Source organism: Gossypium arboreum, chromosome 8, assembly GCF_025698485.1.
Source record: "Gossypium arboreum isolate Shixiya-1 chromosome 8, ASM2569848v2, whole genome shotgun sequence".
Taxonomy (NCBI): domain Eukaryota; kingdom Viridiplantae; phylum Streptophyta; class Magnoliopsida; order Malvales; family Malvaceae; genus Gossypium; species Gossypium arboreum.
The window spans coordinates 114,972,663-115,044,751 of NC_069077.1; the positions used below are offsets into that span (position 1 = coordinate 114,972,663).

Consider the following 72,089-nt stretch of genomic DNA (forward strand, 5'->3'; position numbering starts at 1 on the left):
ATATCTCTTTGTCATGGCCGGCCATCACTTGTAAAAAGGGGAATTTGACATACAAGTCCATTATTTTGCATGCACGCTTTAATTAGTCATCACACATTTCCCTATCGTACTTTCAAAGTTCACTACTAAGTCCTTTCTTGTGGAATTCACCTTTATAACACTAAATCAATCATCATAAAATGTCATACATGAGCACACACATATTATAGGCATCAAAATAAATTTTTAATTATTTTTATGCCTCAGTTTTGTGGTCCCGAAACCACATTCCGACTAGGGTCAATTTTGGGCTGTCACAGAGACAACGAATTAAATGGTCAAATATGTTAGGTAAGTGTTGGGTGACTTATTTGACAAATAAGTAATAAAATAAATAAAAGAAAATATCATCTTTTCTTCATCTTATCTCCACCAATTTTTCTAGCCAAAAAAAGGGTTTAGAAGCTGGAAAATTTCAGCAAAGAAACTCCCATGCTAGTAAGTGATTTTTAATGCCTTTCTTGATAATTTTTACATTTTTACTACAGCATGAGCTTTCAAAAGAGGGGACTATTTTGTAAAATGATTAAGAGTCTAGGTTTTTCCATTAAATCATATGTGTTGTTTGCTGAGTTTTTATGGAAGAATATGAGTCTTGGTAGTGTTATAAACAACTTTTATGAAAGAAGTTTGCATGAAAACACCTAAAATGGGGTATTTTGCAAAGTTGTTAAATAAGTGTAAATGTGTGAAATAATTGAATTTGTGAGTTGCTATAGTTATGAAAATGATTTGTCTAGGCTTAATGAGTAAGAAAATGTGATAAAAATCATTTTACGAGCCTAGGGGCAATTTGGTAATTTGGCAAAATATAGGGGCAAAATCAGAAATTTTGCCAAAATGTCTCATTGGACTAATTTGATTAGTATATTGTGTTAATAAGTTAAATGTGATGTTATAGATGATGAAAAATGAGATTTGGGCTTAGAACAGGAAAAAAACGAGAAATTGATGTTTAGGCCTCTTTTACCAATTTGGTGTCGAGGTAAGTTTGTATGACTAAATAAGTATGTTATCCATGTTATTATTAATATACTTGAATCTATCTTGCTTCGGTTATATTGAATTATATGTTGATGATATTGAGTATGATGAAAGTGATGCCAAAAGTTAATAACATTCACGTGATGGTAGAAGACATTAGAAATTCAATGGAATATGATATCCCATAAATTGATATAGCATAAATTGCTTGATTGTGGAAATAATATAACTACATTAGAAAGTCGTATGTAAATATTATAACTACATCGTTATTACACGTATGTGAATTGATATAGCATAAATTGCTTGATTGTGGAAATGATTATGTATGATGAGAATTGATGTAAAGGAACCTCCGGTTGAACCTTAGGAATAAACTGATATTCATGCCATGACATTGGGCGATGTGTGTGTGCTAGTGTAAGACATGTCTGGGACATGCATCGGCTACATTATGGGAGCCGGTGTAAGACCATGTCTGAGACATGGCATCGGCATTGAGACGAGAGCTAGTGTAAGAGATGTCTAGGACATGCATCGCCTACGAGATGTGCTAGTGTAAAACATGTCTGGGACATGCATCGGCACAGATATGTGAGAGCCAGTGTAAGACCATGTCCCATCGGCATTATACCTTATGTTTGAGCCTCAGTGAATATCCGATAGCTTTCCGAATAGTTCACTGATGAGAGTTACAGTTTAAGCTAAATGAGAAAGGTTATGACCATATTGTGAGTGGTACAGGTACTTACATGAAATTAATGAGATGTGAATTCAATTCATGTCATATGATTAGTAAGGAATGAATATGAGCATGTTGAGTAACACAGGTATGTATGCCAAGCTCATGAAAAATGATTTCAGTTTATGATGCACATTTGATGAAGATGTAAATAGGTAATTCATGCCTATGAGAATGATTTTATGATGAATTTGTGATTATAGGTCTATACTTATGAGGTATGAATATGTAGTCTTACCAATGTGGTGGAAATGAATTAATATGGTGTGATAAACTTAGCATCGTTAATTTACACTAAAATAGTTTTGGACAGCAGCCATAGTCTGACTTTGAAAATACACTAAAAATAGTGGAAAATGAGTTAGAGGTGAATAAAATATGGAATTAAAGATTATTCAGTCTAGTTTCTTATAAAAGAAACCATGTAAGCAAAAGAATTTCCTATGATGAGGTATTTGAAGTTGTGTGAGACAGAGTCAAAATGACTTCGAAATCCCCTGTTCTAATTTGAGAAAATCATTATAAATTGTAAAAAAAAAAATATTTATGAGTTATAATTTATATATTTAGAATCCTTAATGAGTCTATTTTCAAAATAATAGACAAGAACATTATTCAAGTCCTGTGCTATGAGATAATTGAACTTTAGTGCAAAAAGGTCGAAACTGTCAGACAGTGAATCAGGGGTAACTTTGATGAATAAACTGTACTATTTGGCTAAACCAAAAATTTTGGAAATTTTATAGTATAAAGGTACATGAGTTTAGTTTCAAGGAAAATTAACAGAACTTAATTTAGAGTTTCCTAACTCCAGATATAAATATTTTATTGACTATTGTACAAGAAGACAGCTTATCATGACTTGAGAATATGTTGGGAACTTGGATAAAACATGTTAATGAGTTGCTTATTATTTTCATATGAACTCACTAAGCGTAAAGCTTACCCCTTTCCTTTCCCATGTTCTCTAGGGTTGCCAGGTTTGCTCGGGTTGGAGTTTGTCAGAGATATTATCACACTGTCAAGCTATCACTATTGGTGTAAGTGATTTCAAGTACTTTGAGTCTATGGCATGTATAGGAGTTTAAATATTCGAGTATGTGATATTATTTTAGCCAAATGTATTGGATTATTTTGATTATGGGGTTGTAAAGCCATTTTAAATCTGCATGCATGTGCTATGGACTTACGTGATGAGTTTATAATGATTATGGCATGAATGTGGTAAAGATGTGAGTAAAATCTATGATATCTATTGCATGTGAAATTGCCATGGTCATGACATGTTAGGAATGTTTAAGTGCCTAATTTTTCCATGTTGTATGCTATTGTATAAGTATGTGTGCATGTGTTGTGAGGGGGACAAAATGGCTTGGAAAATAGCCTTGTATTTGTCCACATGGGTATGTGTCTAGGCCGTGTGTGACACACGGTTCGCCCCCATAGGCGTGTTGTCCAACCGTGTGTCCCTTGCACCTAAGTTTTTCAAGTCAGTATGCATGGTAGTAAGCACACGGGCAAGAGACAAGGCCATGTGTCTTAGTAGTGTGAAGTACAAGGCTATAGGACATGGGCGTGTGCCTTGGTCGTGCGGCTTCAATTTTGTTCATAACCAAATTGGCAGAATGTCCAGGTTTTTGAACACGAATTTGGGACACAGGCGTGTCCCTAGCACACGGACGTGTACTCTATACCCACATGGGCGTGTGGAGCCTTAAAGCATAAAATTTTTCCAAGTTTTTCTTAAGTTCTCGGTTTAGTCCCGAATCGTCTCTAATGCATGTTTTGGGCCTCGTGAGCCTATTTAAGGGACAAAATGTATGTGAAATGAAAAGTTTTAAATTGATCAAAATTTTACGGCCCAGTTTTATATAGGTGGTTGAGTTTAAGTCCAGTATCACCTCGAACTTTATCCCAGCGTGGGATACTGGTGAGGGGTGTTACATTAATTGTGTTAATCGATTTGAGGAAATGTGGATATGATTATGTATTGAACTTAAATGGTGCATTTATGAAAAATTTTGGTTGGTTTATTGGAGTAGTATAAATGTTTGAACTGGAGGTTGTATTATAAATATTTATATTCATGATTTGTAAATGTTATAAATTGACGAACAAAAGTTATTATGCAATATTTTATTTTAGGTAATGAAATGATGCGTATTGGTTGCATAGAACATGCGCATGACATTTACATGGTTTTAAAATATATTTTGCATTAGTATTATTTAAAAGTCATAAAAGTTAAGATGTACATATTTAATAAGCATGTAAATCAATATATGTTCTTGGTTAGATATTAATGTTTAATATTCATATGTTCTTGTTAACATTGCTGTATATAAAACCCATGGATTATTTGTAATATTGAATTGTAGTATGATAATTATGTTATACATATTTATATTGGATATTTAATAATCGAAGTTGATCTGAGTTATATTTTGGTCGGTAATACCTTGTAACCCTATTCCGGCGACAGATGTGGGTTAGGGGTGTTACATTGGCACTCTATTTGGTACATGATGATTCCAAACGTCCTTTAGTATTCCAAGTGGTTCAACAGGTAATTCAAAAATTATATCAAAGTTGTGATAAGGAATGATTATGTCATGAAGTAGTATAGGTATGTACGCAAAACTTATGAGGAATGATTCGGTTTAAGATGCACCTTTGGTAAAGATGCAAATAAGTAAGTCATGTTTATGAGAATGATTTTGTGATGACTTTGTGGTTATAGGTCTATGTTCATGAGATATAAATATATGGTAAATTTGATTGATGATCATGTGTGAAGCTTTTAAGCCAAATCGAAGTGAGATACTATGTATTTATTCCTTTAATTTTCCAATTCAATGAATAACGAAAAGAGGAAAGGATCGGTGTAAATGCCTATTAAAAATGGTTATGAATGTATGGATAGATAAGAGTTCTTGGACATTTGAATGATGTTAAGCTATATGCTTGGAAATGTGAATGTACAAAACTAATGTGTACTAAAACAGTCATGGACAGCAACAACAGTCTGACTTTGAAAATCCACCAAAAATTGTGAAAATCGAATTAGAGGGTAATAAAATATGAAATTAAAGCTTATTGAGTCTAGTTTCACATAGAAGAAATTATGTAAGCAAAAGGAATTCATATTATGAGATAATTGAATTGTTGTGATAAAAGGTCAGAATGATTTTGGGTTCCCCTATTCTGACTTTGGAAAATCATTAAAAATTGTAAAAAAAAATAATTATGGGTTATAATTTATATGTTTAAAATCCCTAATGAGTATATTTTCAAAGGAAACAAACAAGAACATCTTCCAAATCCCGTATGTGGAGATAATTAATTTTTAGTGAAGAGGGGTTGGAACTATCAGACAGCGAAACAGGGGTTAATTTGAAGAATAAACTGTACTTATTGGCTAAACCAAAAATTCTAAAAATTTTATGGTAAGAATATATGCGATTCTAGTTTTTGGAAAAATTATCAGATCTTAATTTAGAGTTCCATAGCTCTAGTTATAAATAAATTGGTGACTATGACTCGAGAAAATAGCTTGATATGAACATAAGTAAAAAGTGCAATTATGCTTGTATTACCTTGAGATCATATTGTGAGAATTAGTGGAACCATGTTAATAATTTCCCATTATTTTCATACGGACTTACTAAGCTATGTAACTTACCCCTCTTTTTCCTTTGTCCTATAGGGTCACTAAGCTAGCTCGGGTTGGAGATCACCAAAGATGCTATCACACTATCAAATTATCATCGTGGGGTAAAAGTGAATACAAACCTCTTAAGCTTATGCCATGTATAGGGACTAAGTTACTTTGTTTATATGTTATAATATTTAGCCATATGTATTGGCTTATGATGATTTAATACTCCAATCTGTATATATATAGCCATGAAGGATGATTTATGTTGATTTTATTATTCATGTGTATGTCAATGTCTTATAAGGTGGTTTATATTTACTTGATGAGTGATGGTTGAATGTGGTCAAGTGGTTATGTTGTTGAATGACTAAGTATGATGTGTGTATATATGTGGGCATAAGAGGGTGGCAAATGGCTTGGAAAATAGCCCTGAAATTGTCCATACGGGTAGACACACAGGCGTGTGTCTAGGCCGTGTGTGATACATGGTCTGCCCCCATGGGCGTGTAATCCAGTCGTGTGTCCCCTGTACCCTAATTTGGTAAAACAAAATGCTCAGTAGTAAACACATGGACAAAGACACGACCATGTGTCTCAGCTATGTGGAAGTCACGGCCTAAGTACACGGGCGTGTGACTTGGCCGTGTGACCTCAACTTAGTTGATGACATTATAAACAGAAAGTTACACGGGCTGAGGACACATGCATGTCCCAAGCCAGACGGGTGTGTGACCCTTTAAAATAGGAAAATTTTCTAAGTATTGTATAAGTTTCGAGAGTTAGTCCCGAACCACACCCAATGTATGTTTGGGGCCACGAAGCCCATATAAGGGAAGATATCCATGTGAATGAAAAGTTTTTAATTTAGATGAAAATTCAGGTCTCAATTTTGTATGATTGTGTGAGTTTTCGTCTGGTAACACCTTATACACCTTATACCTTGTTCTGGCATTGAATACAGGTAAAGGGAGTTACATTCGCGATATTGGATGAGGATTCGACTGAAGTCGAAAGAGAATGACACACTCGGGCATACATCCTTCAAATCATCGAAGGTATCCTAATGACGGACAAGTCACAAAACTAGTCCACTAAGGTGGCTATTGAAACTCATCGATTTTAGAGGATTGGGTGAACTCAATAGGGGGTCCGTCGTGTTGAAGACATTGTATGTAACGCCCCCACACCCGAAACTGTCACCGGAGTCAAGCTTGAGGTGTTACTAAACTTATCTTACCCTTTAAACAACTCTAAACCACTTATTTTAATTTTCGAAATAAACTATTTTTCTGTATCATGGTTGCTTAAAAATTCATTTCTCAAGTTTCAAAACTCAAAATTAAGATTCGTAAATTTTTCCTGAAACTAGACTCATATATCTATCTACTAATTTTTTTCTAGAATTTTTTACTTAGCCAATTAGTACAGTTTATTAGTTAAAGTTACCCCTGTTTCAGAATTCGACTGCACTGGCCTCTACTTACTACGAACCACTTTTATCTCTGTACAAAAATCATATTACTATACTGTTTGTTTCTTTTAAAACTAGATTCAATAAGGATTCTAACCATATGAAGTACACTACCTAATTATTTTTTAAAATTTTATAGTGAATTTCTAAATTTGGAACAGGGGATCCAGAAATCGCTCTGGCCCTATTTCACCAAAACTCAGATATTTTATAAAATAATAAACCTTTACCTATTTTGATTATTCCATATGAAAATAGACACAATGAGCTTTAATTTTATATATTATTCACCATCAACCCATGTCTCTACAATTTCTTGTGATTTTTCAAAATCACGTTATTTCTGATACTTGAATCTGTTTTTAAGTTACTTTCACATTTTTCTTAGTTTTCATGTGATAGTTACTACTTAATCATACATACTATTAAACATGTATATCATCAGCCATTCTATTAGTTAATCACTAGCAAGTATTTACACATCATTCATTGATCATATTATATCAAAAGAAACCAAGTTCCTATACATGCCATACACAAAACGAAACGTCTAACTATACCAATGTGATTTCTTCGATAGTGTGATCGGTTTCCGACGTTTCCTTCGATCCCCGAGTGGTTTGATAAAAACTATAATAAAAAGAAAATAAATAGAGTAAGCACTAGGCTTAGTAAGCTTACAAGCAAATAAATTACAACATTCAACATAATGAATAAATATACATAATGTCACCTAGCCTCATAAACTTTCTTTACATTCTCATTTTCTACCTTCTTCTTTACTCACTTACCTTCTTTCTTACCTGACCTTTCACTATTCATAAATATAATCTACCTTTCCTTTTTGCTGATAATTCACTGTAATTTAACGTGTACAACAACCCGTTGAACCACTCGGAATACTAAAGATACTAGGGTCGTTCCTGTCTATCAATATCCTGCCAATGCCATGTCTTCGACATGGACTTACATGAATTATTCTTGTCTCCAATGCCATATATATATATATCTAATATGGGCTTACATGGCTCATTCCTGTCTCCAAAGCCATATATATGATATGGACTTACATGGCTCATTTCTGTCCTATCCTGTCCTATCAACCCCAATACCCTAACATTCCTAAGGTTCAAACGGGGCTTCCTAATGCTTTTTCTCTGTCACTTCGCCTTTAATTCGACTTTAAATATTCTCAAAAAAAATAAGTATATAAATGCTGGAAATTGACAATAATAATGTAAAATAAAAGAATATTGCATTTATTTACTGTAAACTTACATCGATACAAAATGTGACTAAACTTTACAATTTAGTCCTTTACTTTTTCTTTTCCCCGATCTACTCCCGAATTTCGTTCTTCTTGATCTATAATAGCAAATTTAACTTATTTAATATTCACATTTATCAAAATAGTCCTTTACTCAAACTTTGAAAAAATTACATTTTTGCCCCTAAACTTTTGCATATTTACACTTTTGCCCCTAGGCTCGGGAATTAAACTTTATCCCTTACTCTTATGTTTTATGACATGCTGATCATTTTTCCCTTCTATGGCAGCATCAAATTCACACTCTAACATGCACTTATGACTATTAGGTATTTTTACCGATTAAGCCCTTTTACTCGTTTTTACCTAAAACCGAGTAGCACAAGTTGTCTAACATAATCTAAGACCTCATATTCTATCATAAAACATCAAAATAAACACTTTTCACCTATGGGTATTTTTCCAAATATGAACCCTAACTTAAATTATTGCTAGCATAAGCTTTATCGAACTATCGGGACTCCGAAAACGTAAAGAACATTAAAAACGGGGCTTGGAATCACTTACTATGGAGCTTGAAAATTGAATAAACCCTAGCTATGGAGAGAGAAAAAATTCGGCAGCAACTAAAGAAGATGATAACAAATTTTGTGTTATTTTTCCCTTTTTAATTCATTTAATATCCAAATGACCAAATTGCCCCTCCTTACTAAACTTTAAAAAATTTCCTTCCATGTCCTAATTTTTGTCCATGAACTTAAAATTGGTCAAATTGTTATTTAAACCCTCCTAATTAATATTCCAAAGCAATTTCATACTAAAAACTTCTAGAATGTAAGTTTTGCAAATTATTCGATTTAGTCCCTAACCTCAACTTAAGCACTTTATGCATAGAATTTCATCTCGAAATTTTCACACAATCATGCAATCATATCATGAGCTTCAAAATAATAATAAAATAAATTTTTCTACCTCGGATTTGTGGTTTCGCAACCACTGTTCCGTTTAGGCCCTATTTTAGGATGTTACATTGTACCGGGAGATGTATCGGGTGACGCAACCAGGAAAAATCAAAATTGATGGTTGCATTTTACTATTGCAATCATGGGCGCGGTACCATTTTCTATTTTTACATCCTCGAGCAAACTACCCGTACATATTCCCACTCGTAATAAGGTAAAATTTACTAGATATTTAAATAATAAAATTTATTTAGATAAATATTATTATGCTAACAAGTTATTTAAATAGGTGGAACCATGGGCCAAGTCAAGTGGGATTACCTGCTAAGCTTCAAGATATACAACTTTTGTTAGACCAAAAATCAGAAACGGAGGTAAATATTTATTTAAAATTGAAACTAAATAATATTAATGTAGTTGATTTCATATTTAGTAGTATATATATAACTAATGTTTTTATCACGTTAATATAGTTTGAATAGATACGATACAAGGAGCCGAAAATTCGAGAAGTCATCCCCGATGAATTCTTTGTGAATTCTAACATATGGCACGTAAAGGTCCCATTGGTAGTGTACACTACCATTGAGATGCACAAGACCGATAGAGTGTTACGACGGTTCAGATTTCAGCAATCAATTCCCGTGGCACCTCAAGACCTTGATATCTGCATCTTATCGACTTGCAGCGACCAAATGAGAATTAGTTGGTGTTTCACTCCCAACATATCAACATGTCGAATAATCAGTATGATTTCTTACCTACTTGTGAACCTATTACCGCTCCAGAGTTAGCATGAGATCTAGAATTTATGTCATGGTTTAAGATCCATGACAAGTCATATTTGTGAGGAGAAGAGGCGAGGCAGTGACATTCCCATAGAGTAGGCCATGACGGCCTCCTTTAAATCCAAGGGCTAGCGATACGAGTACATCATCAGTGCCTACGCAAGAACCAGCACCGACGACCACAAAACCGATGCCCACACCACCCACCGGTCAATATGTACTGTCTTATTCTGGTGTGTATTCTAACCTTATCATCTTTACACAAGCACTATATATTGCACCACATTTTTTTCTTCTAGTCCTATATCAGGTTGGAGTGTAATACATCGAGGAATGTATTACACGCCTATGCCATCAACACCTTCGACAACGATGATGCCAACGACGATATTTAGGCCATCTATGTTTCAGGCACCAACGGAGAGTCCACTCTTTATCCCATGAGTGTATGGGACTTAACATAGTTATGCTCATTCGTTGTTTGTAACGACCTCCTAGAACTTTGCTCTACTAAGCTGGGTCATCTTCCTAACCACTTATTCCTAAATCGAATGATGGATGATGGAAACTGAAAATGTAAGGATCACAATCGACTGAAGGCGAAGAAGAGGAGCTACCGAAGTCACAACCCCAACGACCACAACCCCGCTCAGAGGCTGAACTAAAAGGAATCAAACCCAAATAAACAACCACCAATGTGGCATGATTTTGACCAAGCATCCGGATTGATTGTATTGATGATTTTTATTCTTATGTTTTTAGAGGAAAATTGTTATCATTTAACAAATTTAAAGTTGATATTTGTTATCATTTCACAAAATTAAAGTTGATATTTGTTAGCATTTCACAAAATAAAAGCTAATATTTGTTATCATGTCACAAAATCGCGCGTTTAGGAATTAATATTTGTTTTCTAGTTTGCATCTTCGTTGGTTGGTTTGACCTATCCCAAATATTCGTGTTATTGTGTATTTGAGTCGACATCAGTCGACCTTTTGGTTTGCAACGCAATGACCTATCGGGTAACAACTTAAATGGAGCACTTAATACAGACGACCACATACGATTGGTGTAAATACGAATATTTTAAATATCGAATTCAATAATTACAATTATTATGTTAAAAGTTTAATCAATTTAAAATTTAAAACCCTAAACCCTAATTTTAAAACCCTAACCCTAAACTTACAACACTAAAAAACCTAAAGCCCTAATATAGCTGGAAGCGTTTTCCCTAAATCGGCCTATTCCCATAAGTATTCCAAAAATCAGCCTATTCCGGTAATTAAAAAAAACAACATTTTTGGGTAATTTAATAGTTTTAAAACAATATTTTATTTTTGAATTTTGAATTTTAAAGAGTTTTATTTTTCATATTTTTAAAAATACATTTTAAATTTTATGATTTTTGTTTAAAATAAGAAAAATATTATTTTTAAAAATTATATATTTTTAAAGGTGTGGATCAAACTGACAAAAACTATAAATGTTTAGGGTTAAAAATTATTTTACCATTGATATTGTTAACTTCAATGTGCAAATTAAATGAACGAACCAAAATTTTAAATAAAAAAAATACAAAGACTTAATGTCTCAAAAAAAGTATAAGGTCTAAATTTTGAAAGAGTACAGTGACATATGATATATTTAAACCAATTCAATATATATTTTTTTATGTAATGCCTAGAACTGCTCATAACTCCTCCTCATTTTTAAATAAGAGGATAAATACGTTTCAACATGCTCGAACTCATGTCTTCCTAAATAAATAACAATACTAATATTAATTAGGTTAAAATTCAATCAACAATTTTATATAATTTATATCTATCCAAAAAGTTTACATGGTCATATAAAATTATATGATTTGTTTTTAAAAGCAATTATATGATTTGCTATTATATCATAGACATATTATTTTTTGTCACAATTAAAACGTTACCTCTTTCGTAAATTAATTTAGATACGATGCTACAAATTTTAATTCAAAATTTTTAAGGAAAGACTGTAGAATACATAAAGAATAAGGAAGGGTTAATTTGATGTTTGTGGATTCATATGTGGATTCCATTCCGACCCCATAACTGATTCTCCACTATCTCCTTCTGTCTCTTCTGTTAAAGAGATGAGATGAGTGCACTATATTCCCCCTATACAGAATCAAATCAATTTCACTAGTAGTTTGGCCACAATTCTTTAGACCTTTGATTTCTTAAAGTATTTTATTAGGTTAAAAGCAATATTTGAGTTTGAATTTCATATTCGATTTTGAGTTTTTTTTATTCATTTAAACTTCAATGAAAAAATAAACGAGAAGCTACCAAATTAACTTAAATAAAAAAAAATTAAAACCTAAATATTAGGATAAGTGCCTAATTCATATATTGGTATAAAAATAATTATCAAATTTAAAAATTAATATGGATAAGTCGATTGAGTCTTAACTCGACTAGTATGTGGATTGTTGTCTTGTTGTCAATGTACGATAACATGGATTCGAGTGCACTTAAACATATTATCCTCCTATTTATGAGTTAAGGAAGAGACTATAGATAATTGACGAAAAAAAATAAATATGATTAAAATCTATAATGAAATTGTTAAAAAAATTAATATTAAAAAAATAATTCAAACCTCCTCTATGTAAACCATTGCCAAATTCTTATAAAAATGCATTAACCCTGTTTTCTTTTACTTGAATTTTTTTTTTTTTACCTCCATAATTGTCACCTCGAAACGTTCCCCTCCCAAGGCTCCCCAACGATCTCTACTTAAACCATCCTACTACCAACCTCTCTTCTTATACCTCTCTCTCCTCTCCTCTCCCCAATCCATTTTTCCTTTACATTTCAAAGGTAATTTTTCTAACTCTAAAAACTCTTCCTTTCAACTACAAATATAAAGAAATGTACGTGTATATATATATTTCATCGTTTCAGTTTGTTCTCTTCCTTCCTTAGTAAGTTTGTGGCCAATTTTGTGGCTTTCATTTCATGAGCTTTCTTTTCTCTTCTCTTCTCTTCGTATTTCATTGCTCAAAATTTTGCTTCTCCTTTTTGTTTCACATTAAGAAACTTCAATACCCATTTCTAAAAGATCTGCAATTCGAATCATCTTCTTTTTTTTTTTCAGAATTAAAACAGGTAAAGAAGAGTTTATTATAAAAGAAATGGTTGCAAACAAAAACCTGCAGAAGAGCTACTTCGATGTGTTGGGTCTCTGCTGCTCATCTGAGGTCCCTCTGATAGAAAACATTTTGAAATCTCTTGAAGGTGTGAAAGAAGTGTCTGTGATTGTTCCTACCAGAACTGTCATTGTTCTTCATGACAATCTCCTCCTTTCTCAGCTTCAAATTGGTAATTCCAAACTTAATTCTTCTTCTTTTAATTTATGTTTACATTTTTTCAAACTATAACTAACACATTTGTGTGATATAAAAGTACAATTTGATCTTCTTCTTATTACTATTTTATATGTGATCTTATCAATTCTTAAACGTTTTATTTTTGTTTTTGTTTTTAAATATGAGGTTAAAATATAATATTTTAATTTTTGTGATGCTTTGGGAAGGGGAGTTAATTTAACTGCCAAATATGGGTGGAATCTTACCTCACCAATGTTGTAACCTGAATTTTTATCTTATTTTTTTATTAGAAAGATGTGATTTCTTTTATTAGTTTGTCTGCAATGCTATATATTAAACAATTTATTAACAAAACAAAAGTTTTTTTTTTTTTGGAAAAAAAGAGAAAGCAAAAGATAGAGAGAAACCGGACGATGGGCCATGTGATTCACATGACTTGCGGGACTCTACTTGTGTAACTGTGTTCCAATATTTCTGCTTATTTTACACTCCCTTTTTATTGATATTATTTATAAAATATTTTATTCATAACAAACTAACTAATCATCGCATAAAAACTAAATAAGCCTATTTATGTCTTTCAAAATCTTTTATACTTGTCTTTTTAGATGAAATCTATTGTTTCGTAAAAACGCTGTATACTGTTTGAAAAAACAAACAAACTATCATTTTTTTAAAATTTGTATACACTCACTAATTATGAAAATATATAATTTTAAAAATAATATTTTAAATATTAAATAAAATTCTAATGATAAATCAGTTTAAATATTACATAAAATTTGATTTAGTTGTTTTTTCCCATGACATCTTACAGAAAAACTGACACTGAATCCTGTTTTCCTGAATAAAAGAAAAAGTAAAAGGTTAAAAGGCCTCTAAATTTTATTCTAGTCTTATACTTTCTTTACAGCTAGATAAGTATTTTATCATTTGATTTCTACTTAATAAGCCCTTATGTTTTAATGGCAGGTCAAGGTTTATTTAGGTATATATAAATTAAAAGTTAGAGACTTCATTAGGTATAAGTTATTAGAATATAAGTTAAAACAAATGAAAACCTGATATATAAGAAGTAAGTGAGTTACTTAAATAAAGTGGTAATGTTTAAGCCGAAATTAAAACTAAAATTAAAATAATAACATCTATAAAATTTTGAAATTGAAGTATAGAATAGGTTAAAATTAAAATTTAATGAAAAGTTCAAAAAGTGATAGTCTTATACTCTTATTGACATTCAGAAATTATCAAATCTTTTTATAAAAAGTTTTAAATAATAAATAATTTATATAGGGAGTAATGAGAAGTGGAATAATGGTATTTATCAGCGTTGTATAATAATTAAATAATCTCGTCTCAAGTTTAAAATTTTCATGATGAATAATAATTTACTATCTCCCAACAAATTTTCTCTATTAAAAGCCTAAGTAGTTATGGTCGAAGTTGTAATATAACTGAGTTGGAACGGAATAATATTATATGTTTCACTTTCTCAAAACAACTGCTTTACTTTTTTAAAAAGAGAAGAAAATTTCTAATCCCATATCAACTTCTTTTAATCACATATTATATATCATGATTACATAACTCTGAAGAAATTGCTAAAAAAAAATAGATGAACATTAAATGCCAAAAGCAATATTACTTTTGACAATAATTATGAAAAACTTTTCTTGTTTAACATCATTACGTAATATGTATTACAACTCATAAGGAATTTTCAATTTCACATAAATATGTATATTTTTGTTAATAAAATATATGATATATGCTAGTAACCTCTTGATGTTGTTGTGTAGCTTCCATATATATACTGTATATGATTTGCTATTTTTTAATTTACGCTATGTTTAAATTAGGGTAAGAGGAAAGAAAGCAAGGCAAGTTAAGGAAATTGATTTCTTTTTTATTCTCTTGTTTGAGTAATACATTTTTATACGATTTTTTTATATAAATTTCATTTTTTTCTTTCATTTTCTTTTTATAAATTGACCACTGAATTTTTTATATCATTTTAAATAAATTGTTTTAAAATTAATTAAAGTAAACAAAAATAATTTAAGTGATCCAAAGCATGAATAAAAAGTATAATATCGTGCATTATTTAACGTTAAAATATTTAAGAATGAATTTTGGGAAATTATTTGATAGTGGAGTTTTAAAATCTATAAGTAAAGTTAAAGTTGGACAAGTGTTTTATAAAATATAGAAAATATATATATATAAGAGATACATTAGTTGTTTGTGGAATAAAAACACAATATTAATGTACCAAATATTTACCCTAAAATTTTTAAATAAAAGATTAAAATTATATCAAATATGTATTCATCGTATCAAAGTATATCGTATGATACACATGGATTTGTATGGACTGCCACTTTTGTATGATGAAGTAGATTTTCTATAAAATAGATATAAAATTTGTAGTGAATCTTACTATACGTATCGAATACTATATTATATCAAAACCTATGTAGAGAACCACCATTTATTTTCCCTTTTTTTCTTAGGGTTTTGCCACCAAATAAAAATAATTTAATATATATAAATCTTTTGATTATATAGTGAAGGCTCTAAATCAAGCAAGACTGGAAGCAAATGTTAGAGCACATGGGGAGATAAAGTACCAGAAAAATGGCCTAGCCCTTTTGCAGTGGTTTGTGGGTTGTTGCTCTTGTTATCATTTTTGAAGTATGTGTACCATCCTTTACAATGGCTTGCTGTGGGAGCTGTGGTTATTGGCATCTACCCTGTTCTTTTCAAGGGATTTGCAGCTATTACACATTTCAGGATCGATATCAACATTCTCATCCTAATAGCAGGTAATATTTCATTTATTTTAAACTTAATTTCTCCTCCAATCAACTCTTTAAACAAAATTACAATATTCTTATAGGATTATATGTATATTTATTCTCAACAAAAAGATCCCAAAGATGTGAAACAACTTGATTAAACTTGGAGTAAGGTAATACTTTAGTATCTTTATATGGAATTGAGGTGCTTTCCGAAAAGTTAATAGTACCTTGGATTTTAGAAAATAAATATGTGGGACAATTGCTTTTATAAAGCATATTGATTTCTTGTTAAAATTAGAAATGGTTTTATACAAGTTTAATGGACTATAAACGCAGCAAAATCGTTAACTTTGTGGTTTCTCTTTGCTTTTGTTTCTTTATTGTCGGTTTCTTCAATTTTTACTCTTTTCTTCTTTTTTGTGGATTATCTTTTTTTTTTCTCTTTTTAATACTTTTTGTTAGTGGGTTTACAATACTTTGCATTTCTTTTGAGGTGGAGTCCTACCCTTTTAAATCCAATCCGTCTTTTCAAGTAAAGCTTCTCACGTTTCGTGACAAAATGGTAGAGTCGGAGGAAAAGCCAAATGTTCCTTGTTTTTATACACATGCATACTTACATAACGAGTCTTCTAAATTGTTGTTTGAATAAAGTTGAATAGATTGAAATATTAATTTAGAGAAAAAATTAATTAATTTACTCATAATTATTTGGAATCAATTTAATAGGATTAAAGAAAAATAATTTAATCTATTAAAATGATATTCCCTATTTTTAATATATATATTTTTAAATATTTATGAATTTTTAATAATTTATTTAATTAAATAAAAATTAATGATTTGGCTTGTTCTAAAATCTTTCCATGAAATTTTGTGCTTTGAGTTGATTGATTGTGAAGATAATCAAAAGATTCTTATGAGAATCTTGGATTTACTATATAACATTTTAAAATTTCAATAATCAGCTTAAATTATTTGCATTTGAGTCATAAGTCTAGAAATTTAAATTGGACTATTTTCAAAACATCTATTTCTTTGTGGTTTTAGGGTGGAAAATTTTGGGTTTGGTCAATTACATTTTCAGGTTTGATCATACTGCGAAGAATTTTTAAAATTGAAAATAGATTTACGAGATCAACGTTGGTGTATTTTAATATGTCGGACACCCTAATTCCTCTTCCTCACAGTCTCGCTGGGGACTTTGATTTGACAACCAACAATTCCAAAAAGAACAAAAGAAATAAAAATCCATTGCTGTGTAGAAAAACAGTTCATATCCACTTGCGTAGGCAAAATAAATAAATAAAACTACTCAAAAGAAGAAACAGACTATTTCTAGAAGCTACCATGGGGGTGCAGTTTTACATTTAATGAACGGTCACTACTTTCCTTTCTTTTATAATTTAAAAAGATTTGAAGATAAATGAATAATTCCATCTTCAAATGAAATATTGATTGGGTTTGATTTGAAGAAAATTTAAATTTGATTCTTCCTATTGAATCAATTTTAACAATTTAAATTATTAATTGAATGGAATTTAGTTATAGTAATATTTGACTTAAATGTCTTATGAACTTTTTGAATTTTAAATTTTAATATAAATTTTAGATATTTTTTATTATTAAATTAAATTACTATCTTTTATTATATTATTAATTTTAAGTTTAATTATCAAGCCGGGTCTAAATATGCACGAATTTAATTGAGCTCAAATTCAAACTTTAGTATTAAAATTAATAAACAAACTTAAGTGACTTCAAGTTCAAGTAGCCCAATCATATCTAAACTTAAAAATAGTTGTAGCTTGAATCAAATATAAAACTCTATATTTAAAGTCAAACTCAAACTTCACAATATTTAAACCTTGCTTTACTTAGATTACATTCCTGTTCTTATAGGAAAAAAAAGGTATTTTGAATATATATATATTTTTTAATGCTGATGCATCTTTGATTTTGGCTGTTAATGATCTAAGTTAGACTGGGTTGGCTTGACATTGCAATTGGACCTGTTTTAATAGTAAACATCGAATGTGGTCATTAAATTTGTTATCATAAAAAATTTATTAGATTTAGAAGTATCTGTGAGAAAGGAAATATATTTTTGCAATTGCGATTAGAATCCATACATGGTTTTCCATGGAGAACACGAAACCTCAAGAAAACTACAATTTTAGTCCCTTAAGGTTTCCAATTAGAAGTTGATTTTTGAGACCCCAACCAACCATAAGTTTTTGTTCTGCCTTTTCCCTCCTTTGAGCACTGCCACGAAATGAGACGGAAATTTAACCAATTTGGATGCCTTTAATTGAGTGGTTCTACCATACACTTCATAAAATGTTGCTATATCTGCCGGGTCTATTTTATGATTTCTCCCAATCTAACTACTTAAATCATGTTTCCTCATCTCAAATATGTACAGGTTATCATGCACGTTACAAATATTGATTATTAATTACTATTATTAGAAGCTACTATAATGAAATGTATTCGATAAGATATTTGTGTTTTCAGATGTTGAAATCAAAGTTATATAGGTATCACACCTGTTAATTAGATGAGTCAGGTTAGTTTGTGTTGGGTCAATTTGGATAGAATGAAATTAAATTTTAAAATTTTTGGATTATTTTGGTAGCAAATTAACTAATTCGACTTATAAATCGGTTATCATAAACTATGAGGACCAAGTTATGATAAATTAAAATAAAATGACTAACTTCCTAGTTTCTTTAAAATAGAGGGATGAAATTTATAATTAAACAAAAATTATAATTTTGTTTTTTAAATAAATAAATTTATTTTTGGTTATAGAGTAATAAAAAATGTGTTGAGGAAAATGCTGGGGGTGCATTGAGGTTAGTGTTGATTTGTCTTGAACAATGGCTGCTATTTATTTTACAGTGATAGGGAGCGTTGCAATGAAAGACTACACTGAAGCTGGCACCATAGTCTTCCTCTTCACCACTGCGGAATGGCTTGAGTCAAGAGCAAGCCATAAGGTTAGCTCTAAATTGCCTCTGACGCCACTAAGAATAAATTTAGTAAATAGCAGTAATGTAAAGTTTATATATATATATATTTTTTTTTGCATGTATGTTTTTTCCTTGGCACTTGTTCGCTCTTCAGTTTTAGAATTGGCTTTGATATGCTGAAAACATTAATAAGTTTAGTTAGAAATAAAATGTTGAAATGTATAAGCATGGTTTCTCGCTCAATTTCAGGCTAGTGCTGTGATGTCATCGTTGATGAGAATAACTCCTCAAAAAGCAGTCATAGCTGAGAATGGAGAAGAAGTGGATGCTGATGAGGTCAAGTTGAACACTCTTCTGGCAGTCAAGGCTGGTGAAGTTATACCAATTGATGGAATTGTTGTAGATGGGAGGTGTGAGGTGGATGAGAAAAGCCTCACCGGTGAATCACTTCCGGTTACCAAAGAAAAGGATTCAACTGTTTGGGCTGGCACCATCAATCTAAATGGTTGCAACTCAGTTTCTTCTTCTTTTCTCTCTAAGCTCATTCAGTTTTGATGCTGACAAGGCTTGTTTCGCTTTTTCTATAGGTTACATCAGTGTTAAAACTACTGCTGTAGCTGAAGACTGTGTAGTCGCTAAAATGGCAAAGCTGGTGGAGGAAGCTCAAAACAGCAAATCTAACACCCAAAGATTTATAGACAAATGTGCTCAGTTCTACACCCCAGGTTGGTTCATTTTCATCTAGATTTACAAGCTGCCTTTGATTGCAATCCAGCCTTTGCTTTCCTACTGCTCATCTTATGGAAACTATTTGCAGTAATTATAGTTGTATCTGCCGCCATTGCTGTGATTCCAGCTGCACTTAGAGTGCAAAACCTTCATCACTGGTTTCACTTAGCATTGGTAGTGTTGGTGAGTGCTTGCCCATGTGCGCTTATCCTTTCTACGCCTGTTGCAAGTTTTTGTGCACTTACAAAGGCAGCAACGTCAGGACTTCTAGTTAAGGGTGGCGACTATCTTGAAACTCTTTCCAAAATTAGGATCACAGCTTTTGACAAAACTGGTACACTTACGAGAGGTGAATTTATCGTCACCGATTTTCAATCTCTTTCTCAAGATATAAGCTTGGACACATTGCTTTACTGGTACGCTCTTCATATTTGCCTCTTCACTGGATAGCAGTAGTGAATGTTAAACAGCAACATCAAGGTTTGCATTTCAATGGATACTAATATTAGTTATAATATTTTTAAAAGGGTTTCTAGCATTGAGAGTAAGTCAAGTCATCCAATGGCAGCTGCACTAGTAGATTATGGAAGATCCCATTCAATTGAACCCAACCCTGAAACGGTTGAGGATTATCAAAACTTCCCTGGGGAAGGTATTTATGGGAGAGTTGATGGCAGAGATATTTACATTGGAAGCCTAAAAATTTCAGTGAGAGCCCACGGAACAGGTGAAAACTTTGTAATTAGTTTCATATTTATTTGTTTCTGCATTTCTATCTATTTATTTGTGATATCAATTTCATATTTATTTATGTTATACTTTCATGTCAAGTGTAACATTCTCAATTTTTGACATGCAGTTCCAACTCTAGAAGGGAATATGATGAAAGGGAAGACCATTGGGTTTGTATATTCTGGAGCAACCCCTGCTGGAATCTTCAGTCTTTCAGATGCTTGTCGAACTGGTGTTCCAGAGGCAGTCGAGGAGCTTAAGTCAATGAGGATAAAAGTGGCTATGCTTACAGGAGACAATCAATCTGCAGCCATACATGTACAAGAACAGGTGCACTTCGACTTTTCGCTTTCGTTTATTAGGAAAGGATGGCATGACATTCACAATTCAATAATGACGACTCAAGAAACTAGTTTGAAATCTTGTGAACAAATTTTGTAGACTTCATCTCTTGTCTCCTTGAATTTGATATCCTGTTTTTCTTGGTTGATAAGATAACATGAATTACATATCTTGCAGCTGGGGAACCGTCTAGACGTCGTTCATGCAGAACTTCTCCCCGAAGACAAGGCAAGAATAATCAAAGAATTTAAGAAAGAAGGGGCAACGGCAATGATTGGAGATGGTGTCAATGATGCCCCTGCACTTGCTACAGCCGATATTGGCATCTCTATGGGCATTTCAGGTTCGGCACTTGCCACAGAGACAGGGCATGTGGTTCTCATGTCAAATGATATCAGAAAGATTCCAAAAGCTATCAAACTGGCAAGAAAGGCTCATAGGAAAGTGATTGAGAATGTAATTCTGTCAATCAGTACTAAGACGGCTATTCTTGCTTTGGCCTTTGCTGGTCATCCACTTGTGTGGGCAGCCGTTCTTGCCGATGTTGGAACATGCTTGTTGGTGATCTGTAATAGCATGCTCCTTTTGCGAGGAAAACACAAAGATGGAAGAAAATGTTGCAAATCTTCAGCTGCAGCGCATACAAACAAGCATGGATGCAAAGCCAGTCATTGCGACTCTTCTCATAAGCACCAAGATGCTAGTTTAGACAAAAAGGTCCAAAAGGCATGTGAGCCGCCAACATGTTCTTCCGAGAGATGTGCCTCAAGATGTCATTCTGGCCTTTTTAAAACGGATTCCCCTTCAAATTCACGCGGGAGCGACAAATGTGAAGACTTGGGAAGGACACACGATGGTTCTGTTATCCGTGAAGCAAAGTACTGCGACCAGGGAAGCTGTCACTTGGTCAATCACAAGATTGAGGCCCAAAATTTGCCCAGAAAATGTTGTTCAGGCCGTGGGAGTTTGGACTTGGGTAAAGAAGCCAATGCTCTCCATGGGGCAAAGCAATGCCACCAGGGCCATTTACATCAATATTCATCATCTACTCCGGAAGAAGAACAGCGAGAGACTAAAAATGATCATTGTCATTCTACTCATTGTCGTGAAAACCACGTTGAGATCCATGGTAACAACCTTACAGCTTTTGGAAACTTGGTAGAACATCGTTGTTTGGAGAGTCTAAATCAAAGGGCTCATCTTGATTCACACGAGCCAACTCACACTGCCATAGACATTACAATGAATCCAGACGAGGTGCATGGTTGTGCGAATGTGGAGAAGAGAGAATTGGGTGGTTGTTGCAAAAGCTATATGAAAGAATGTTGTGGTAAGCATAAGCATGGACGATTTAGACCTGGCTTAACAGATATTATCACTGAATAGAAATGTTTTAACTTTGATAACAAAGAAATGGAAATTATGACAGGTACTTAAGAATGTTTCTCGTTTTTTAATTTGTAAAACGTTTCATAGATCATTATGGTATATGCACCCAAGTTCGAGGATATCTAAGATTGCTTCATCTCACTTGTAAACTTGAATTCAAATATTACAACAGAAAGTCATGACTTGGTCTCTCTTCTAGTTTGCTTTATTTTGTATCAAATGATGGTGATTGCCTTATCTGCCTTGCATGCCCTTGCAACAATAAAGAATTGTCAAAAGTGGTTTGGTTAATTCACATGGATAGAAAAGAAGCCTTATAGTTGTATAGGCCCAAATCTGCCCGGACCCGTATGAAAACAAAAATAGAAAATCAAAACCAAAATAATAAATAAATAAATAAATTAAATAATAAAAAGTCCAATTATCAGTCCATTACATATCAGACCCAATAGCCTAGTTACAAGCCCATTTACAAAACAATCTAGCCCAATCAAATAACCCAAAGTTCAAGGCCCAAACGGCCTGAAATATTTTAGGAGTAGAAACCCTAGGGTTTATTCCCCTTTGCGCCGCAACCGAACAGCAGCCTTTAGCCTCCTGGCGCCACAGCCACGCCTGCGCTTCCGTACGCCAGCGCACAGTCCCGTACATGCGCCACGAATACCCCGTACCTGCAAGAAGAGACAAACGCACAGCAAAACAAAACAAAAATATTGTATTTTTTTTTATTTATTTCTATCATTTTAATCCCTTCAGCTATAAAGGCAAGGGATTTCATCGTTTGTAAGGTTACACACACTGAGAGAAGCATATTGAAAAGAAAAAAATTTCAAAAGCAATTCAAAAGGTGATTTCCGATTCAAATTTCTGAGATTTTTCTTTTTCTTCTTTGCTCAGTTTCTTTCTTTCTGGATTTTCTTTTGTTCTTTCGCATTTGAATGTATAAAAGGAAAAGGAAATGAAACCTTTACCTTGTAAATATGCCATGAGATCTTTTTTGCTTCGTTGAAATCGAGGTACGAGGGGAGTTGAAGGCAGAAAGAGAACGACCTTGAGACTCGAACAGGTTGATCGCCGTTCATTGCGGCGGATTGACATTATAGAGGAAAGATTAGGGTTCGGTTGAAGGAAATGAAACGGGGAGGCTAGGGTTTTAGTTCAGCCGAATAGAAGCATTGTTTGGGCATTATAAAAAACCAGAAACGACGCTGTTTTAACCAATTTTGATGGTTTATAAACGACGTCGTATTAACCATACCCGACTGGTTATTCGCCCCTGGGATCCGCGTGTTTCTGCGGAAAGGGTTAATTACGCGCGAGGTCCTCCCTTTCTGTACGATTGCTCAATTGCGCCTTATGCATTTTACTTTGTTTTTTTTTTAAATTTTCCCTGTAATTTGCATATGTTTGCACTTTGGTCCGTGCCTCAGCATTGCGTTTTAGGGTCTGAATTATTTCCAGATTTGGTCCCTGCGCATTCGCACATGTTGCACGCTGGTCTTTTTTTTTATTTTAGCAGTTCATTTCATTTATAATTTGTCCCTTCCATTTTAATTCTATTTTAATTGAGTTTCCTTTTTTATTTATTTATTTTATGGTTCATTATCATTTTTAAGATACATTCAACATTTTTAATCCTTATTTACTCAATTTTTTATATTTTAAGTTATTTTAATGATTTTATCTCGTTTTTAAAAATCACTATTGTAATGTTTTTTTATATACACTATTATACATATATATATACTTTATAATAAAGTTAATTTTATTTCATGCATATTATTAATCGTATATTATTTTATACATATAATTTCTTTTAAATTTATTCTTATATTGTATTACATAATTCTACATAATACATCTTTTAAATTATTATTATATATGTATATTTATTTATTGATGCCTATGTTTAATCTATATACATCATTAAATCCATGTTATTTTATACATATAGTTTTCTTTTTATATATAAGTATGTTCTTAAAGCTAATATATATATATAATTTATAATAAAATTAATTTAATCTTAGATGCATTATTAAAGTGCGTGTTCTTTTTACAAATAATTATTTTTAAATCTATTTATGCATATGTATGTTTTATAAACCTATTGTATATATTTCTTAAGATTATATTTTATTATGTATTTTTGATATCTTTGTATATCCTATAAATTATTTAAATTTTCCTTTATATATTTTAATAAATATTTTTCGCCCTTTGTATATTTCTTGATTTTAAAATTTCCATTCTATAATACATTTTCTAATGATTGCATGTATATATATTTAGTTTGTTTTTACAAACTGTTTCTAATTTATCGATTCGTCAATGCATATATCATGCTCATCATTATTTTAAACTTGTCTTATACCATAGTCTTTTTAAATTATTATTTTGTCTTGGATATTTTGTATTGATTGTAATGTATTAGGTTATGTATGTTATTGTGGCATATTGTTTTCGTTCTATTATTATTATATCAATTATTCTCCATGCATGATTGAAATTGGGTTATATTTTTAGGTTAGTTATATTTAATTATTTATTTTGTTAGTTGATTAAATAAGACACATTATCCTCCTTCATCAAGTATTGTATCTTATGTGTGTACATTATCCCATATCATTGTTTTCCACTTGGTTTACGAAATGTGGTTTTATAAGGTCCAAATCTTTAAGATTAATTTCGTTTTATTTCAAGTCGAATTAATGCGTTTTAAGCTAGTTTTATAATTATTCATTTAAAAATTCTTAAAAATGAAGGCAATGTTCGATGTTTGGCAATTCGAGGAATCGTTGTTCGATGTTTGGCAATTCGAAGAATCATGCCCTATCGTGCTAGGCTGCAATTTCCAGTTTGTTCAAAACAATCGAATATTCCTTTGGAATTTCACTCATGTCTTTAAAAATTCTTCAAAACGAAGGTAATGTTCGATGTTTGGCAATTCGGGGAATCGTGCTGTTTGGCAATTCGGGGAATCATGCCCTATCGTGCTGGGTTGCAATTTCCCGTTTATTCAAAATAATCGAATATCCCTTTAGAATTTCACTCATGTTCTCTAAATTCTAAAATGAGGCAATGTTCGATGTTTAGAAATTCGAAGAATCGTGCCCTACTGTGCTGGGTTTCGGTTTTTTCGTTGGACTAAATAATTGGGCACCCTTTTGTGATTTTCAACATATAAACTTTTCGAAGTCGAAATTTATCGTGTTTTCGAGGGTGTAAAGGATCGTGTCCTATCGTGTTGGATGTGATACTGTATTCTTATGAACCAAGAGAATTTTGACGACTAACTTGGCTATTCAAATGTTTATAAAAGGAACCACATTTCAAAAAATTTTTTAAATCTCAGACATAAGGACAGTATTTAATTGATTTAGTACCAATTTTGGGCGTAGTGAGGGTGCTAATCCTTCCTCATACGTAACCGACTCCCGAACCCGTTTTCTCATATTTACTAGGCCAAAATTGATTTAAATGGAATGAAATGCTTTATTAGGTGATCCAATCACACCTAAACAAAAAGGATTGGTGGTGACTCCATATTTTGTTTTCAAAAAGTTGGTCTCCATCGTTTTTTTAGTTTTTTTTTTAATTTAAAAATAGTTTCGACAATAGTAATTAATCAAATCATAATAAAGTTTGTATTCACATAGAATGCATGTAAAAAAGAATTAGTTATAATAATAAAAGAATGTGGGATATTGTTTGTATATTTTCAGTATCAATTTACAAAATTAATAATGAAAACATGTTGAAAGACAATCTCGTATTGCAAAAATAGCAGCAGAAAAAGCATTGGCTAAATCTAATTCTTAATTCTGTAGAATTAAGAGTCAACCTAGTTACGTACAACAACTAATACTTAAATACGACATATATCTCATAGCTAATTCGCTTAGTCTTAGTACACAAACCAACACATGACATGCAAGAGTTTAGCCATTAACAAGTAGGGTCTGATTCCAGTTGTTTATGAGTTTTAATAATGTAAGTAATAGCCCCAGAGAGGGGATTCATAGTGTAATGGCCCATTTTTGCCCGGGCTTACACCAAGACCAAAACAAAACAAAAATAATAAAAATCCAAAATTAAAAGTCCAATGTCTGGTTACAAATATTTGGACCAAAAATAAAATAAACCTATTTTCTAACCGAATATCCCAAAACTCTTTAGCCCAATTACATAATGTCTGACCCAAATTCTAAATCTCCAAAATCCAATAAAAATTAGCCTAAATAAGCCCAAAAGGCAAGGCCCAATACACCCAAAGTTGTTTCAGCCTTTTGTGAATGCCAAACAAGCTAGAGAGGCACCAGTAAGTTGGTCTCACACGAGAGACCCTTGCGCCCAGCCTCCACATCATCCGGGGTCTTCTTCTCCGTACGACCAGCTCTGCAAAAGAACACACGAGAAGAAAAATTAACAGAATACAACAGATGACAGCCAGTAAATGTATTTTATTTATTATTTTCTTTTATTTTCCTTTGTAAAATCCGGCTATAAAAAGCCGAGAAACTGTACCTGCAAATTTACACACACACACAGAATATACTTTGCACATACATTATCTGTATACACGCATAGAGAAGAGAGAAAAGCGATTCAAGATCAATAGAGGTGATTTCATTTTTTTTTCCTGCCGATTTGTCGTTTTTTTTTCTTTTCTCTTTATTTTCTTATTTGTTTGCTCATCTTTTATATAACTTAAGGCCAAGGAAAGCTCTACGTCTGCCATGCAAATATAAGAGCAAGAGGTCACATAATAGTGGAACTCAATTCATTTTACAAAGCTGTTTTCATTTTTTTTAAAAGAAGATAACCTGAGATTTGAAAACTTCATTCGAATAAAGAGGAAGGAAGGGAAAATACTCACCAAACTCTTCAATAGGTGGTCGAGTATTTACAGCAGCAGAGTCGGGAATGGTTTCGCACGCTGCTGGACACCAAATCTGATGGTGATTCTTCCTTCCTGTGGAAGGAACCTTAGCAAAAAATTGTGTTCTGATTTCAAAAATAAATGAAGGTGTTTTGGTTCTGGGAAGTAAAAGGGTAAATGAAGGCCTAAGGGTACTCTTCAGTGCGGCGCCGTTTCATTGCGCAATGACCCGAGCGTCAACCCGTTTTGGTAGGCCGGGCATGCGCATGGTTGGGGGTAATGGGGAAATTGCGCGACTGATCCCTCTCCTTTGCGCGCGCCCTCAATTTTCGCCTTTGCTCCTGGAATGGCGTATTTTGCGGCGGGTCCCTCCTCCTTGTACCGCGTTGTAATCTGCTCCCATCTGCGTTTAATCTGTTTTATTTTCTTTTAAATTATCCCTAAAATTTGAAATACCTTTATGTTTTAGTCCATATTTCAACACAATGTTTCAAAATCAGGGATTATTTCAACATTAATCCCTGTGAATTCATGTGTGTTATATATATGTCTCCTTTAATAGTTGTACTTATTTTGTAAATTTTCTTTTATTTTACTTTGATTTCGATCAAGTATTTTATTAGGTTTATGTTATAAATTTAGGTTTATTCACTCATATATTTTCAGTCTTTTATTAATGTATGTATATTCATCCTTGTTTTATTTTCACTTTTATTTGTTACTGTTTATATTATTTGTAATGTTAATATTAATAGGTATTATTTGTATTTTAGTTACTTATTTGCTGTAATTTGGGGTACTTGAATTTCCATATTATTGTACATTATTTTATGTAATGTTTTATGAGTTATTATACATGTATATACTTTATAATAATTGGTTTTATTCCATGAACATTATTAACATTAAATTATTATACATATATTTAACTTTTTTGGCCCCATGATATATATGTATTTGTTTTCTAAAATGAAATCACATGTTATATACATTAATTAAAATTTAACTATACATATACAAAAATGATTGATATACATATAATTTAAATATTTTTTAAACATTAATATTTTTATACATATAGTTTTTTAGATTCCTTCACATATCTTTCTTATTCAAAAGGAAAATCTCACATATTTTGTGTTATTCAAATTATTATTAAACATATGTTTTGTACTTATATTTAATTTGTATCTATTATTAAAGCTTTGATATTCTTATACATATAAATTTTAATAAACTTGTAATTAATTGTGTTTTTATTTATTATGTATATAATTTATGATAAAACTAGGTTAATACTATGATTCATATTTTAATTAAATAATATTTTGACATACAATTATTTCTAACATTTCTTCACATGTATATGGTACAAATTAAATTATTTTTATTATGGCACATGTTATTATTTTCATATAACTTTATGTAAATATTTTTCTATGTATATATATCCTCATTAAAATTATTTATGTGTATAATGTTTTTGAGAACTCTTTTAAATCATATAATTTATTGTATTTCATATTATCCTTATGTTTTTTTCATATACATATTTTGTTACTTATATAACTTATATATTTACTTCATTTTTATACATTATTAATTTTATTTTTTTATCAATAATTATACTCAATGTCTGTTTGTATATAAAAGTTTCATAAACCTACTTTGTATATTATTTTATATCATGCATTGTTATTCCTTCATATTTAATACATTACTTAAATTATCTTGTGAATTATCAATTTTTGAATAAATTTGTGTTTTAAATATTTTATTTGAACTTTGAAATTTATAATAACTATTTCAATAAATGTATCCTAAGTTTTTATGCAAATTTGTCAACTTGTATATATATTATATGATCATTAATTCATCATTTTGTTTCATACATAATTTTATGCATCATTGTATTTTGAGTTTTGTTGATTATCGCGTATATTTTTTATATTAATTATTCATTATCCATGCTTAAAATTTGTTGGATAACATTATATTTGGAATAATTGTACATAATTGTTAGATGTATTAAGCAAGGTTGAACTTTGTGTATATTATTTCATATTCATTAACCCTTTTTTTTTATATGTGTATACATTTTGTTGCAATGCATTAAATATTTCATTTATTTTAAAACAAATAAACGTGTTTTTTTAGCAAATTTCCAATTTTCTGTTATTCAAAGATTCTAAAATAAGGCAAATATCTAATATTTGTGAATTCAAAAAATCGTGCTCAATCTTACTGGGTATGACTTTTCCGGTGAACCAAATATTTGGATACCCTTTTATAATTTTAATGTATGAATTTTTCAAAAGTCGAAAATCAATCGCATCTTAAAGGTACAAGGGATCGTATCCAGTCGTACTGGGTATGAAACCGCATATCTTTGAAACGAGAGATTTTTGACCGCTAATTTGAGTTATTCAAACATTTTAAAAAAAAAAATCATACTTCAGAAAATCTCTTCTTTTAAAACTTTTGATATAAGGACAGCATCAAATTAATTTGGTACCAATTTTTAGGCGTAATGAGGGTGCTAACCCTTCCTTATGCGTAACCGACTCTCAAACCTACTTTTTTGATTTTTCATGAATAAAGCATTTTAGTAGGTGGCTCAATCACACCTAAATCAAGAGATTGATGGCGACTCCACATTTTTTCACAAGTCAATCCTCATTGCTTTCAAAATAAAAAAAAAGTTTCGACACATAGAACTACTTATAAGCTACTAATTGTTTGTTTATCTTAATTAATTAGTAATTTAGCTTATGAGAGAGGCACAATAATTGGAGCAGGTGGAACCCATTGATGAATTGGTAAACAGTCCCATACTCCATCTTTATTGCGAGTCAAAGTGAAATGTTGGGGAACCCAAGTTTCTCCTTTTGACTCTCTTTCCCTCAACAGCTCCCTCTGTTTCTCCTCCACCGCATTCTTTGCTTCATTTGCTTTCTGCCAATCGTGTCTCATTAAGGCCTCGCTTAACTCACTCCATACTGCAGCAGATTCTGTTGACAGTACTCCCTAAATAACCAAAAAGGAAAGATTAAGATCCAACACGTAAACATGATGAAAATCAGGTGCTTTAAATGCATTACAATGGAAAAGCCACAGAAATAAACTGCGAACGGTTCTCAGAAAGGAAATAGATACGAAACACAACCATCAACCTTGTATATATTTCGCCAACAAAAAGAGAACAAGAAATTTGTATATACACGAGAAAATGGGGCTTATATATGTGGGGAGGGGGGAGGAGCGCAAAAAATAAAGAAGCTTTCTAGTTTATATTCAATGATTAGTAATGTTATCATATTCATGCGAAAACTATGTATTTCAAACATATGTATAATTTAGAAAATAATATTTAATAAATAATATAACATATAACTTAAAACTAATAATAATAATAATAATAATAATAATAATAATAATAATAATAATGTATATGCAAGTATCAAAATAAAATGTAAAAATATAAAGCGGTAAAGTTAAGGTGCTATAAATACCGGTAGCATGGATTAAAACAGTTTGTGCAATAATATTAAAATGTATAAAAATCAAAATAAGTCTTTACATTTTAAATTTTAATTTATTTTAAATATGAAGGTTTAATTAGTAGAGATGCTGTACTAAACAATTTACAAGTTCAGGAAAGTAGTAAAAAAAACTAAACAATTACCTGTAAATCATTAACAATAGGCGTTTTCAGGCCTGAATAAACTTCTTCTGCATTGTATATTACTGTCAGCTTTCTACTAGTATTGTCCTTCATTGTAACAGTTCTGCGTGAAAGCATAAACAATTCATATCACTACAACTACATCAAACAATTTTAACAAGTATATATATATATATATATATATATATTGACTTAAGATAGTAATAATAGACCTAACAATTGTTGTGAAGGGGGGAGGAAAATTAGAAGAAGAAAGAGATCTCACATCTGAAATCTATCTAGAAGGTAAATACCTATCCCAGTTGCCATTGAATTCAAAAAGGGTCCTCTTAGTTGATGTTTCAAGGATTTTTCCTTTGACAGATCTATGACTTCCTCTAAGCCCAAGAAAAGACTTGTGTCCATAGTGTAACTCAGCTTCAAGGCCATTCTCTGGGCACCTGATCCTAACATCTCCATCCCAATCAACACCAGGCGTCGGTAAAATTCTTATTAAGAGGTCTGGAGAGTTCATTTCATATATTTCTCCACGACTTAGGAGCTTAAGTTGTCTCTTCCCTCGCACCTCATTTACCACCGCAATACCTAAATATTTTGGTGTTTTATGAGTGTAAGAATAAGCAATTACATCAAACTATATATGCAATCATTACTCAAATTGAACAAAACATTTTGACATTATTAGGCTGTAATTTTGGCAAATTTGCTTGAAATATTATAAAATTGACAGAACAAGAAAATGAGACACGAACCATTGAATTTAGGAACACATTGTTGACACCAAATAAGTTGAATTTTTTGTTTCTCATCAGTTGCATGAAGAGCAGAAACTGGCGGGTGGTGAGAAATCTGAAAGAAAGTTGACAGCAATAACTAATTACCATTGTTGTAAAACAATATATTAAAAAAGAAATTTTAAAATTGAAGTTAGTGATTTGAAGCAATAAATAAAAATACCTGCTCAAGTAGGACATTCAGATTTGCCCTTGAGACATGATGAGTCTCGCCAAGGATTGGGTTGTAAGGGGCAAACCCAAATATGGGAGGTCGCAACGTAGAAATGTTCCAAGCCACAACCGATATGAATCTGTCCACAGGGCTATCAGCTTGATTACATCTACTAAGCATGTCGGTGCCCATGCAATAAACTGTTTCCCCATAACACTGAAGATGAGACTTTGGAAGGTTGAATAGTGGTGGCAGCTGTACAAACAATAACACCCACATTGATATACCCATTAGTTTCTGTACCGACTTTCACCAGGAATAATGTCATCAACATTATATTATTATTTTTCACATTCAGGCAACTTAATTTAAGTTTCGTGTTTCTTCTCTTCCAACCTTTCTTATTTCTAATTTTCTCTCTTTATGTGAATTTGTTTAGATTAGTATAAAGATTATTTCTATTGCAATTTTTTTTGTAACTTTATAAAGAATTTTAAGTAATTATAGTTTCACTAATATTGGAAATTGCAAATTGAATGTACCTAAAAGGATTCACTTATTGAATGGAAAGTCATACGTATTTTATTTTTCAAAATATCATACATATTTATTAACACTTTCATTTTTCTCTTATATTTTCTAGTATCAAATCCATAATTTAAACAAAATTTTTTACGTAATCTCTATTGGTACACATAAACCTCTTAAACCCTTAAATCAAATAATAGAACACATTTAATTATATTCAAATTCATGTTTATTTTATTGTAACAACAATAATGACACTAACGAGCTAAAGTTCAATTAACAATTTAAATATAATTTTAAAAGTTTTTCTTTATATTTTTAATTGAATGAAAAGACATCAAAAACTAAAAGAAAATATATTTTTTCTTTGTCCGACTCTTCGATTGATTTTGTTTAAAGAATAATTTTGTAGGACTAAGGCTTCCTCCATCTCTGTTTTAAGGTATATAGAGACTAATCATTTTGGGATTTGTGATTGCTCCTTCCAACAATGTTATCTTCAAAGTTCGAACTCTAGTCTCCTTAACATTGCAACATCTTCTGTTGTACCCAACACTTGTTGACGATAAAACAAAATTATAATAAAATGAATTTTTTTTACCATTTTGTAAGTTATAAAAACCTTTTTTTTTAATTTTCAACTACCACAAATTACAATCACAATCAATTAATATACAATCATATATAATTGAATAACTAAACTAAACAAATTATCAAATTAATTTATATTGAGATTATTCCAATATAAATATTAAACTAATGTCTACATATAATAAATTTTGCTTTAGTTTGAGATTTTAAATTTTTATTTTTATTTCGTAATTAAACCAGAACCACATCAAGAAAAATACTAATGGTTATTATTAATTTTAACATTACAATTTCATTATCATTGCATGTATATTTCCTAATCAAAATTTTATATCACCAACTTATTCCCATTAATTGTTCTAAGCTTTTCATATAACAATATTTAAGGTAAAATTTATCACTAAGTCATTTAGATGTTAAGTATTTTCAAGACTTATAAAATACACAAAAACACTTTTTAAATGTGTTTTAACTTGTTCAAAATATTTTGAGTAAATACCATAGTGTTTCAAAATGTTTAAAATGTTTTCAAGACATTTTATTAACTAAGTATTGATATTAGAAGTCTAGGATACATTGCATGTCAGTAGCTATAGAACAATCCAGGAGGGCAAAGTATCGATACTTACAGTGCAAGAACAGATACCTACCTTGCAAATATCAAGACTTACCTAAAAGCATTAAGACCTGCAATTATAATTACTATAAACGACTACTTTTTAGCTAAGGTATTGAAACCCCCTTGGTAAGTATCGATATTTGAGCTACATGGACACCATTTTAGCTCGAAATTGATACTTTTGACTTTAATACCAGTGTAAATTTTATCTCAATTAAAATGAAAATAAGAAATTGCGTTGTTTCATAATGAAATCCATGTTAAACCAATTATTCCTTGAGAATACTTATTGGGAGATGTTGTATGACTTGCAGCAAAAATATCCCAACTTTAATCCTTGTGGAGTAGGATTATCTAGCCCGAGGAATATTCACATAGATCAATCAATAAACAGGTTGTTTGTTTATTTATTTAGTATTTATTATTTTATTGTTGACTTTAGCTGTATTTTTTTTTTGAAGTTCAATAGTTATCTAGTAAACATAACTATTTATATACCAATGATATAAGCCACTGTTCAATACTATTTGATAGTTATGGAAAAAATAAAATAATTTCTTGAAATTTTATATCATCTCTCTTGGTTCATATTTTGTAGATTCTTATTCTACCTCATCTCCTCGTGCTCATTTATTATTTAGTTCTTGTTATCTATTTGTACAATCATAGTTAAAAGATATCCACTTTATTTTTTATGAGTCAATTTAATTCTTATTTAGTTCATGGATCATAATTAATGTAATTGTTTACTCTTAAACTGGAAAATTAAGTCCAATTTAATATCTACATATTATTTTATTTATCTATATTAATAGATATACTTGAAAATCATTAAATACATAACCCCAAAATGTTAACACTATAAAAATTTTAACCCTAAGCCAATCAGCTTATTCGACATCATCCTTTAATTTTGTTTTGATTGTCATATATTTTTAAAAATAGGAGAAAAATTAAAATAACTTAAATATCCGATTACCACATTTAGTTTTAGAACAAAGAACCCTTTCAGTTCAATTCACTATTCAAAAAAGAAATTATTTCAAGGGTAATCAAAGTTTTGGTACTAAATTCAGGGTTTAATTAGAAAAAGAAATCAATTCCTTAACTATTGGAAAAAGAAATAAGTTTAGCTGGTTCGTTGGATTTTTTTGGGTTATCATTTTTTTAGATTGTTTCAAGGATTTTTGGGTTATTCAAAGATTGCTTTTGGATCCTAAAAGTAGCTCCGAAGAGAGGAGATTTCCTCAAATTGAGATATCATGGAATGAGAAAATAAGAAGCTTTTTTTGAGAAATTTTGAAGGAAAGTTGGAGTTTTGAGACATGAGTATACATTTATGGGTTTTAGACAATGATTTCTTGAGTTTTCAACATCCATCAACAATGTAATTCTTTAAAATAAATGACTCTTGATCCTCTTGGAGTAACTCATACAAATACTTTTAAGCAATCATGGAAGGATCTAATTGAATTTTTCTCTTTCACTTTGATAAAACATCAATTATATATGACAAAAAAAAAAATCTAAGTCATGGGTTTCAACATCATAAAAGAGTTGAAGAAAATTCAACTTTAAGGAAAAAAAAAGACATCAAAATACTAGTTCTTTAAAGAATAAGAAGAGGATTTAGAAAAAGAGTGAATTGAAAATGAAAGAATGAGGAGAGTTACTGATTTAATCTTGAAGGTTGACAATATCAGGGTGATAAAAGAAATTACTATAAAATAATATTGATAAGAAATACAATTTTTTAAGGTAAGAAAATCAATAGAATGAATTGTTAAAGGTACTAAGTCAAAACTAACTCCAGAAGAGAATCTACATATTTACTTAAGTTAGAGACTCCAACTTGGGACTTTATAATTCTTAAAGGCTTTAGCTTTGCCATTATGGCAATGGTTGATTAGAGAAAAAAAAACTTTCAAATCAACAATAAAAAAATCAATTATTGTTTTTCAATTATGTATTTAATATTTTTAATAGAGGTATCAATGTCGACCAAAACTACATTAAACTAAAAATAAATGTAAAACATATAAAAGAATATATAAATTATGAAGTCAGGTTAAGTGTGAATGTTAAAGGTATGCTTGATTAGTAGAGAAGTGGTTTGATAGAATAATGGAATGAAAAAGTGAAAAGAAAATAAATCTCGAATATATTAGATACAAAGAAAGTAGGAGGAAAAAAACAAAAAGATGAATGCATGCTAGTTTAAAATTATATATTTTCCACATGTTTTATTTTCTTTCCTCTACTATTCAACTCTATTAAACACTAAATGAAAAAAATATATTTATTTTTTCTTTTAAATATTCCACCCTTCCTACAAAATACACCAATGAAAAGAAAAGAAAAATATGGGTTAAAGTTTTGTTTGGATTTATGTTTTAGGTATAATATTTGAATTCTCTTAAAAATTAAAAACAATCAAACAGAAAAGAATAACTCAAATCAAGAATAATTTATTAAGTTTTAGAAATTATGAGATTTGGGAATGTGACCTAGGAAAAGAGTATATGATTAATAAGTTTTGGATAACTTATCAATCAAGAACTATGGTATGATTTAAAGTTTTGATTTGATAATCCAATATGTATTTTCTACATAACAATAAATGCATTAGCATCACAGGGCATGGGACATTGAAATATCGATTAATTTGGGTTAAAAATAATAATAAATGTTATAAGAAAAAAAATTAGCTAACTTGCCTTGAAATTGGTGAGATCAAAGCCTGGTTTTATATTCTTGAAAAGACTTGAAATTCTTTGGATTGACTTAGGAGAATCCACCTCTGAGTCACCATTTATTGAGTGTGGCCTTGAAAGAAATATTTTCTTTTCATCTTTAATTATTGTTACCTGTTCATTACATGTTACAATCAACAATAATTAGTAAGGACAATTTTAAATTTTCTTAATTTCTAATTAACTAAAAAATAAAACTAATTTGTATAAGAGGGAATGTAATTATTATTATTTCAAATTAAATAATTCCCAAGCTTAAAACAAAAATAACAAAATTTGTGCTTACCGCAAAAACATTTAAGGAAATGAGGGGACACAATTACATACCCATTTCTTACTTCTAATCATCAGGTTACCATTTGATTTAACTTCTAACATTTTGTAACATTGAATAAATTCTTCTAAGATTTAATAAATTATATCATAAATGTACCAATTGTTTGTATGAGAATGCTATAGAGAAATCTCTACATTTATTACCTAGAAATCTTAAGAAAATCATCAAAAATAAAAATAAATTTAATGTCGAATCTATATTTTGTCCTATATTTGGAAAAGTCCAAATATGGAATAACCTAATTAAAGGAATATGTCCAATTTTACTAGCTCTCTCTCTCTCTATATATATATATTTGAAAAAAAAAACTGAGAGTAAAATAAATGTAAAGTTGACATATGTCAATATTGGGTTTATAGAATGATCAAACTGCAATGCACGTAGCTGATGGATTCTTATCCTAACAACAAACCATCCAAAGGCCAATGCCAACTTTTGAAAAAAACCCAAATCAAATAGCAAACTTAAACATCAAATCAAAAGAAAAAAATAAACATTTTCCTTCAATTGTAATTTTATTTTGATATCTTTATCTGTGGTTTTTTTTTTCAAACTGAAGAAAAAGAAAGATAAATAATTTTAAAATTTCAAAAATAATATATATTAAAAAAAAAAGGTTAATCAAGTTGAATATCATCATAAAACAACTTTTCCTATCAAAAACCTGCTTTCTAGCACCAAAAAATAGCTTGGTTAGGAAGTTCTGAGTAGGGACAATGAATCATATATAATCAATAATTAGACAATAAAATAGATTTTTAAAAAAGGAAAACGAAGAATGATTTTTTTCCCTAAAATGATGATGATGATTTAAGAACATTTGAATTTTACAAATTATTTATTTGAATTTATGTTAAGCGTAGAGACATAAAAAAGTAGATGCAAAATGTAATTGTTCATACCATTTGAGGAATCGTGAGAAGAAATCCAAAGAATAGAGACTTGCAATAAGCTGAGCTATGAGATGTTTTTGAAGAAAGATGGAAATGAAGCAAAAGGTTTTGCTTTTGATGGAATTTACAAATTGGACGCTATATAAGACAGAAAATAAAAAGGGTGTGAGAGAGTAAATGACAATAAATTAGGCACTTCTCTAAAAAAAAAAAAAGGCAGGATATGTTTTATGAATCGTAAATTAATATATAAAGACCTGTAGCATTACACAAATGGAAAAGGGCATCGAGGCAAAAAGCCATACCTATCATTTATGATCCAATATTTATTTCCTTATTTTTCCCATTTGATTCATGTTTTTATATATATTTTTCTTTCACTTGTTTTTACTTTTTAATATTAATATTAGGAAATAAAAGTAAAAGGTAGGCGTGACCTATATAAATTGGTTTAGATTGAGTTTTAATAAAAATGTTTTACTTATCTCAAGCTTGTTGACCTCGCCCATTTTATTATGTAAAATACACTAAAATATCTTTTGTTTTATTTTTAGGTTAAAATATATAGGTGGTCCTTATACTTTAGCAATGTTTGAGATTTAGTCTTTATATTTAAAAGTTAAAAATTAGAACATCTTAATTTTTATTTTAAAATTATAGTTCAATTGTTTACATTGTTGGAGGTAAAAATGGATCACATAAGATTTAGAAATTTGTGAAAGACAATAATCCTCGAGACAATCTCCTGATAGCATCATACGTAAAATTGATCAAGCGAAGGTTCTGAAGCGATTGGATCAAGCCCTCGTCAAGTCCAGGGCCGCTGTAACGCCCCAAAATTTTAATTTTTCATTTCGTGTATATGTGACACACAAGTGTGTATCTGCTTCAGTGGTTAAGTGTTCTGGGTGTGTGTAAACGGTTTTATCTATTGTTAATCATTCTTGGTTAATCTCTAAAAGGGGGATTCCTTTTTGGTGTTTAGGAGTTAGTTAAGGGGCTGGTGGTTTTGAATAGACGCTGTGGTTGTGCGAAGTCGTGGTTACTCAAGCGAGGTAAAAGTTTTGTTAGGTTTTTAGTCAAGTTCCTTCCAAAATTGGTTAATTAAAAATGAATTAAGTGATTAATCTGGAGATATGTTGGTCGATTTTTAGGTTCTGGAGGCTTAGAAGTGCTTACGCATCAGAAACGATACCAGGTGTGTACCCAAAACTCAGAAAACGGGATTCAATGAAAAGCCAAAATTTCTTGCTGTCGAGAAATAAGAGAAAAAAGAGAAAATGATGCGAAAAAAATTGTAAAGAAAGGAAATAAGGGTGTTATAAACTTGGAAATCAACATTTTGTGCTAAAATAGTTTTGGACAACAGCAGTAGTCTAACTTTGAAAAATAATCAAAAATAGTGGAAATTGATTTAGAGGTTGAATAAAATATGAAATTAAATTTTATTGAGCCTAGTTTTTCATGGAAGAAACATGTAAGCAATCTAATTGTAAATTATGAGATATAATAAATTTTGTGAGATGAGGTTAGAATGATTTCAGGTTCCCTTGTTCTGACTTTGGAAAATCATCAAAAATTGTAAAAAAATTAATTAGGGGCTTAAATTTATATGTTTAAATCCTAAATGAGTCTATTTTCAATAAAAATAAACAAAAACATCATCCAAATTCCGTACTAAGAGATAAATAATTTTTAGTAAGGAAAGGATGAAGCTGTCAAACAATAGCATAGGGATAAATTTGAAGATTTTACTGTACTTATTTGATAAACTATAAATTCTGAAAATTTATGGTAGAAAGGTATTTGAGTCTAGTTTCAAAAACATCAAACGGATCTTAATTTACAATTCTGTAGCTCAAGATATAAATAATTTAGTGACAATGACTCAAGTAGACAGCTTTGAATGAACATATAATTAAATAGTGAAAACATATATGAATATTTAGCTACCATGGGTTACATTCAAAATGGATCACACGACCAAGACCAATTTGGGCTGAATGGGCCACATGAGCGTGTGGGCCTACATGGGCAGATCACATGGGCGTTTGAGCCTATTTTTACCGAAATGTTTCTAAGGTTGCATGGGTCGCCCAAGTCGACTGTGAACCTACTGTAAGGTTGTTAACCGTTACTCAGACCCCTAAATGTGTGACATTGACTGAATGATATCTGTATTGAGCATGTTAATATCTGAACTTGTGACATCCCTAATTTGACCCTAGTCGGAAAGTGGTTTCGGGACCACTAAACCGAGTCTTATAAGTAATTAAAAGTTATATTCTATGTTTATGATGTTAGTAAATGCATGTGTGAAAGTTTCATGCATTAATTTGATCATTTCTATGTGAATTTATTAAAATGGACTTATATGAAACATTGTTGAAAGGTGATAGGCTAATCTTACAATGGCCTAATAGTACATGCATGCAAAAGAGTGGTTTTGCATGTCAATTTGCCCAAAAAAGGGAAGAGTGGCGGCCATGACAAGATTATGGGCAAGGGAACATGTTTCCAACATGTTTAGTTAGTGGATTATGTAGAAAAAATAAAGAAATGAAAAAAAATGAGCATGGATGCCCCCTTGTTGCCGTGAGTAGAGGAAAAGAAAGGAGAAAATTTGTTCATCCATTCTCAATTCTTGGCCGAAAAATACTAAGGGAAAAAGGAAAGATTTTTGCTTCATGCTTGGTTTAGAAGAGAACTAGAAGGAGATTTGGTCATACTTGTGTCAAGATTAAGGTATGTTTGAGGTTGTGTCATGAGATTCATGCATGTTTTAGTTGCTAACTTGATGTTCATGTTAGCCCATGGTTCAAATCCTTGTTATGCCATGGAAATGGTATTTGGCCAAGGTTAATATTGTGTTAAAGCCATTGCATGCTAAATGTGAAGCTTGTTGATGATGCATGTAATGATGGATTGACTACTCTTGAAATTTCTTTTAGCATTCTTGAGTAAGACATGGAGTTTTCTTTGTTTAACCATGACCAAAAATTGAAAGGGATGGTGTGGGATGTATTCGCCATGGCATGCTCATAAGTGCGATTTATGCTTGTTGCATGATAGGTAAAATTTGTGTTTTGATATATGTGTTTGTACATGATGTTACAAATGGATGTGAAAATATATGCTAGATTGGGAAAATTTGATTAAATGTTCATGAGATGAAATTAGGTGATTAAAATATGTTAGTTGACATTGTATATATATATATATATTCGGCCATTAAAGTGAGTATGTTGGTGATGTTGAATCAAGTTTTTGGTGCATATTCGGTTAGGTGTATAATCGACCAAATGGGTGATTAGTAAGAATGGTTGCCGAATATACAAGCATACATATGCATGTGTAGTTGAATTATGAATGTTTAGCAAGATGGTTAAACTAGTTGATTTATTGATTAAGCTCAAGGAGTTAAAGAAGGAGAATCAAGCAAGGGAAAGACGAAGGTCATCGAGTAGCCGACTTGGAACTATTTTACCCAACACGAGGTAAGTCATTAAGCATATATTTGGTGTTGATTTAAATGATCATAATATATATGCAAATGTGTTTAAATGAGTTGATGTGTAAATGGAAATGTATGTGTATGGAATGATGCCATTGTTGAATGTATAAAGGCAGCAAAATGCATAAGGTATTGGTCTCGGCACTAAGTGTGCGGGTATAAATGGACACGGTGACAAGATTGGCACTAAGTGTGCGGGTTTAAAATTGTACAGCACTAAGTGTGCGAGTTTGATTATATAGCACTAAGTGTACGAGCTGAACGTATATAGCACTAAGTGTGCGGATTCACTATATGCTCTTGCATTACAATTGGCACTGAGTGTGCGACATTATCGAGTTAATCCCGGACAGCGGATCGGGTAAGTACCTTGAGCTCATGACGAATAGGCAATATGTTCATGCTCGGGGTTGAGCTTGGTAAGCTTTAAATCTATGTGATGATTGCAATTGTATGATTGTGGTGAAAATGAGTTGGTGTGTGAAAATGCCTCAAATATCTTATTGTACAGAATATGAAATGTGGATGTATGACTTGGTATGAGATTGAACCGAAAGGTCCGAGGAATTATGGTATAGTTTTGATATGGATGGAGTACCTAGCCTCGTTTATCGTTTCATGTTGTGATAATTTTATTAATGGATGGTTGATGAATGCTTATGACTTACTGAGTTATAAACTCGCTCGGTGTTTTCTTCTCACCCATTTTAGGTCTCTTGGACTCGTATCATTTGCGTGCTCGGAATCGTCGTTGAAGTCATCACACCGGCTGGAAATCTTTTGGTATTGTCTTCGTAGTTGAACTAGGAGAACATTTGGCATGTATAGGCTATTTTGTTTTGTTGAATTGTGGGTTGTAAACTTTAAGCCATGCGAAAATGGCCTATGTGGTCGGTTGAGTGTGATCCTAAAACCTATAGTCACGAGCCTTAGAAACCTTAATTTTGATAAGGTGGCCATAGTTGTATTATGTATGATGAAATAGTTGGCCATGGAAGAATTATGAAATAGTCATTGTTTGCTTTAGTAACAGATGCTGCCAGCAGCAGTGAGGTGAGATGGAAAAATCACTAAAAATAGTAGAAGTAGAATTAAATAGTGAATAAATTATGAAATTGAACCTTGATGAATCTATTTTCATATGGACAAGACGAAACGACCATATGAGCCGTATTTTAAGAGATATTCGAGATTTCGTGAGATAGGGCCAGAACGGTTTCTGGATCCTCTATTTCGACTTTGAAAATTTACCATAAATTATCCAGAAACAATTAGGAGTCATGCCTTATATGAATAGATTCCCCTTTGAGTCTAGTTTCATTAGAAACAAACGGAATGAGCATTGGAGCTCTGTACGAGATGATATCCAGGTCGTAATGCGCAAAGGTCAGTGTAGTCGAACTCTGAAACGGGGGTGACTTTAACTAATAAACTGTACTAATTGGCTTGACCAAAAATTCTAGAAAAAAATTTGTAGATGGGATTATGAGTCTAGTTTCAGGGAAAATTGACGGAACCGATTTTCGAGCTCTGGAACTCGAGATATGACTTTTAAGGTGACAGTGACGCAGTTAGCTAGCCTGCCTGGAACAGACATTAAATATTTCAGAGAGAGAAATAAGGGAAGTAAGCCCGGTAACACCACGTGGTCAAATCCGGTGACGGTCACGGGTTTGGGGTGTTACAGAACTGAATATATGTACTGAAATTGCATAATAGCATATCATCCATTGTATGTTGCATTGCATTGGGTTCGGGGTTGTCATTCGGAAGAAGTGTACTGAAAGCCTTTAAGCCTAATTTACTGGTAGCTTAGCTGCAAACTACTGTTTTGTGCCACATTCGGTACTACTTGGAGTGTAGGGATGGGTGGGTTGATTATATCCCGTCATGGAGTGTAGGGTTGGACGGAGATGGTGTGTAGAGGCTGGTTGGGTAGGATTTTGCTCTTGCATAATCATATCGCCATCGACATCTTGTTATAGGCTAAGGCCCTACTGCGTTTTTGACACTGTACTGAGATGGGCTAAGGCCCAAACTGTACTGATACTGAAAATGGCTTAGGCCCAAGACTGTTCAACTGTGCACTGTGAATACTGATTGTTTGTTTGTTTCTACGGGATACGTAAACTCTTCCTTTTTGTTTAATGTGCACAGGTAATTCTCAGACTTAGACAGATCGGTGCGACGGAGGACTCAGCAGTGACCATAGTAATTTTTGGACTTCATGGTTTTCAATTTATGATTTATAATTTGAATATTATTGATTATTTGAGTTGTAATTTAAGGACGCTCTGGGACTTTGGTTTTAAATTTGGGTATTTATTTATTTATTTATTTTACTTTATGGATTTATACCTGCTGGTCCTAGGAAATTCAGTTTTCAAAAAGTTAAAATTTTTTCTAAACACATGATCACTTAGACTATTTTATTAAACCTTCCGCAATAAGGGATGTTTCAAAACAAATGTTTTAAATGAATAAAGACGACTTCCTAAGTTCTGACAAAGGTTTACTAAAAATAATAACATGAAATGTTTTCATCTTAACAACGAGGTTTCAAAAACACTATCGTGTGACATTGCCAAATACGACCATAACGTCTAGGCCAGGTTTGGGGTGTTACATTTAGTGGTATCAGAGTCGGGTTGTAAAACTCAGTTGTGGATTATGGGTTTTATTAAAGAATGGGATTTCGTAAAATTGATTGATTTCTAAATGATTTGAAATGTTTTTACTAAGTAAGTGGTACATCGAGTCTCCGACGCGTATCTTGTAAGTATTTTAAACTGTGATTTGTTTTAAACTGAAACTATTATGGATAGTATATTCTGAAACTACTATAGGTAGTAAACTGTACTGAAAACACTCTAGTTAGTGTATACTGAAAATTGTAGAAAAACTAAAAACTGTAGTGAGACTGCAATTTATGAAAACGAACTCTGAATAACCGATACTATTTTACATAAAATATTTGTTAATAAACACTGGAATTATATCTGATTCATAAAACTGTTAATACAGATAAACGTGATTTGACAATGAGCGCACGAGGTATCCGAGGACGGAGTACTAGAGGCCGAGATAGAGGCCATAGAGGAGCTCGAGCTGAGTCCTCTTCACTGTGTAGCATACCGAATTTGGATACGAGTGAGACGCCAGTGTCGCATTCTACTGAGACTGGGTCTCAAAATCGTATGGCTGGGGATGACGCATTGTCTCAAGCTATGCCAAGGATTTTGGAGAGGGTCGCTGGACCCAATACTAGATTTAGAGGCCGAGGGTCGGTTACAAAACGACTCTAATCCAATGGAACTGAGCTCTTCAGGGGTGTCAATAGAGTTGCCCCTAATGTGGCCAATTACTGGACTGAGGCCACGGAGAGGATCATGGATGACTTAGACTGCACCCCAAAGTAGAAATTAAAGGGTGCAGTCTCACTGTTAAGGGATAAGGCTTATCAGTGGTGGCTCACTATTAAGGAGGGCACTCAGCCCAAATGTCTGACCTGGAAGTTCTTTAAGACAGCCTTCTAAGGGAAATATGTGAGGGCAAGCTACATGGATGCCCATAGGAGGGTTCTTAAATCTGACGCAGGGAGATCGATTAGTGGCTGAGTTCCTGCGACTGAGCTGCTATGCGCGAGGTATGGTGGCCTTTGAGTATGAGCGATGTATTCATTTTGAGGATGGGCTCAAAGATAATTTGAGAGTCCTGATAGCTCCGCAGAGGGAGCGTGATTTTTCTACACTGGTGGAGAAGACGAAGATCGCCGAGGAGGTTAAGCGTGCTGAGCACCAAAACCGTGACCGTGAGAGGGGTAAAAACAAGAGGGATTCGGAGCCCTCGATTTTTACACCTTAGAAAAATGACAGAGCTGATGGGCCGGTAAGAGTTGGGCCCCCTGTTACTGTTACTAGACTGCAGCCATGTATTGATTGTGGTAGACGCCATTAGTGCAAGTGTTGGAGAAGGATTGGGGCGTGCTTACAGTGTGGGTCATTGGAGCACCGTATTATGGAGTGTCCGCTGAGGGCCGATTAGATACAAGCTCCGGATATTGGTGTGGCACAGCCATAGAGGGTAGTGCAACAGCCACCAACAGGCCATGGACAGGCCAGAGTTGGTAATGGTATGGGTTGTGGGCAGAGATCACCAGACAGAGGTGCTGGACAGGCTAAGGTGAGACAGCTAGCCCTAATTTATGCTGCTCATCGTCGAGAGAATGGAGATGCTCCAGACGTCATCACGGGTACATTCTTTGTTCTTGATGTACTGTATATTGCCTTGATAAACATAGGGTCTACTCACTCATACATAGCTAGCAACATATTTGGAAACTTGGGGATTTTAGTTGAGAGCACTACGAGTGAGGTTACGGTACTGAGTCCGTTAGGGCAATTTGGTAGAGTTAGAAAATTGTATAGGGACGTTCCTTTAGAGGTACAAGGGACAATCTTCCTGGCTGATTTGATGGAACTTCCATTTGGAGAGTTCGACCTAATTTTGGGGATGGACTAGTTGGTCAAGCATCGTGTTAGCTTGAACTGTACGACTAAGAGGGTCGTACTAAGGACTGGAGAGGATAAGGAGGTAGTCATGATTGAAGAACACTGGAATTACTTATCTAATGTGATCTCTGCACTAGTGGCAGAGAAGATGGTTTGTAAGGGATGTGACGCATTCTCGGCCGACGTAAGTGTTTCGGATTCTGGGGATTCTACAGTTAAGGATATCAGAATGGTAAAGGATTTTCAAGACATCTTTTTGGAGGAGCTACCGGGGTTACCTCTGAATCGCAAGTTGGAATTTGGGATTGAACTACTTCTAGGTACAGCTCTGGTGTCCATCACTCCCTATCGAATGGCATCGAAGGAGCTTGTGGAGCTTAAGGCTCAGATTCAAGAGCTGTGCTATTGATTTCCGAGGCAGTTTGAAAGATTACCTGCCACTAGCGGAGTTTGCCTATAATAACAGTTTCTAGTCTAGCATCCAGATGGCACCTTATGAGGTACTGTATAGTCGTAAGTGTCGCACTCCTTTATGTTGGACTATGTGACAGCCCAAAATTGACCCTAGTCGGAAGGTGGTCTCGGGACCACAAAATCGAGGCATAAAAATAATTTAAAATTTATTTCGATGCCTATAATATGTGTGTATCCATGTATGACATTTTTTGATGATTGATTTAGTGTTATAAAGGTGAATTTCACTAGAAAGGACCTAGTAGTGAACTTTGAAAGTATGATGGGGAAATGTGTGATGACTAGTTGCTCATACATGCAAAAATAAAGGATTTGCATGTCAAATTTCCCCAAAAGAAGCTAGTGGCCGACCATGACATGGTTTATGGGCAAAGAAAACATGTTGAAACATGTTTTGTTAATGCATGATGAATTAAATGATAAAATAATTAATGATGTTGGAGGAGAAACAAAAAATCAAGAAAATAGCTCATCCTCCCCCATTGCCGTGCAAGTGAAAGAAAAACAAGAAAAAATTGTTCATCCTTGTTCTTTCCTTTTGGCCGAAAATACTAAGGGAGGAGATAGGAGTTTTGCTTCATGCTTGGTTTGGAAGAGAACAAGAAGGAGATTTGGCTAAATTTGCATCAAGATTAAGGTATGTATGAGGTTGTGTTGGGAGTTTCATGCATGTTTTGGTTGCTAACTTGATGTGCATGTTAGCCATGGCTCAAATCTTTGTTATGCCATGGAAATGGTATTTGGCCAAAGTTGTTATGGTGATAAAGCCATTGCATGCTAAGTGTGAAGCTTGATGATGATGCATGCAATGATGGATTGTCTACTCTTGAGTAAGATTTTGAGTTTTCTTGTTGTTTTATCATGATTGAAGTTGAAAAGGAGCATGATTGCCATATTCGGCCATGATGCATTCATGAGCATGGTTCATGCTTCTTGCATGTTAGTTAAAATTTGTGTTTTGGATGGCTATGGACACCTTGAAATTCGGCCATGCTCATATATGTATATATATGTTTGCACATGATGTTTTGGTTATGAAGGAAGCGATGAATAAGTTTGTTTAAAGAAGAAGATGTTGAAGAATAATTGTGAAATTGCAAGCACAATTCGGCCTAGCACACATATAAGTGCTTGATGCTATATTATAAGTTTTGAGCCACAATATGCAAAGCATTAACTAGTAAAATGCATGCTGTTTTGTGAGGTATTAAGTGCATAATTGGCCTCAACATGTACATGAATATTCGGCCTTGGGTAGCCTATTGAAGGCCTTAGCATTTCCTTGATGCTCAAATAAATTGTATTGAATTGCTTGATGTAGTATAAAATGTGCATGACCATTGTGTATTCAAGCTAAAGAGTGGCCATATGACCATTTAAATTCCTTGTCATATTCGGCCATAAGCTAGCACAATGAGGTTTTAATAAATTGAATTTGTTTGAATTAGCTCAAGAGCTAAGAGGTCCACAATTGGACAAGGGGAAGGAAAAAGTGATCGAATAGCCGTAAAAGCCGTTCGACAACATCCGAGGTAAGTCCTCAAGAAGTGACCTTACTTGAATTATGTGAGATGAAATATGGATGTGTATGATTATTGATTATGTGTGTATGAGTATTTGAATTCCACCCGGGCTAAGTCCCGGCGAATATGCTAATGATTATAATTGTGTTTGAGCCTTAGTAACGAAAATGAAATATGTATGTCCAATGATTATTGATGTATGTGTGCATGAGAAATTGAATGATATCCGGGCTAAGCCCCGAAGACAATTATGCTGAAAATTATATCCGGGTTAAGACCCGAAGGCAATTGTGCTAGTAGCTATATCCGGGCTAAGACCCGAAGGCATTCGTGCAAGTTGTTAAATCCGGGCTAAGACCCGAAGGCATTTGTGCAAATCGTGATATCCGGGTTAAGTCCGTGAGGCCTTGGTGCGGGTTACCATAACCGGGCTATGTCCCAAGGCGATTGAGCGAGTAGCGACGTCGGTTAAACTCGAAGGTATGTGATTTGAAAATTATAAGCTTGCTGGAAAATTTCAGCTAATGCACTTGTGAAATTTCCCAATGACAAGGTAAGTGCGGTGTGTGCTTTGCGCGCTAGGAGTAAGAGCGTATGAATATCCGCTCCTATGATGGAGCGAGTTATCGGCCTTAATGAAGCCGTTATTTGTGTATGAACATAAAAGTGTTGGGATGGTGAAGTAAGTACGATTATGTGAATGTGCATTAATGAAATGATGCATTTGGTTATGTGAATGTATTGCTTTAATTAAAGCTGATTATATTCCTTGAGACTTACTAAGCATAAAAAATGCTTACCCCGTTGCTTTGGCTCTCTGTTTTATAGATTTCGCTCGATAGCAAACGGATTTGGGATCAATAAAGTTGAAGTCATCCACACTATCCACGCCTCTATTTTGGTATAAATTTTGGTTGAACTTTGAAATGGCATGTATAAGACTACCCCTTGTTGGTTTAAAAATGTGGCGATGTATATGTATACGGCCATGCGAAAATGGCTCGTAAAAGGAAGCATGAACTTAGACTATTTGTGGTTTGAATGTATATATATGGTGTCATGATGTGATTATGGATCGGAAATGGGAGTGTTGGTCACATGATCAGCCATTGGTATGGTTAAAATGATCATATGTGAACCTATGTATGGCAAGACTAGTTGGTTGATGGAGAATACAAAAATAGATAAGACCTACCTTAAAACAGATGCTGCCAGCTGCAGTGACGTGAATGTGAAAAATCACCAAAAATTTTAGGAATGGTATTAAATAGTGAATAAGCTATGTAAATGAACCTTGATGAGTCTATTTTCATATGGAAGAAGCGAAATGATCATAGGAGTTACATGTTAAGAGATATTGAAGCTATTGTGAAACAGGGCCAGAACGGTTTCTGGGTCCCCTGTCGCAACTTTAAAAATTCACTATAAATTATCCAGAAAGAATTAGGAGACATACCTTATATGTACAGATTCCATTTTGAGTCTAGTTTCATTAGAAACAAACGACACCACCATTAAAGCCCTTTACAGAGAGATATTCAAGTTATACCGCGAGAAAGTCAGAGCAGTCGATCCCTGTAACATGGGTGACTTTAACTAATAAACTGTACCAATTGGCCCGACCAAAAATTCTAGAAATAAATCCATGGATGGATATATGAGTCTAAATTCAGGGAAAATTTACGAAACCAGTTTCCGAGTTTTGAAACTCGAGATATGATTTTTAAGGCGAAGGTGACGCAGTCTTCCAGCCTGACTGGAAATGCCAAATTGGTGGGCAAAACATGTGAACTTGGCTTGTTAACCCCTCGTGTCCGACACCGGCGATGGTCTCGGGTTTCGGGTGTTACAGACTAAGTTAGGCGAGTAGCGTGTTCTGGGTCCTAAGTTAGTATTGGAGATTAAGGATAAGGTTAGACTAATTTGGGATCATTTGAAAGCGACATCTGACAGGCAAAAATCCTATGCGGATCTAAAGCATCGAGAGATTGAGTATTCCATGGAGGATTTCGTATTTCTCAAGGTCTCTCCATATAAGAAGGTACTGAGGATTGGTCGTAATGGCAAGTTGAGCCCTAGGTTTATTGGACCTTATAGTATTTTGAAGCGAGTAGGACCAATTGCTTATCAATTAGAGCTACCTCCAGAGTTGGATCAGATTCAAAATGTGTTCCACGTCTCTATGTTAAGGCGCTATCGCTCTGATCCTACTTATATTATTCCTATTAAGGAGATTGAGGTGAGGCCAAACTTGACCTATGAGGAGGAGCCGATTTAGATTCTTGATCGTAACGTTAAGGTACTGCGAAGGAAGTCTATCCCTCTGGAGAAGGTTTTATGGCATAATCATATTATTGAAGAGGCGACGTGGGAGCCTGAGGATGCAATGCGTCAGTAGTATCATCATCTATTTTGATCAGGTAAATTTCGAGGATGGAATTTTCTTTTAGGGGGTAGAGTTGTAACACCCCAAAATTTTAATTTTTAATTTCGTGTATGTGTGACACACAAGTGTGTATCTGCTTCAGTGGTTAAGAATTCTGGGTGTGTGTGAGATATCCCAAATTCAAGCCTTACATGGGCAAATTTTGGTATTTTTATAAATAAAGCCTTAACCTTTTGCAAAGGGCTTAAGTTTAATTGTTGGTAAGTTTATATCAGAATAGGTCTGCTGGTCTGGTTGTTAAGTGTAGTGCTAGAGTGTTGGAGGTCCTGTGTTCAATTCTCTGTGATGGCATGGGGACAGTATTTTTGCTCCAATTTCGGCTAAGAGTTGTGTCGGGGAAAAATTCTGAATAGTTGTGTTTTAGTGGGTTAATAGGGAGTGATTTCAGGAGATAATTGTTGAGAGGTTATTAGAAAATAGTTTGACTATTTTTTTTTTGCAAAAAAAATACAAAAAATAATAATAATAGAGTTTCAATTTTCTCTCCAATTCTATAACACCCCCCTTCCCCATATCTGACGCTGGGACAGGATTCAAGGCGTTACTGGACATAAGCATAAACATTCATATAAAACTGAATCATAAAATTTTGTCCCAATTTCAAACTTTTAAATAACATGCAAATTGTCCTTTATAAGGGTCTACAAGACCCGTAACATACATCGGAAGCGATTCGAGACTAAATCGAGAACTTTCAGAACCTTTTAAACACTTAGAAAATTTTCTTGCTTTGGATAGTCACACGCCTGCGTGGGTAGGCCGTGTGGCACTGGACACGCTCGTGTCTTCAGCCCGTGTAACTCTCTGACTATGACATCATCAACCAAATAAAGTCACACAGCTAAGTCACACGCTCGTGTGCTTATGCCGTGTGGCGAATTAAATTCCAAAAATGAAATGCATACTTCACCTGGTCTGGGCACACTCTCATGTCCTAAAGCCATGTCCTTCACATGGCTGAGACACACAGCCGTATCTCTGCCCGTGTGTTTACTACTGGGCATTCTATTTTGAATAATTAGGGTGCAAGGGGCACACGACCGAATCACAAGCTCAAGGGGAAAATCGTGTGTCACACATGGTGTAGACACATGCCCGTGTGTCTGATCGTGTGGACAATTTAAAGGCTATTTTCCAAGCCATTTGCCACCCTTAAACACTCACACATTTATATTCACTTCATGGCATGTAACTTGGCACATTTGATGATTCAAACATTCACTTTCATGATTCAACTATGACTTAGCAAAGTCATCATGTCACCCATTCAAATTATCATACTTTCATATGACATTCCAAACCAATTTCATGTTTATTTATCATCTTTACCAACTTACCTCCAAGTTACACATTTTTACCACATTCATTGCATACTTATTAACCATATCACAATCATCAAACGTACATGCCAATCATAACACTCATCAACCACGAACAACCATAACCATATTTAATCATCTACACATTTGCATGCATGCATCGATAAATAGGGTTACAACCCAGAATAATCAATATGAGCCACCTCTCATGGCCATATACAAAATAATTATGACACCATCATGAGCCAACACATTTAGCTAATCAGTATGACACATAACAAAAAGGTCAAGTCCCTATACATGCCATACTCAAAATAATAAGGCTAGCTATACCCCAACTGTTCAATTGATAGTGTGATCGTGCCTCCGTTCGATCCCCGAGCTATCTTGCTAAACTATAAGAAATGGAAAAGAAAGGAGGTAAGCATAAAGCTTAGTAAGTTCACAAACAAATAAAATACAACTTAAACAAATATAAATCATATATATAACATAACCAACATAATCTTGCATTTTATCAAAACTCATGAACTTATTTCTCATATGTATATACATGTTCTTACCACAAGCTCATCATATTTCCTGTCATTCAGATGAGTTCAAAGTACATACTTGTGCCACTTGCACATAATAACTTACTTTCTTGTCTTGATGCAATGATTAAGATTGCTCATCGAGCTTCTTTTGAACTACCCGTTGAACACTCGGAATACTATCGGATACATCGAAAACTTGCACCTAATGGCCTCATATGTAACCAAGGCTACTCCATATCTCAGACCACATGTTGCTCACTTACGAGCTACTCACGGGACTGCTCATACAGGCCGTCAAATATCCGCAACGCATGTCAGACTACCTCGCCATTTAATGACATATACGAGACCAGTACCCGAGCGCCAAAACATGTGTCATACATATCATGAACTCAGACACAACTCAATGATTTCGGATGTCAAAAATATCATGAACTCAGACACAACTCAATGTGTTCAAATTTCATAATTCCTAATGACATGTCATTTGTATCCTAAATTATTCCTAAGGTTCAAACGAGATTCTTCGATACCACATTTCTGTCGAACTTACTTATAACATCGATTTCGATACTTATAGTACCAACCACATAGTCATAGAGAAATCGAAGCATAATTCATGATACAATTTAGGTAATAAACACATGATACAACAACATATCAAATATGTAAGTACTTATCATACATGTAATATTAAAGCATTTAAAGTATGGTACATGTTGCATTATTTGCAAATGAACTGACCACGGTACAAAAATGATAGAAACAAGCCTAATCCTCATAAACCTTGTTCTTCCTTCGATCAAGACCCGATCACGTTTTTCTTGATCTATAATGCCAAATTTAACTTTCTCAATACACACATTACTCATATCAACTCATAACATATACTTGGTAAAATTACCTTTTTACCTCTAACTTTTTACTTATTTACACTTTAGTGCCAAGGCTTATAAAATGAAATGCATGCAATTTCTTAGTTATCCATGCCTAGCCGATCTATATTATACATCATATTAGCCCATATTTTTCTTTATTTCACATCTCTACTGCTCATTTTTACACCTTTTTTAAACATGTCCTTTTTAAGTGTTTTACTAAAAATCACTTAGTAAAAGATGTTTATCACACATCAAACATTCATATTCTTCCATTGAACATGAAAATACAACCATGTTACACATGGGTCAAATCCATGCATGAATCCTAGCTCAAAATAGTGGTAGAAATGGATAGATCATGCTTCAAGGACTTCAAAAATGCAAAGAACATCAAAATTGGGGCTAGGGAGCACTTACAATCAAGCTAGAAAAATTGAAAACCCTTGGTATGGAACCTTTGTAAAATTCAGCTATAGTTTGAAGAATGGACAAGATTTTCACTTCATTTTTCCTATTTATTCTTTTATTTACCAAATGACAAAAATGCCCCTAAGGTATTTCTTTCAAAATTTTCCTATTCATGCCCATTTTTGTCCAAAATTTTAGAACTTGGTCTAATTACTATTTAAGGACCTCCAATTAATAATCCAATGCAATTTCATGTTTAAAGCTTGTAGAACACAAGTTTTGCACCTTATTCAATTTAGTATCTAAAGTCAAATTGGACATCTTAGGGATAGAATTTATTCATGAAAATTTTACACAAGCATGCAATCATATCATGAACCATCAAATAATCATAAAATAATCATTTCTATTCTAGATTTTTGGTCTCGAAAGCACTGTTCTGACTAGACCTTAATTCCGGATGTTACAACTTCCCCCTTTAGGGACTTTCGTCCCCGAAAATCTTACCAATGAAAAGGTTTGGGTATTGTTTCTTCATGGCCTCCTCGGGCTCCATGTAGCCTCTTCAACCCCATGTCTTTTCTATAGTACTTTCACCAAGGCAATGTTTTTGTTTCTCAATTGTTTGACTTTTCGAGCCAAAATCTTATCTGGTTCCTCACCATAAGTCATATCTGGTTGAATCTCGACTTCTATCAGTGAAATTACGTGCGAAGGATTAGACTGGTATCGGCGCAACATAGACACATGAAACACATCATGAATCTTTTCCAACCCTGATGGTAAAGCCAACCCATAGGCAACCGGCCCTATTCTCTTAGTAACCTCATACAGCCTTATTAAACGAGGACTCAATTTGCCTTTCTTGCCAAATCTCAAAACCTTTTTCCATGGTGACATTGTCAAAAATACCTTATCATCGACTTGATACTCAATTTCTTTCCATTTCAAATTCGCGTATGATTTTTGTCTATCCAAAGTGGCTTTCAAACAATCACGAATCACCTTCACTTTCTCTTCAATTTCTTTGACTAGATCAACTCCGTGAATCTGACTTTCTTTCAGCTCGGTCTAATACAGGGGTGTTCGGTACTTACGTCTGTACAGTGCCTAATAAGACGCCATTTTCAAACTTAACTGATAACCGTTGTTGTAGGCAAACTCCACCAACGGTAATATTTTTCCCAACTACCTTGGAATTCTAATACACAGTATCGGAGCATGTCTTTCAAGATCTGAGTTACTCGTTCAGACTGACCATCAGTCTGTGGATGAAAAGCAATGCTAAAATTCAGCTTTGTACCTAAAGCTTTTTGTAACTTTTTCTAAAATCGTGATGTGAACCTTGGATCTCTATCTGATACGATCGATATAAGTACTCTATGGAGTCTAACAATTTCACCAATGTACAATTCTGCTAACTTATCAAGTGAGAAATTGGTACGCACTGGAATAAAATGAGCCGATTTAGTCAGTCTATTGACAATACCCCATATGGTATCTTTCTTTCTCGGAGTTAAAGACAACCCCGTTACAAAATCCATAGTAATCCGGTCCCATTTCCACTTGGGAACCATGATGGGCTGAAGTAAACCTAAAGGTATTTTTTGTTCAGCCTTTACTTGCTGACAAACTAAGAATTTCGATACAAACTCTGAGATATTCTTTTTTATACCATTCCACAAAAACATTTTCTTCAAGTCATTATACATCTTTGTGTTGCCCGGGTAAACTGACAAACAACCATTGTGTGCCTCATGCAAAATATTCTGAATCAACTTAGTCTCTTTCGAAACACAGATCCTACCATGAAACCTCAAATAACCATCACAGTCATTTAGATAATTTGGTTCACTGCTGGACTCACTTTGAATTCTCTTAGCTTGCAACTCTTTATCCACTCTCTGGGCATTACAAATCTATTGAAGAAAAATTGGTCTAGCTCTCAACTCGATTAGAATCAAACCATCATTGGACCAAGTCAACCGTGTATTCATAGCCCTCAAGGCAAACAAAAATTTTATACTTAAAGCATCGGCGACTACATTCGCCTTACCCGAATGGTACTCGATCACAATCTCATAATCTTTTAACAATTCCAACCATCTTTGTTACTAAAAGTTTAAATCCTTCTGAGTCATTAAGTACTTAAGACTTTTGTGATAGGTATAGACATGGTATTTCTCACCAAATAAGTAATGTCGCCAAATCTTCAAAGCAAACACTGTGGTGGCCAACTCTAAGTTGTGTGTCAAATAGTTCTTCTCGTGAGGCTTCAATTGTGTCGAAGCATAAGCTACTACTTTACCTTCTTGCATAAGTACACATCCCAAACCATTCAAGGAAGCATCACTATAAATTACAAATTCTTTACCTGACTCAAGTTGTACCAAGATCGAAGCCTCAGTCAACAATGCTTTTAATTTCTCAAAACTCTGTTGGCACTTTTCTGTCCATTCAAACTTGACATCTTTCTGTAACAACCTCATCATCGGAGTAGCAATCAGGGAGAATCCTTTAACAAACCATCTGTAATAACCGGCCAAGCCTAGAAAGCTTTTAACCTTATTTACATTCCTCGGTCGTTTCCATTCAACATTAGCCGAGATCTTACTTAGGTTTACTCTAATACCATCACCTGAAACAATGTGGCCCAAGAATCCAACTTTTCGAAGCCAAAACTCGCTTTTACTAAACTTAGCATACAACTGCTTGTCTTTCAAAGTTTGTAAAACAGTTCTCAAGTGTTCAGCATGCTCAGATTCATCACAAAAATATATCAGTATGTCATCAATAAAAACAACCATAAATTTATCCAAATATGGTCAGAAAATACGATTCATCAAGTCCATAAACGCGACAGGAGCATTTGTTAATCCAAAAGGCATGACAAGAAATTCATAATGACCATACCTCATCCAAAAAGTAGTTTTTGGCACGTCCGAGTCTTTCACCCTTAGCTGGTAGTAACCGGACCTTAAGTCTATTTTAGAAAACCATGTCGCTCCTTTCAATTGGTCAAACAAGTCGTCAATCCTTGGCAAGAGATACTTATTCTTAATTGTTACCTTATTGAGCTATCGGTAATATATACATAACCTCATGAATTCGTCTTTCTTTTTCACGAATAATACTAGAGCACCCCACGACAAAAAGCTTGGTTTCACAAAACCCTTGTCGGTCAATTCTTGCAACTGTGACTTCAGTTCTTTTAATTCAATCGGGGCCATTCTATATGGAGCAATCAAGATAGGTACTATACCAGGGACTAACTCAATGCCAAACTCAACTTCCCTAATAGGAGGTAATCGAGGTAGCTCTTCCGGGAACACATCCGTATACTCATACACAACAGGCACTGATTCAATCTTTGATTTGGACTCTTTTGTATTCAACACATAAGCTAAATAAGCTTCACATCCCTTTCTCATACATTTCCAAGTAGATATAGAAGAAATCACAATTGGCAACTTATCTGACTCATCTGATTCAACTCAGAGAATTTTACCATTTTCACATTTCAATTCAAAAACTTTTTCTCTACAATTCACTATAGCATCATGAAGTGTTAACCAATCCATGCCCAATACAACATCGAACTCATCAAATGGCAATAACATCAAGTCAACCGGAAAACAATGATCTCTAATCATCAAAGGACATTTCTTACATACTTATCAACTAAAACATGCTTGCCTAACGAATTTGACACCTTAATCATAAATTCCGTAGACTCAACAGACATATTCTTGCTAGATATCAATTTTATGCACACATATGAATGAGTAGAACTAGGGTCAATCAAGGCAATAACAGATGTGTAATGGAGTGAAAAGGTACTCGTAATCATGTCAAGAGAAGATGCGTCCTCGCGCGCACGTATAGCATAGGCCGTAGCCGGAGCTCTATCCTCGGATCTCACTACTGTATCTCTTGTTACATTCTTACTATTAGCTCCAATACCGATATTTCTTGAAGGTCTTCCCTCAGTAGTCGTATTACCCAGCCTTGTACTCTAGAATTTTTCTTTCTCGGCCATCTTAGGACAGTTCTTGATATAATGGTCTTGAGAACCACATCAAAAACAAGCTCCATCGCTCACCCTACACTTACCAAAATGACCTCTACCACATTGTTGGCACTCGGGTTTGAGAGTTCTATCATTATCCACACTAGCCACAGAGGTAGCCTGAGATTTAAAACCCAAATTTTACTTCTCTCGGTTTCTGTATGAATGCCCAACCAACACATGAGATCGAGAATACACATCTCTGTATTTCTTAAATAGGGATAGAAGTGACTTACTCATCGGCCTCTTCCTTATATCTCTAGCCTCAGCTTTGGCTCTTCACTTTTCCTTGGTCAGCTCCTCAGTTTTACAAGCCCGATCAATGAGCACAACAAATTCCTTCAGCTCAAGTATACCCACTAACACTCTTATGTCTTCATTAAGTCTGTCTTCAAACCTTCTACATATTTTAGCCTCGGAGGATACACACTCCTAAGCATATTTGCTGAGTCTGACAAACTCTCTTTCGTACTTGGCAACTAACATGTGGCTTTGTTTCAAATCGAGAAAATCCTTACGCTTTTGATCAATGAATCATTCACTGATGTATTTCTTTCGGAACTCTTCCTGAAAGAATTCCCATGTGACCTTTTCTCTTGAAACCACTGAAATAAACGTTTTCCACCAATGATATGCCGCATCCCTCAACAATGAAATAGTATACTTTAAACATTCATCAAGTGTGCAGGATAGTTCATCAAATACCCGGATAGAATTCTCTAGCCAAAATTTTGCTCTTTTGGGATCATCATCGAAATTGGCCCTAAATTCCTCAGCTCCTTACTTTCGAATTTTATCCACTGGGTTCTATGAAATCTCATAAAATCTATACCTTGAGGCACTCGAGGAACGAGTTTGGGATTTGGAGGGGGTGGAGGAGGTTGAGCATTCGGGTTCATTCGAACAAACTCTGTATACTAGGCATCCATCATGTAGAAAAAGGATTCTCTGTCTCCTTCTCTTCTACTAATAGTCATGGGTCTACTATCAGATGGCACTGCTCCTTTAGCGAGAGCAGGCGCGTTACTTTCAACATCATCCGCCACTACTCTATCGGGATCCATTTACTATATGAAAACATATTTTTAAATTGTCAAGAGTCGTCACTCTCTCATAATATATGTATGGCATGTATAATTAGATTCGTAGACATGTTACGTTAGTTCGAAAACGGACTAAATCGTAGCTCTAATACCACTAAATGTAACACCCCTTACCCATATCAGACGCCGAGACAGGGTTCGAGGCGTTACCAGACTTAAATATAAACATTCATATAAAACAGAATCATAAAATTTCATCCCAATTTCAAACTTTTAAATCACATGCAAATTGTCCCTTTTGAGGTCTAAAAGACTCGTAACATACATCAAAAGTGATTTGGGACTAAACTGAGAACTTTCGGAACCTTTTAACACTTAGAAAATTTTCTTGTTTTGAAGAGTCACATGCCCATGTAGGTAGGCCATGTGGTCACACACGTGTGTGTGGCACAGGACACGCTTGTGTCTTTAGCTGTGTAACTCTCTGACTATGACGTCATCAACCAAATAATGTCACACAGCCAAGTTACACGCCTGTGTGCTTAAGCCATGTGACGAATTAAATTCCAAAAACGATGTGCAAACTTCACATGGTCTGGGCACACGCTTTTGTCCAAAGCCATATCCTTCACACAGATGAGACAGACGACCGTGTCTCTGCCCGTTTGTTTACTACTGGGCATTCTGTTTTGCATAATTAGGGTGTAAAGGGCACACGACCAGATCACACACTCAAGGGGCAAACCGTGTGTCACACACGGCCTAGACACATGCCCGTGTGTCTGACCATGTGGACAATTTAAAGGCTATTTTCCAAGCCATTTACCACCTTAAACACTTACACATTTATATTCACTTCATGGCATGCAACATGACACATTTGATTATTCAAACGTTCACATTCATGATTAAACTATGACTTAGTTTAACACCACTTACCTGAGTCCGAGGTCGAGACTGGGCTCGAGGCATTACCACACTTAATCGGATGCATATAGTCATTTTTGAGTCACCAAAAATTGATCAAATTTAAAATTTTTCCATTCTAAAACAAAAAATCCATAATAAAGGCCTATTAGGCTTTAAACGTTCATTTTAAACCATTCGAGAATGATTCGGGTCTTACCACGAACCCTAAAAAATGTTACTAGCTACAGGGGTACACGCCCATGTGGGAGGGGCAGCACGCCCGTGTGACCAATTCAACTTGGTTGTGCTGTTGGCCCATGTGGCTCATACGGCCTAAGCAATATAGGGACACTCTTGTGTCTTCTACCCGTGTGGAATTAATTCTAAATTTGCACCTACAGGGATTTTCACATGGCCTGACACATACCTGTGTCCCTGGCCCGTGTCCTTCACACAGCCATGACACGCCCGTGTGCAAAAACTTGGACATTCTATTTTTGACGTCAGCAATCTTTAAGGATCATACGGCCAAGGCACACGCCCGTGTGCTAGGCCGTGCCTTTCACACGGTTGAGACACACGGCCGTGTCTCTGCTCGTGTGTTTACTATCATGCATACTGACTTACAAAATTTACGTGCAGGGGACACACGGCAGGACAACATGCCCATGGGGCTGGCAGTGTGTCACACACAGCTTAGACACATGCCCGTGTGCCTACCCATGTGGACAAAATAAGGCTATTTACCATGCCTCTTCGCCACCCTTACTTAAATAACCTGTACAAAATCACTCTATACCAAGACATGGGCACATCACATAGCCAAAATAGTCACAATGGATAACATTTCATTTGTGCAATTTACTCATCCATGAAAATATCATCTTCTATTTAAAAATCAAAGTGAGTATTGACCATTATCCATAGCCTTATACAAAATAAAGGGATTTATCCCAAGCTAACACATTTAGCTAATTTCTCAATGACACAAAATATTAAAGTCTAAGCCCTATACATGTCATACTCAAAACAAGTAGTCTAACTATACCGAGTGGTTGGACTAATAGTGTGACCGTTGGCTCCGACGTCTGTTGGTGCTCGAGCTGTTTAGGCGGCACTATAAGAAACTGGAAAGGAAATGGGGTAAGCATAAAGCTTAGTAAGTTGCATGAGAATAAACATCAACTAATTATCATAAGACAATATGCTCATAACCTTTCCTAGTTTGTTCATGAATACCATAAATGGATATAAGCACAACTTACTCATCACTGTCCAATACAATTCATATGGCATATATTGAACCCACTTCTCATACATTTCAAATAGGTACCTGTATCACTCACCACATAGTCATAACTTTTCTAATTTTGATATAAATCATAAATCTTTTGATAAACCATTTGGAATATTACTGGATACTTAATAACCCCGAACATGGGATTAAATATCGACGTCATGTCCCAGACATGGTCTTACACTGGCTAGCACATTAAAGTCGATGCCGTGTCCCAGACAGGTCTTACACTGACTTTCATATATCAAGGCCAATGCCATGTCCTAGATAGGTCTTACACTGGCTCTCATTTATCAGTGTCGATGCCATGTCCCAGATAGGTCTTAAACTAACACCAACAAGCTGACGCCATGTCCCAGATAGGTCTTACACTAGCTTGTATATCCTGAGGCCGATGCATGTCCCAAACATGTCTTACACTAGCTCTCGTCTTAATGTCGATGTATGTTCTAGACATGTCTTACATCGGCACTCATGTTTTGGTTGATGCATGTCCCAGACATGTCTTACACTGGCTCACATACCACCCAATGTCATGGTACGCATATCCAAATCTATTCCAAATGTTCAACCAGAATTCCTTACTACATTAATTTCTCAACATGCATTCTCATAATTCAAAATTATAACAATTCATGCAATATTGATTCAATCATACATTATAACAATATAGTTGCATTATTGACATACAACTTACCTCGGTATACAAAAGTAGGCGGCCAGTTGAATTACTCTACTAGTTTGGTTTTCCCTCGGTCTAGGTTCGGATTCTGTCTTTCTTGGTCTAAAATGATAAAATTTCACTCATTTAGCCACCATATTAATAAAACATCAACAATACATAATTTGGCAAAATTGACCTTTTTGCCCTTAGACTTTCACAAAATTATGATTTTGCCTTTGGGCTCGTAAATCGATTTTTATCAAATTTTTACGTTAACTAAGCCTAGCTGAACCTATTTCATACTTATGGCAACTCACAAATTCAAACATTTCACCCATTTATCCTCTATTTTTCTACTTTACAAAATAGTCCATTTTAGGTGTTTTTCATGAACACCAATTCAGAAAAGTTGTTTATCTAACAACTAGGTTTCATTTAGTTCCATAAAAACTCAGCAAATATTACAACTCCTTTCATGGTAAATCCCTAGACTATCAACCATTTTGGATAATAGTCTCCTTAATAGCTAGATTAAGCTTTAGGGGTTCCAAAAACACAAAAATTATCAAGTAAGGCTATCTAAATCACTTACTTTCAAATATGGAGAGTGGCTGCAAATTTTAAGCTTCCAAAACCCTCAAATGAATATGATATCTTTTTCTCTTTCCTTTATTTTTATTTTTATTCCTTTAAGTCACCAAACACACCTAATATTTGACTTTTGACCTCCCTTGTCCCCCTATGGCTGGTCATTCTCCTAAAAAGGGTCTATTTTCCCTTTAAAGACTCCCAATTAAGGTCCCTTGGAAATTTAACACCTTTAGCTATCAAAATAGGACTTTTGCTCTTTATGCGATTTAGTCCTTTTTCACAATTAAGCATGAAATCGATAAAACTAATTCACCAAAATTTTCATACTCTCATATAATTATGCCACAGCACATAAAATAATATAAAAAATAATTTCTCTGACCTCGGGCTAGTGGTCCCGACACCATTGTTCTGACTAAGCCCAAAATTGGGCTATTACACTTAGTAAAGTCATCATGCCACCTATTCAAATTATCATACTTTCATATGGCATTCCACACCAATTTCATGTTTGTTTATCATCTTTACCAACTTACCTCCAAGTTACACATTTCTACCACATTCATTGCATACTTATTAACCGTATCACAATCATCAAATGTACATGTCAATCGTAACACTCATCAACCACAAACAACCATAACCATATTTAAGCATCTACACATTTGCATCATGCATCGATAAATAGGGTTACAACCCAGAATAATCAATATGAGCCACCTCTTATGGCCATATACAAAATAATCATGACACCATCATGAGCCAACCTATTTGGCTAATCATAATGACACATAAAAAAGGGCCAAGTCCCTATACATGCCATACTCAAAATAATAAGGCTAGCTATACCCCAATTGTTCAATTGATAGTGTGATAGTGCCTCTGATGTCTTTCGATCCCCGAGCTATCTTGGCGAAACTATAAGAGATGGAAAAGAAAGGGGGTAAGCATAAAGCTTAGTAAGTTCCCAAACAAATATAAATCATATATATAACATAACGAACATAATCTTGCGTTTTATCAATACTCATGAACTTAATTCTCATATGTATATACATGTTCTTATCACAAGCTCATCATATGTCCTGTTATTCACATGAGTTCGATGTATATACCTATGCCACTTGCACATAATAACTTACTTCCTTGTCTTGATGCAATGATTAAGATTGCTCATTGAGGTTCTCTTGAACTACTCGTTGAACACTCGGAATACTGTCGGATACATCGAAAACTTACACCTAAGTGCCCCGTATGTAGCCAATGCTACTCCATATCTCAGACCACATGTTGCTCACTTACAAGCTACTCACGGGACTGCTCATATAGGCCATCAGGTATCCGCAACACATGCCGAACTACCTCGCCATTTAATGACATATACGAGACCAGTACCCGGACGCCAAAACATGTGTAATACATATCACGAACTTAGACACAATTTAATGAGTTTGGATGTCACAAATATCATGAACTCAGACACAGCTCAATGTGTTTAGATTTCATAGTTCCTAGTGACATGTCACTTGTATCCTAAATTATTCTTAAGGTTCAAACGAGATTATTTGATACCACATTTTTGTCGAACTTGCTCATAACGTCGATTTCGATGCTCATAGTACCAATCACATACTCATAGAGAAATCGAAGCATAATTCATGATACAATTTAGGTAATAAATACATGATACAACAACATATCAAATATGTAAGTACTTATCATACATGTAATATTAAAGCATTTAAAGTATGGTACGTGTTGCATTATTTGCAAATGAACTTACCTCGATACAAAAATGATAGAAACGGGCCTAATCCTCGTAAACTTTATTCTTCCCCTGCTCAAGACCTGAATCACATTTTTCTTGATCTATAATGTCAAATTTAACTTTCTCAATACACATATTACTCATACCGACTCATAACATATACTTTGGTAAAATTACCTTTTTACCCCTAACTTTTCACTTATTTACACTTTAGTCCCTAGGCTCGTAAAATGAAATGCATGTAATTTATTGGTTATCCAAGCCTAGTCAATCCATATTCTACCTTACACTTTATTTCACATTTCTACTACTAATTTTTACATGTTTTTCAAACAAGTCCTTTTTAGGTGTTTTCACTAAAATCACTTGGCAAAAGATGTTTATCACACATCAAACATTCATATTCTTCCAGTGAACATCCAAATACAATCATGTTACATATGGCTCAAATTCCATGCATGAACCCTAGCTCCAAATAATGGTAGAAATGGATAGCTCATGCTTCAAGGACTTCAAAAATAGAAAGAACATGAAAAACGGGGCTGGGGAACACTTACAATTAAGCTTGAAGAGTCAAAAACCCTAGCTCTAGAACCTTTGTAAATTTTGGCTATGGTTTGAAGAAGATGGACAAGATTTTCACTTCATTTTCCCTTTTTATTCTTTTATTTACCAAATGACAAAAATGCCCTTAAGGCCTTTCTTTCAAATTTTTCCTATTCATGCCCATTTTTGTCCATATTTTTAGAACTTGGTGTAATTTTGCTATTAAAGACCTCTAATTAATTATCCAATGCAATTTCATGCTTAAAGCTTCTAGAAAAAAAGTTTTGAAACTTATTCAATTTAGTCCTTAAAGTTAAATTGGACATCTTAGGCATAGAATATATTGATGAAAATTTTATACAAGCATGCAATCATATCATGAACCATCGAATAATCATAAAATAATTATTTCTATTCTGAATTTATGGTCTCAAAACCACTATTCCTACTAGACCCTAATTTAGGATGTTACAAATTCCCTAAACTTTTTCTGACATTTTCTTTTTCTTCTTCTTTTTTTCTCTCTTATGCCGATTCTTTCCCCTAGTTGCTGCCGAAATTTCCATTATTTCCTCCTTCCATTTCTTTCTTTTTTTTTTCAATTGATTCAGTTGTTCATCATTGGTTGCGCATGTTCGGTAAGTAACGATTTTGTCTATTATTAATCGTTCTTGGTTAATCTCTAAAAAGGGGATTCCTTTTTGGTGTTTAAGAGTTAATCAAGGGGCTAGTGGTTTTGAATCTACGCTGTGATTGTGCGAAGTCATGGTTACTCAAGCGAGGTTGTAACACCCTTTACCCGAGTTCGATGCCGGAACAGGATACGAGGTGTTACTAGACTTAAACACATACAAAATTTTCATAATATGTTAATGTCCCTACTATAGGCTTATGAGTCCCTGGACACACTTTGGAATTGATTCGGGACTAATCTGTGCACTCTAGAAAACTTTGTAAAATTTCAAGCTGACAGGGGCACACGCCCGTGTGGAAGGGTGACACACCCGTGTGTCTTCTTAACATGGCCATGTTGAAGGCCCGTGTGAAACACACAGCCTGAACATATCGGGACACGCCTGTGTCCCTAGGCCATTCGAATTTATTTTTGATTCGAACCTACATGGGTTTTCACATGGCCTGGCACACGCCCGTGTCCATGGCCTGTGTCCTTCACACAGCCATGACACGCTCGTGTCTCAACTGTGTACAAAAACTTTAACATTCTATTTCTGACATTATCAACCAATTAAGGGCACATGGCCAAGGCACTCACCCATGTGTTAGGCCGTGTCCTCCATACGACTGAGACACACAGCCTTGTTTCTGCCCATGTGTTTACTACCATGCATACTGACTTGTAAAATTGAGGTGCAAGGGACACACGGTCGGACTACACGCTAGTGGGGTAGACCGTGTGTCATGCACGGCCTAGACACACGCCTGTGTGTCTACCCATGTGGACAAAAATAAGGCTATTTACCAAGCCTTTTTGCCACCCCTACTTGCACCAACCTACACAATATCAACCAAAACCAATCCAAGCATAACACATATAACCAAATCCACCACAACCATGAGAAATTTTGCATCAAATGCATTTAATAATAATCAATATTATCTAACATTAATGACCTATACAAAAAGAATATCACATCTATCATATAAGCCAACCCTTGTGGCTAAACTAACAAGACACTAAATAAAAGATTCAAGTCCCTATACATGCCAAAATCAAATGTTAAACTAGCTATACCGAAGCTTCAGGTGATAGTGTGATCCATGCCTCTAACATCCCTTGATCCCCGATACTAGCTTGGTGGCACTATAAGAAAATGGAAAAGAGAGGGAGTAAGCATAAAGCTTAGTAAGTTGCATATAAATAAGTAACTACATCAACCATGCATATTATAAATCCACACAATATTCTTGAGTGAACATGGGTAAATATCACTACATGCTCATATATATCGCAATTATAAACCAAAGATTTCAATATCATCCCAAGATCATTTTCATAGCTAGAACTTACTCATGTCATTCTTACCGTTAAGGCAACATAACTAGACTCATATCTCATGAGTTTCGAATAAGAACCTGTACCACTCACAACATGATTATATCATTCCATATCATTGTCATAAGCTTTTAAAATAACCTGTGAAATGATTTGGAATACTAAAGGATATCTGACAAGCTTTACACAAGAGGGTGAATTGCCGATGCCATGTTCCATAGTATTACACTAGCTCACATGTCGAGGTTGATGTCATGTCCCAGACATCGTCTTACACTAGCTCTCGTCTCATTTCTATTGCCATGTCCCAGACATGGTCTTACACTAGCGCACATATCAATGCCGATGCCACGTCCGATGTAACATCCCGATTTTTGGGCCTAGTTGGAACAATAGTTTTGGGACCACAAATCTGACATAAGAAAATTTATTTTTATTGTATTTTTATGGTCTAAAATTTCACAGAATGAATTTGTGAAATTTTCGTTTAAAAATTTTGACGTTTGGGCACTTAATTTGGTCAAAAAGACTAAATCGTAAAAAAAAATTACAAAATGTGAGTTCTAGATGTTAAAGGTGTCAAATTTATATGGATTTTAAATTAGAGGTCTTTATATAGTAATTGGACCATTGGGCATTTGTTGGACAAAAATGGGCATGAGATAGGTGAAATGAACAATTTTTAAGCTAGGGGCATTTAGGTAATCTAGTAAATAAATGATTTAAAAGCCCAAATTAGCCAAAATTGGCCTTCATCTTCTTGCTCTAGCCGAAACTCCCATGGAAGCCATGGCTAGGGTTTTGTTCAAACTTCCAAGCTCAATAATCGTGGAAATTGAGGTTCAGACCTAGAACGGAGGAAAAACGAGGAATCGATGGTTAGGTCCCTTTTTGATAACCTTGGTGTCTATGTAAGTTCATGTGTAAATGATACTACCTTATGTTATGTATTTTATATTTTGATATTGCATGAATTGTATATTTCTTCCCGTGAAATTTATCAATGATGATTATGATGAAGTTCCACTGAATTAGAAATCCTGAATGAATCTTAGAGATGAATAAGGTATAAATATCAAAACAATAAGGTTATTAAGATTCCGTATAAGACCATATCCGGGATATGGCCTCAGTATGTGACTTTGTATAAGACCATGTAAGGGACACGGCGTTGATATGATATTTCATGTAAGACCATATCAGGGATATGACATTGAAACAATACTATATGTATGAGATTTCCAAGTAACGCTTGGTATTTTGAATGATCCAACGGGTACGTTCAAAACGAGAAGGTATGTGACTGTATTACGAGTGGTACAGATATGTATATCTAACTCATGTGAAGTGAATTCAGTTTATGATGCATTATTGGTAAGGATATGAATGAGTAAGATATGTATTTATACCATGATGGTTGGAATAATTGGTAAAAGTGTTATTGACTTAGTTACCATTATTTTATACTAAAAAAGTTTTGGACAGCAGTAGCAGTCCGATTTTGAAAATGAACGTAAAATAATAGAAAGTGAGTTATAGGTTGAATAAAATATTGAATTAAATCTTATTGAGACTAGTTTCACATAAAAGAAACGATATAAGAAAAAGAATATCAGATTATGAGATATTTGAATTTTCGTGAGACAGAGTTTGAATGTTTTCGGCATCCCCTATTTTGATTTAGGAAAATCATCAAAAATTGTAAAAAAGTAATTAAGGGTTATAATTTATATTCTTAGATTGTTTAATCAGTCTATTTTCAAAAAAACAAATGGAAACATCATTTGAATCTTGTATGAGAAGATAATTAACTTTTAGCGAAGAGGGGTTAAAACTATCGAACAGAGAAAAGAGGTAACTGTGAATAATAAACTGTACTAATTGGATAGATAAAAAATTCTTAAAATTTTATGGTAAGAATATATGTGAGTCTAGTTTTAGGGAAAATTAATGGATCTTAAATTGGATCTCCATAGCTCTAAATATAAATAATTTAGTTTATATGAGTCGAGTAGATAGCTTGAATGGAATTTGATCAAATAGTGGATTAATATCCAATTATAATTGTGATATCTTGAGAGCATGTTGTAAGAATTTGGTAAAACCATATTAATAAAATTTCTTATTATTTTCATATGAACTTACTAAGCTTTATAGCTTACACCCCTCCCTTTCCCATCTCTTATAGGTTAATTTTTGCTAGCTCTAGTTGGAGATTGCCGAAGATGTCATCACACTATCAAGTTATCAGGTTGGGTAAAAACGGATACAACCCTCTTAAGTTTATGGCATGTATAGGGACTAAGTCACTCTGTGAATATGTCTTATAAGTTAGCCAAATGTATTGGCTTGTAATAGTTAATAGTTTGATGTTGTGGGTAGCCATGCAAATTTGCTTATATGGCTTAAATGGTCGTAAATCAAATTTTGCATACATGTATGTGCCAATGCTTTGAAGACATGAATTTTGTTGTAAGGCATGCATGCTTGAACATTTAAATTAGATTTTTTGGCATGTTGATAGTCATGATATAAATGGATAAGTTGGAGGTAAACCAATTATGTATATTACGTGTGTTTTGGTAAGTTAGAACTTGAATAAGAGAAATGTCATGTGCATGCATGTGTTATTGTGAGGATGCCATTCTTGAGCCTTGATTGTGGATGTATAATTGCTCAATTAAGTATGTTAATTGCTATAGAGATGTATAAGTGTATGTGTACAATTATGGGTGGCAAATGGCTTGGAAAATAGCCTTGTATTTGTCCACACGGGTAGACACACGGGGGTGTGTCTAAGTCGTGTGTGACACATGGCCTGCCCCCATGAGCATGTAGTCTAGCCGTGTGTCCCCTGTATCTTGCACTTTAACTTTGAATTGGTCACACGGGCTAAGACACGATCGTGGGTCTCGGCCGTGTGAGGGACATGGCCTTGGGACATGGGCTTGTGCTTTGACCGTGTGCCCCTAATTTGGTGATGACGTCATAAACAGAGAGTTACACGGGCTGAGGTCACGGGTGTGTGTGACGACACGGCCTACCCGCACAGGCATGTGACTCTATTTCATGATGAAATTTTCTATAAATTTTTTGATTTAGTCCCGAATCATCTTTGATGCGTGTATAGGGCCTCGTAAGCCCATTTAAGGGACGTTATACATATGTATGAATGTTTTTGATTTGGACAAAATTTCATGGTTAATTTTATGTGATTATGTATGTTTAAGTTTGGTAATGCCTTATATCCTGTCCCGGCCTCGGACACGTGTAAGAGGTGTTATATTTAGTGGTAACAGAGCTATGGTTTAGTCGGTTCTTGGACTAACCTAGCATACGTGAGTCTAGCTATACATGCCATAGTACTACTCGTGATAGTGTGATATCTTTCGGCTAGAACAAAATTATTTTGTTAAGACAGGGATGACTTGCAATAGAGAAAATATTTGATAATGCTTGAAATGGATATTGAGATGATAGAAACATGCTTATGATGTGTCAAAAGTGGGAAAGGTACGAATAGAAATTCATGATATATAGATATGAATTGTATTGGATAGTGATGAGTAAGTCGTATGTTAATAATGCAACTATATTGCTATGATGTACGATTGAATTGATATTGCATAAATTGTTTGTTTGTGACTATGACAATGCATGTCGAGAAATTAATGTAGTAAAGACTTTCGACTGAACATTTGGAATAGACTTGGATATTCATACCATGACATTGGGTGGTATGTGAGCCAGTGTAAGACATGTCTAGGATATGCATCGGCCACATTATGAGAGCCAGTGTAAGACATGTATAGGACATGCATCGGCATTGAGACGAGAGCTAGTGTAAGACATGTTTGGGACATGCATCGGCCTCGGGATATACAAGCTGGTGTAAGACACATGCAGGACATGGCGCCGACTTGTTGTGTGTCGATGTAAGACCATGCAGGACATGTTATCTGTAACAACCCTAGCTCAGATCATCATACGGATTAGGGTTATAAGGCATTACCTGTCATAAGACAATTCAGAACCTTTTTTTTTTTAAAAAAACTCAACTAATTTATGACAAATCTGTGCAAATTAGTAATTCAAAGTCACAAGAAAAACTCACAAACATTATATATAAAAGCATGTACTTTCAACGTAAATTCAAACCAAAAACCATGTATAAATTTAATCATTGCCATTATATGTAATCATAGTTCTCATAAATATAAATATAATACCTAGCTATGATCAATTATTTTCCATGTCTCATAACAACCTTTATTCAAAGATACCTATTAACTTATTTGAATTTTTTGACTAACACTTATAAAACATAAATAGTTAACTTAACCAAAGGTAGCATAACAATTATAGTTCATTCGACATATATATTTACGAAACATCAAAACATATTTAAATAAACTTTATAATAAGTTGCATTCATGGATTATTACTCACCCAACATGTATCAATTAATACTTCCACAAACCCATAATAAATCCAATTGAAATCATGTTACAAACTTTATTAAACAATCACCAACGTAAATTAAATACATTTTACTAGGATCGATCATGCTATTAATGCACATGTGCATAATATACAAATTTCCCCAATGTAAAGGTCACATTTAACATTGAATATATGTATACCAAATAAGTCGACCTAATTAAATAAAAAAAATACTTACAATTTATATACCACTTATCAACCAAACTAATCAAGTTAATAGACCTCTAACCATCAATTAACTATATCACATTTCATGTTTCCAACTAAGCATTATTCTAACCGATTTGTTTAGTCAAACACATTACTCACATATAATGAAAACAATCTCTAAGTTCAACAAATTACACAACGGAATACAAATTATAACTAACATCACTGTCACACTAATTTCCAAGCATATAGCACCTAGCACAATTATCATACATTTTATAACATATTTCATGACAGCCAAAATAAATTAAACCATGACCAAACATAACCAATTCCAAGCTTAGAAATTAACCCATTTTCGCATGGCTTTAAACATACGTAACCAAAATTCAACATTTCATACACTTTTCAGTCTATACATGCCATAATTTGAGTTTAGCTTATAAGGTACCAAAACAGTAGATAGTGTGATGAACTTTATTGATAGTCCCTGAACTCGTTGCTTGATGCAAAATCTATAAAACAGAAATACACATATACACAAGTAAGCTTTTTATAGCTTAGTAAGTCATAAGAAAATAATCAACCCAAGGATATTATCAACTTAAATTAACTAAACCCAATTATATTATCATAACACATTTAAATCCAAACGCATAGAAATTCATATTATATATATACATATATATATATTCATTATAAATATCACCTAGCTTAATGTCTATATGGTCAAACTAACATATTAGCATTTAATTTTCCAAAGCCAAATAATCATTGCAAATCTAATTCACATACATTCAATTACATAAGCTCACGTGTTACCATATAATTTCATATACATGCATTGGTTATGTGACCGAATACATAAATTCCCATACATATAATTAATACTCATTCCAATAATTTTCATAAGGTTGAATACACGTACCTAGTTCACAAATAATCCTCATTTGTAGTACACACAATTTGTAATGAGTATCAATTTACACACTTACCTTATTTTAAATAAACATCAAGCTAATTGTCGAATACAACTTATCTTTTCCCGATGAGCCATTCGGAATTGGATAGGACACCCGGATAATTACATAAATCATACAATGCCAACGTCCCAGACGTGGTCTTACACGCAACCACATATCGATGCCACTATCCCAAACAGGGTTTTACTCGTAAACACATATCGGTATCACATATCGATGCCATGGTCTTACTCGCACACATATATCGGGATCCAATGTCATGACATATGTATCCTAGCTATTCCTAAGGTTCATTCAGGGCTTTCGGACGTCGTAACTCGGTCGAAACAAATGCTTGAACATGGTTACCAAACTTATACACATTCGGTAATAGCATATATAAATCCATATTCTGCATACCAACATATATATTTAGCATTTAACTACAATTAGATACATCCATTTGGATAAAAACTTACCTCGGA

The 72,089-nt window shown here is 33.7% G+C and overlaps 2 protein-coding genes and 1 long non-coding RNA gene across 3 annotated transcripts; 1 reads left to right on the forward strand and 2 right to left on the reverse strand.

Annotated features, from left to right (window-relative positions):
• The first annotated feature begins 15,844 nt into the window (after positions 1 to 15,844).
• LOC108467537 (cadmium/zinc-transporting ATPase HMA2-like) lies at positions 15,845 to 22,376 on the forward strand. Its single transcript, XM_017768184.2, has 8 exons — positions 15,845 to 16,100; positions 18,978 to 19,075; positions 19,298 to 19,553; positions 19,636 to 19,773; positions 19,866 to 20,193; positions 20,305 to 20,504; positions 20,637 to 20,839; positions 21,029 to 22,376. Exons 2-8 carry the CDS (start codon positions 18,995 to 18,997, stop codon positions 22,235 to 22,237), a joined length of 2,415 nt encoding a protein of 804 aa, XP_017623673.2. The 5' UTR covers positions 15,845 to 16,100; positions 18,978 to 18,994; the 3' UTR covers positions 22,238 to 22,376.
• A 3,942-nt stretch (positions 22,377 to 26,318) lies between these two features.
• LOC108469305 (uncharacterized) lies at positions 26,319 to 27,275 on the reverse strand. Its single transcript, XR_001869074.2, has 2 exons — positions 27,120 to 27,275; positions 26,319 to 26,638 (listed from the first exon to the last, which is right to left on the reverse strand). It is a non-coding gene; the product is annotated as an uncharacterized LOC108469305 (long non-coding RNA).
• A 2,339-nt stretch (positions 27,276 to 29,614) lies between these two features.
• On the reverse strand, positions 29,615 to 37,585 carry LOC108468709 (oxysterol-binding protein-related protein 4C-like). The gene is made up of 7 exons (XM_053018396.1): positions 37,486 to 37,585; positions 36,211 to 36,360; positions 31,765 to 32,010; positions 31,560 to 31,656; positions 31,101 to 31,392; positions 30,808 to 30,910; positions 29,615 to 30,149 (listed from the first exon to the last, which is right to left on the reverse strand). The coding sequence occupies exons 1-7, from the start codon at positions 37,486 to 37,488 to the stop codon at positions 29,892 to 29,894; spliced, it is 1,149 nt and encodes a 382-aa protein (XP_052874356.1). The 5' UTR covers positions 37,489 to 37,585; the 3' UTR covers positions 29,615 to 29,891.
• Positions 37,586 to 72,089: the final 34,504 nt, after the last annotated feature.

Coding starts and splice junctions, on each gene's coding strand:
- LOC108467537 (XM_017768184.2), top strand. CDS start 18,995: ATGAAAGACTACACTGAAGCTGGCACCATAGTCTTCCTCTTCACCACT. Junction 19,774..19,865: donor TGCTCAGTTCTACACCCCAG/GTTGGTTCATTT, acceptor AACTATTTGCAG/TAATTATAGTTGTATCTGCC. Junction 20,840..21,028: donor CCATACATGTACAAGAACAG/GTGCACTTCGAC, acceptor CATATCTTGCAG/CTGGGGAACCGTCTAGACGT.
- LOC108468709 (XM_053018396.1), bottom strand. Junction 31,657..31,764: donor TGAATGTCCTACTTGAGCAG/GTATTTTTATTT, acceptor ACTTTCTTTCAG/ATTTCTCACCACCCGCCAGT. Junction 31,393..31,559: donor ATGTGTTCCTAAATTCAATG/GTTCGTGTCTCA, acceptor CAAAATATTTAG/GTATTGCGGTGGTAAATGAG.